Below are 72089 nucleotides of genomic sequence, written 5' to 3'. Positions count from 1 at the left end.
TTGAGTTTTACCTTGCTTTAAATTGTCAGTATTACAAACAGAAAACACAGAAAAGCTGGTCTGGAACAAGAAGAAAGTTTTTCTTTCTCCCTTAAGATAACACGTGCGTTCTGAACATCAAAGAAGAAGAAAGTGAAAAAGAAGCAAAAGAAAAGCATAAACTCTACTAACTTAAAGACATTTAGCAACGTTTCAGTTTGATAGTTGGGTTCTGTCGTTTAAAAAACCTAGGGATCATTTCCATTTGATGGGAACTGGGTACCATAGCAACAGAGAGTCTGTTTTTGTGATCACGGACTACTGAAGTTGGTGAGGTTACTTCAGTGAGAAAGCACTGCTGCAAGCCCCTGGAGAGCACTGCTCACTGCCCACAGATATGCCACTTCACCCCCAGCCCTCCTCGAGCAGAAACCTGTCTGTGTGCCTTCTGTTTTCATTGCTATTATTGGTAAGGAATGCTATTATGGTGGAGGTATTGATAAAATATACTTGACACAACTCTGATATAAAAAAAATCATCCTTTAAGTATTTATAAGAACTGTGCATTGTTCTCTTGGCCCCGGTGGCATTGAGAGTGGGTCCTCAGGTCTTTTTAAAAAGGAAAAATGATTTTAAAAACTACCTTAATCGTTGCATGAAAAGCGTGTTTTCAAGAGAGGACCCCGTAACAAGTGTTTTGCAGATGCGTATCGCTCAGCTAAAGTTATCACATGGCCCTACAAAGCATCTCTACATCTTTCACCGTACTACAAATTCCAGAGATTGAATTCTTTCAGCCTTTTCTCCCAAATAGTTCAGCTGTGTTAGCACAGCATTCTTTGTACAAACCAGGCCTGGCCTGCTGTTAGTTGCTGTACTGTATTAGGCCAGTTCTAGGTTCAACACATTCTCTCCTTCAGGGGCCTGGCCATATCTTTGTCTCACATACTCCTCTGGAGTTTATGGAGTCCTTAATTTTTCATACATTATAAAGGTGGAAGGGACTGTTGAGCTCGTCTGTTTTGTCCTTCTGTATGACACACAACTTCTTTGGAAAAAAACTGCTTTTCAATCATTTCTTTTAGAAAATAAATATAATCTTAATTTAAACTTTAATTGCAACGGATAATCTGTCCCAAGCCTCTCTCATAGATCTTGATAGGCTCTGATCCAGGAATGCGAGGCAAATATTTTGATACAATATTTTGATACTCAGTTTCTAGACTCTTTTCTATTGGCACCATTTCTAGTAGAACCACAGTAGAAAAGATCTGCATAGCAAATTGTGTGACTTGTCAACAGTGGCAGCCTGCCAAGCCTGTTAAATACTCAGAAGGTCATCACCTGCAAACAGTTTTAGTACACAGTATCTCTCCACTGCCCTCTTTGAAAATTATGTTTGTGGCACAAAAGCAGGACAAAGCTCCAAGGCACAAGCGTGTCTGATCTACTTCTGCTTGTCTAGTTTCAGGTCTAGCTGGAATATGTAAGCTAATGATAGACTGTCTCTGTTTTTTTAGTAGATTAAACTAATTAATCAGGGATCCAGAATGTAAGTTTTGAAAGAATTTTGTGTAACTAAAGTAAAGCTATAATAGGTTTTGAAAATTTTAAAAATTTTTAGAAAATGCTTAACACATTTCTTATCATTGCTATTTTTCTCATTGATAATATTTAATTATATATCTACTGATAAATTCTACATCTCTTAATTTAAAATACATGAGAGTTCATTGACCAAGATATAAATAAAAGTAAAGTATGTTTTTCTTTCTAACTTCTATGTTATCCTGTTACAGAGGTCTATGAAAATCCACATGCTTTTCTGATAGTGGAGCACACTGTGTTTCCAGCCTTGTATTTCATGGGGAAAGATTTGCTGTTTCCATAGGAAAAAAGCTGGCAAAAGCGTATGTTCTGGAACAGAATTATTCCACTATCAAGCTAATGTGAGGGTCCAACCTTTTATGTGTGTGCGTGTGGAATAGAGCCCTGTTATAGCAACTTTTTTATTGCAAAGCTTTTAAAATATGACTCATCGGTGTTTCGTCAGTGGAAACGTGTGTAAAAGATGTTAGAGTATTTTCTTTTAAAGATGTCTGTTAACCTTGATTTCAAATGTTTATGCATAGATCACATTCAATAATCTTGTGATTCAAAGTATCTGAAAGAAACTTACTGTAGATAAATATCACTTCATCACATTTTCTGTTCAATGTTCCATATGACATCCGTTACAGAATAGACAAACACCTTTTTTTTAAACAATGTATGTTACTGTGGAAATAGAATTTCAAGACCCTTTTTATATTTAAATACCCCACATGAGAAAAGCATGTAAAAGCACATTTAACTTTAATTAAATACAAGCATTTCAAGTTAAATATATATTTAAAATATTTCCTATATCAAAGCTTAAAGTAATAATAAAAATTATCAGTGCCTTCAAAGAAATAGTCACAAAAGGAAATACATCATAACATTGAGAAAGTTAAGGTATGCATAAAATCATTTGCTGTGCTAAAATGCCCATTTATTTTGTTAAGAAACATAATAGTAACTTCTAAAAATTAAAAATCAAAACTTTGATTAACTCCTGAACAACTCGAACAATGAATGTTTTCTGATCTATTACAAATGGGCTACAGCGTTTCTTCTTGGTGAACTTTCACTAAACAGAGGATTATTAAAAAAAATCAGAAGAGATAAAAAGGGATAGGGATAAAAATATCCCTTTTGTACTTCATGGAAGTAACCAGATTTTCTATTAAGACCAGAAAACCCTGGGATGTGGCTCCTAACTTTCTACTTTTTTATGGCTGCTGTGGTCCCTGGAAGGGAATGAGGAAACATTTTATTTCTGTTTGTTTACTGGAAATCTACTTCTTAGCCCTCAGATTTGGTAAAAAGTGTTTTATTTCTAACAAAATATTCAGTTAAAGAAACAAAAATATTATGTCAAAATTATGATTTGGCAACGCACTTCTATATCTCTGATTCATCAGTATTTTTGCTGATGTCTAGAGCTACAAAGACACATTTTGCTTCTGCTTATATTGCTTTTTCTCATGAAAATGAATCTGAACCATTTGGCAGGACAACTCTAAAAGTAAATAAATAGTAAGGTTGTTTCTTTTTCCAGACATAGTTCCTTTCCTGGTTTCCTACTTCTCAAAAACAATAAAAAGTGAGCACAAGTGGCAATTGCAGCAAGGCTGACACTTAGTGAAAGTTTGGCCTATGTCATTTGGGAAGTTTATATGAGGCACTGAGGTGAAGGTGGAAATTGTGGTGAGGTTAGACTACGATTAAAAAAACTGCAGCACTTTTCTGTGAAATCCGTGTGACATTGGCTAGATATTTAAATAGAAGAATAAATCAAAATATTTTAGCCAAAATCTCTGCTTAATTACTTTTTGCTCTCAGAAATATATTAAAATAAAAGCATTTTTTCATCAAGTTTCCAGACTTCTCAGGAAAGGAATTTTAACAGAAAATACTTTTAACTGTTTTTTTGTTTTTTTTTTCTCTTCCTAAAATTCTTGTTTGACAAACTAGTTATTACTACTTATCTCAGAACTAGAAAAGGCTACTTTTTCTATAGACCAATACGAACCTAACTTTCTAACTTTCACTTCTCTATTCTGCTGTATTTTGGATTATTGTATAAAGGACAGTTACCGTTTATACCTCAAAGTCAGTTAAATAGTTTTGTTTGTCAGCAGACCTAAGCATTTTTAAAGCTTAATAAGTAGTGATTGAACTAAATACTGAGAAAGTGTAATATTTTCATGAATATAAAATAAAATATATTTAAAAATGAAAACTATTTAAATATTTTTAATTAAAAAAAGAAACACTATTTCTAACAGCAAGTGAACCATCTTCTGGGTGTAGTAGACCATACTGTTACCATAATCAGAAACAAGAACTAGTGCTTGATCCCAGGAATATATTTGAAATGTCTTATGAAAAACCATGGAAGCCTTTTCCTTCTGTGTAACCCTGGAAAACAATCCCATTCCTCTGCTTACTGTAATTTGAAGATTTTCATTGGTTCTACTATTCTGAAGCCTGTGATCATGCACTTCATTTCTGCGCTCATGCAATTTTCAGTTGCCAATTACTTCTGATTAAATAGTCAGATGAAGCATTTATTCAGGCTGGATTCTCTAATCAGAGAAGTTTGTGATACACCAAAGCTCTTACTGTTCAAGCAACCACAAAGAATGTCGATGACTAGGTAAGTTTTCAGTGTTCACAAGAGAAAGAAGGAAACAGGAAAATGATGACAAAAATCTAAGTGTTATTCATCATCTTGCAGGACAAAGACTTGTACCACAAGATGATTGTACCAAACAAGCTGGAGATATGCCTCTCAAAAGCTGAATGCAACTTTACTCAACTGCTTTGTGAAAGCAGATATAATCCTGATATTTTACAGCAACTAGAAAAGAGTCAAAACAAATGCACAATTCCAGTTATTCAAAATGAGATAACAGAAATCATGGCTCTTAAAACTGTGAGGGGTATTTTCGCAACAGTTTCTTGTAAACAGGATCCAATTATGGTTGATGAAACAGCAAACTTCCCCAATAAAAACAACTGACTTTATTCAAGCATACATGGATAATGACATGAAAGTTCATAAAGAGTCTACAAGATTATGCAACCCAAAGACATAGTTGCAGTGGTAAAGATACAATATTTTGTTCAGGACTGAGGCCTCAGCTGCTGTTATGGACCCTGCTATGAGGATGCCAATATTATGGGAAGTTTAGTATCGCATGTAGCAAAAAGAACCTGAAGGACGTAGCAAGGGCTCCATTCACTCGTTGCAATGACCATACTTGGAATTTGGCATGGCTTGAGACTTTGAAAATACTACTATTACACGAGATGCTCTTGTAATTGCTTACTAAATTGTCAAATAAATTTAAGTGACACAAATGAGATATTATTTTTCAGGCCACATAAAGTAAAGTCATGACACCTTCACAGGGAATTTGACTCAAAAGATAGTATATGTATGGAGAAGCACTGATTTTAATTTCTGAACTGACTAGAGCATGTTGCAATAGGGAAGCTGGGTGAGGTGCAAAGAAAGAATTTAAAATAATGTATTGAACTGATAGTAAAGTATTGTGAATTCTGTGAAATCACCCTCTTTCATACTTTACATGGAAAAGTTTCAGATAGGATAGACTATCTTTCCGAGAGTCTGCAAGTTGCAGCAAAAGAAGGCAAATCTTACTTCTATGAACTCAAATTACTGAAATATAGAAATAAAATATCAAGCAAAGGTTATCACTTTTTAATGCAAATGGCAGAATGGAAATGCAGCAAGGTTTTCTTGGTACAGTTTCAAACTATGAATGTGATGAGGAGCGCTCACCTGATAACGTTATGCCAGAAGAGCTCTAGCTACAGACGTCTCGGCAGAGAAGCAAGGATAAAAATCTATGAAGGATGTAATTTCTGAGCTGCCGCAGGCATTTTGGCAGGTTATGTTTGCCTGTAGTTTTATTCAAAACCACCAGAAAGGTGTGAAGTTAGGAGTTTTGGGGGGTGCCTGATATTCCAGGGAAGAGAAAAGTTCCAAAAAAAGTATGGCTGACAAACAAAACTAGATAGTCAGATTCAACAAAGTATTTTATGGCTTTTTTGGCTCAGATGAAATAATTTGCCAATGTCTACCACTCAGTCAAACTTTGAACAGAAAAGGCACCAATTTTTTAAGATCTAGAAATTCATAATGATGTCAAGCTTAACAGGAACATGCAAGCGTGCTTTGGATGAGTGGTTCTAATTTCAAGCATTATTTTCCAACTTTATTAGTATGTTTCCTTTCAAGTTTCAGCTGTTTCAATGCACTGGAGAGACTCTGGACTGTAGAAGGGGGAAGGCCAGGTTGACAGCTGAGATGAAGTGGCTGGAAAGGATGTGGCACTATTCTTACCAATGAAATGAATCCTTGAAGGAGTCCTTCCATGCGGGGCATCAGTTAGCATATACTTGCCTTCCCCTCAGCTTTAGCACAGACTCAGGCTCTCTCACCTGCTTCGTAACCCTATGCTCCAGATGCAGCTGGTCAGTGAATAAATGGCAGTAAAGGAACCATAGACAAGGCATTGCGTGGCCAATGCATGAGATGTGACCCAAACTATGGAGGAGCAGGAGGTGGGTGTCAAGAGTATAAGCCTCCCTCACAGTATGTGAGGCTTGACAGGTCTATATCTATTGTAAGACAGTGTCAGATTACAGGAAGATTTTTAAAGTCAGATCAGAAATATATGCATTTTTTCAAACAAAAGTCAAATACTAGCTGTTTTCTGAAGCTGTGAAGGCAGTAACAATGGACTTGGTGGCGCTAATAACTAATGCTAAATGTAGGCATATTTAAGTGCTCTTTTCATTACAATGAATCATGGCTTTGATCCACAGTGGAACAATCATGACTGGACTTGTATTTGCTTTTACATGTTCATGAGGAGAAAAAACGATGACTTATAGTTTACAGATGTTGCTGAAGAATCCATTTCAAGACACTCAGTGGCAAGATCACTGTTTGGACCTTTTTCAGATTCATAAGTTGTTCTTTTTCCTCACATTTAAAAGATTAATGCTTTAATGAATATTATTTTACTATGACTAAATTTGCCCACTATTAATAAAGTGAGATAATGAGCTCCTATTCCAAAGAATATTTCTTTATACAGCAACGCAGTCCAAATTGCCAGTCAACTAAATCAGTGAAAGGAATAGATAATAACATGAAAACACAAATGTAGATTTTTATTCAGGCAAAATCTTTTTTTGCATTTGCATTACTATAGTCTAGAAGCTTACTGAAACGTGCCCACGTCACTGACCAATTTATGCATGCGTCTGAACTTGGCATTCAGCAAGAACTACATGCAAAGGGAATACACATGAATCCTCTCTGATTCAAACTGTTGTTTGAAACCATCTTTTTTCACGGACAGATTAACTTTTGTGTATTTACTGAAATGCACCTATTCTTTTGTTACGTTCTGAGATAACCTTAGAGCCCTATTTGTTGTTCATACTTGAGCTTGCACCCACAGGACAGTGTCCCTGCTGGTATAAACTCAAAGATGACTGAAGTCAGTGAAGTTGCAGCTGTTAATGCCATAACCAGCTTTGGCACAGAGCTGCAATTTCATCAGCCCGAATAATCACAGCTTCCTCCCTACATTTGCTTGGGAGAGGAAAAAATAAAGGCCAAAGAGAACCGTATATGACATCGAAAGATGCTAGTTTGAAGAATCACTGGTTGTGCTGTTTTGCTGTAAAATGTATCCTGAAATCACCCATGTCATTTAATGAAGTTTAACACAGTTAATTATTTGATCCTATCAGGCTCCTGTAGGTGTCAACAAGGATAAATTATTAACCTCAAATGAAGGCAACAGGAGCAAACCTTGCAGGGTTTCTGAGTGAGCACTCCCTCGAGCCAGTCAGCACTGAAAATACTTAGTGCTTTGTAGGAACCTGCTATCCAGAAAAAATCCCAGAAAGACCTGCAATCTGGCCCTCAAAAGCAAATATGCTCCTGTTTTCACAGCTTGTGGTTAACAGGGACCTAGTGCCCTGAAGAAATGGTCGATGTTCAACAGCTTTGCTATTAAATAAAGGAATCAGGTCCTCACAAGATGTAAACTGAAATTACTCCATTCACTTCAGCAGAGTTGTTCTGATTAATAATAGCTGACGATCTGGCACTGAAAACAGTGCATTATTTCTTTTCTATAACTGTATTCTCAGCACACACCCTATTTAGATCATATTATTTATTGCAGCTTGCAGGTTTTCTGTAAGTTAGCAAAACATTTTCAGTCACAACTTCTAAAAGCCTTAAAAGAGAAAACATAAATGAACACGCACAAGATATTGACAGAAAATGAGGCCAGAATATTGCCCCCTTATACTACTATTATTACCTTATTAGCAACCTCAGTGCAAAGAAAGTGATGGTATATGCAGGGAGTGCACATCTACCCCTGCCTTGTACACTGCAGTGGATCGCCCCAGGTGCCAGAAGTGGGTAGAGGGCTGCTTTACAAGTACACAGTGCTAATCAGAGGCAACTAGTGGTATTACTGAATAATATATTTCAGGACCAGGCCAATTCTGGGAGGGGCTTCTAGGCTGAAATATTCTTGAGATTCAGCTCTATTGGTCTTCAAGCAGCCAGGACTATCTTCGCTTTTGGTAGGCAACATAAAAGACCTTCTAGCGAGGACTCAGGACCTGAAGCTCATGTGAGGTTCAGATTAGCCATGCAATGTCACGTAAGTAGCAGAGGAGATATGTGGTGGTGGCTGAACTAAGTACTCTCTACTGTGGCTGTGTGGAGCAAAGACAAGGGCATCCCGGGGAGCGCACCACAGCCTCACGCTCATCCAGTGTTTGCAATCCCATCACACAACACAGTGGACAACTACCCATAGCCCTTCAAGGCTGTTTGTGAAATGTCATGTAGACACATCATTAGAGTCATCACTGAACAAAGGTCTGCGCAGCTCTCACCGACAGTTTTGCACCTGGGGATTAAATCCAGATCCTATTTTTCCCTTGCAGTGATGGTAATGAGAGGCCTTTTCTGGGATCAGTCTGCATTATAAGGAAGTGTGCTATGTTCCTAGTGCACCAGTAGCTTCTTGTTACAGAAAAAAAGATTTCATTTCCAGATGTCATCTTTTGCAGATCAGCGATGAGTTTTGTAGAGCTGTTGGAAAGTTACATTTCAGTTATTAAAAGATAAACTAATGTTATCATGATGGTGGTCAGTGCTTGTGGAACTGAGAAAGACATACTCTAGAACTTGCATTCCAATTCAGGAAAAAAAAGCATATACATATGTAATATAAGTATGATAATGCTGCTCCTAAACAGCAAGACACCTCAATACACAATTGATTATGCATCTGAATCACATTAAGTACAGCAAGATTAGCTGATGTAAAGTTTTGCTGGCTCAGAGACTTAATTCAACATCCGAGTGATTACACAGCTGAAAAGTTTCTTTAACAGAGGCATTTCTTCCTTTGCACTGTTATTAGAAGTTTACTTTGTCTTCTGTGCCCAGTGGTGGGAAACACGGTGCTTTTTCTAGGCAATGAGTACATAGAAAGTGCGAGTTAAAAGACAAAGAGATAGCAGAGGTGTTCAGATGCACAATTCTGTACTTCAAGGCTGTGACACAGGCATAAACAGAACCCAACTGATTAGAGTCACTATTGAAATAACTATGACCAAATTATCTAAAGAAAATAAATGAAAAATGCAGTGAAAACCTGTACATTTTTAAAATGTACAAAAATGATGTATAAGCAATGATGAACACAAACTGATTAATCCAGCTTCTTACACAGTTCTGTGATAGTTTTGCACCTAAATTGTTTCTTATGCTACAGACATTTTTTAAACCCTGACTCCTGTTTCTAGTTGGAGGCAACATTTGAAAGTGAACCTTTACACTTCATCTGATAAACCAACACCGTAAATATGACTAATGAATCCTTAAGGTATTAGGCAGAGAGTACAGCGTATAATAGGTCAAAAATATAATAGCCCTAGACTATTGACTCAGTTATTGCAGAAATATGCAGTCATATGGTTTACTTTAATTGAGTACGTTTCAAACATACATCATTGTAAGCAGCAACATGCTCTGATTAAAGATGCTGAGTGATTACAAGAAGGGACTTGAAGTCAGCCTTTAGTGCCATTCACAGCTTTACTACTGATTTGCTATTTAGCTACTTTTCAGGCCATAGTTCAGCAAATCTGTTAAACTTGATTTTAGCATTAAATACAGACTGTAGCATTATTAAACTTAAAACTGGGGAAGTGTTTTCTACTGAAAACAGCCCTAACTTTTCATGCAACTTGCAGCACTCTAACTGATTTGAGACTGCTGCCCCTCTGTTGAACTGAACTGCGTTGAGCTGGCTGATGGATTTTGGTGAGGAACAGTCAAAGAAACCAGAGACTAACAAGCAGACATAACGTGATTGCACAGGCCTTGTTTCCTGAGGAAATCAGGCTAAAACAACCAAAAAACTTATTCATTTCAAACAGATCTCTAGCAATCAGCTATTTGCTATTTTCTACTAAACTGCAGCTGAATACAATATGCTAATCATTTCCTGAAATACCACGTAAAAACATCTGAGAGGGAGTGGGATTTTTCTTGCTTCACTAGTCATTACTCTCTAAGACATGAAATTCCTGGCTTGGATCCTATTCTTTTTAGCTTGCCACTCTGGTGTGCAGAATTGTTTTTATTATCACATGGAATATTTATGATGGTAACATGCAATTTAAGTGAAGCAATCCATCTTAATTAGCCCAAGTAATTTAATGAGGAACTGGGAGAAAAAAAGGTTTTCTGCCTTGAAAAATACTCCCTTTTGCCACTCTAACACTATAGAAATAAGTGCTAAGTGATCCTACCATCTCTTACTACTTTTGCCTTGGTTCCATAAGCGTTAATGCAAGCATTTCTCTACCACAGCTCCCTGTAACACTGCATGGGCCTGCACTTTCCTGACTGAGACAATAGGCTTATATTCGAAAGCCAAGTTTATTTCCCTTCTTTTGAGGTAACCTGGTGCCTTTTCTCCATGGGAATGGATTGAGTGAACCTTCCCTGCAGAGACCAGCAGATTCTGCTGTGAAAGAAAGATGCTTACTAGCAACGGAGTGAAAATGATATAAACACAAAAAGAAATTGTTTGTTTAATGCACACACTCTGCATAAACTAATCTAGTAACTAACCAAACTAAACAGCCTCAGTTACAGAAAGGAAACACAAATGTTTACATGTTACAAAAGATATTTTGTGGGTCCTTCCCTAGGGGACAAGTTCCAACCCATTTGCTATTTCAAGAGAGAAAGAGATCTTTCTTTACCATTTTCAGAGCCCTTCCTCCAACTCCCTTTTTGTGGCCATATGCTTCCATTCAGGAAAGTTCCTGCTCTAGTATTCTTCAGCCCAATTTTCCAGCTACCTACTCACACTACTGTTTAGATTGGATGATCCTCTTAAAAGTTTTGTCTCCACTAGAAAAAATTTTTTTTCCCCCTTTTTTATAAATTAATGTTCAATCAGCATAAGGGCGTGGCATACTCATTACTTGACTAAGAAATACTAGAGGAAACCAAATATTTTCTTTAGGTTATTGATATATACAAACTGGAAAACTATGTTTTCACTAGGAATTTTCTTTTTGAACAAATTTTTTTTTTACAAATTTCAGTTCATGATCCAACTCTCTGAGAACTGTGAAATTTTTTTTCAGAGCACAAGCAGATATAATAATCACAGATAAGCTTCTTCTGTTCACTATAACATTTTTCTTACTATTCTCTATGTTGCACAGTGTTGTTTCAGTTTTGTCTATTGCCTTCAGCAGTTTCAATACATTTTTGCTGCACATTTTGGCTGTAGTTTCCCATTTTGTAGTACTGATGCCACAAGTTCTATGTCGTCATTAAAAAGCAACTTTTTTTTTTTAAACAAGTCTTAACCTTGACTAAAGTCTAAGTCTAATGGCCCCGAGTTTATAACATCCTTCTGATGCTTAACATTGCGCAGGACTACATCCTTCACTTCCGAAACAAGGTAAAAGCTTTACGATTGCCTTGATACACTATTTATCAAGAAAGGTGGCTTTGCCTGCTTGGGTGGAGTATTTGTTAGTGTTTGTAAAGCCTGCTTTGCATTAGAAACTTTTGTTAGTATAAGTAATGCCCCTCAGGAGTGTGATTTTTGGCAATATTGGATACTGGCAACAGCCCTAACGTGGACACAGAACTGGCAAAAGAAGTGCTTTTGCTGGTGTAGATTACACTTGGGGAGCTGGAATCAGCAAAACTAGCCAAAACGTGCTTTTGCCAGCATAACTATACTCTTAAACATTTTTTAGCGTAGACCAGGCAGAAAACCAATTCTCACCCTCACAATGGTTATTAAATATTATTTCATTGGGAAATATATTCAAGTTTTTGCCCCTTGTATAAACATCTTTGGCCAGAATATTCTCTACCACAGAATCTTTTTTTCCACTAACAGGAGGAACAAAAAAAATCTGTATTTTACAATGTCTGAATGGCCTATTTATATCCAGAATGGTCCAACATTTTACCTTTTTTTTTGCCTCGTGCATGCATGCGTAAAACAATATAATGGCCAGAGCTAATTTTATGGAAATGGCTCTGCAGGTAACTGTCATGTAGTTTAGGATTTATGGCTCCACTTTTCTATGAGCTTGATGGGTGAGGGGTTCACATTTTTTTTCTCATGGGCTTTAGGAACAAGCAAAGTAAGTGGGATAAGAAAAATATATAATGTACACTGCAGCCTTTTCTGCTGAAAATGAATAAAATATGCTCACAGATAGAACCAAAGTGACTTCTTTAATCCTGTAATATTGTTATTTTTATCTTATCCATCAAAATATATAATTAGTTAAAAAAAACAAAAAAAGGAAGACTTAGTAAAGTCAAAAACATATCCTGTAACCAAATGCAAAGTGAAGACATGGCTGCCACTTCCTGCACATGTTTTGTCAAACCAAAAAGTGACTGTTTACATTCCTAAGCTTTCCAGGATCTGGCCACCACTACCAGAAAGGTTGCAAAAGCCAAAGGATGTGGCTTGGTGTCATTCACCCACCAAAATGAAGCAAGTCCCCAATGATGTTGTGACTTGTATCCTGGAATAGGCAATTGCTGCAGAACAGCTCTTCCACCCTTCGCTGTATTAGTCAGTTTGCCTACATGGACAGACCCATAACGTTAAGCCTTCATCCTGTGCTTCCTACGCATGTCAGTTATCAGCTTCCAAGTTCTCCACCTCAGAAACTAACATCATGCATCCCACCTCTGTCCCAACATATTCCTCCCCACATTCCATTGATTTCAATGATAGAAATGTATCTGAGATTGAGGTTGAGCTCAGCAGACAGAAAATGTGGAAAACATGCTGCCAAATGAATCAGTGGACATCTGCTTTTGTCTACATGTACATCATGTGGGTTTCCCCTGTACACAAGCAGTTGTGGTTAATTAAACATTTCAAATTGTGTATTAACTAGCCACATTGACAGCTAGCATTCCTAAGACCTAACAGTCTAAATCTGCTTTACGGGAGAGACTGTTCTGAAAATGAAGCAAACTTTGCAAAAAGCTACAGGGTCTCACCAAATGATTTTCAAAGAAAAGTTGTTGCAGCGAATAGGTTTCAATGAAGTATGGAAAGGGAAGCTGACTGGCCGGATCTGTTTTTGGATAAGTAACATGCTATGTGTTATGTCTTTTAAACACCTACTTTACATGTCTTCAAAGTAAATTCCATTATGTAACAAGAGAGAAGCAGTGAACTTTAATAAAAATATGGGAACTAAAAATTGGCCATCCTTATGCAGAAAACCCAGATGAAGTATATTAATACTCAAGGCCCAGAGGCAAACTCAAGTACTGTATATGCTTTATGCAGTCACAGGAGGATTCGGGTCCTATCTGCAGGGTCCCACAAAACTACAGGTATAAATATCATCTATAGTGATTTTCAAGCTGAGAAACAGTTAAGTAATATATTAGATTCATTGAATTTTGATTCATCTCTATGAAAAAGGATGTTAGCAATAATGAGTCTAGCCTTAAGTCTTCCTTCTTAAGGTAAAATATCACTATATTTTAAAATGTATTTTGTTTTTTGAATCAAAAGAACAGATAGGCAGAAACATCCGGATTTAAAAATGCTTCTATTAGGAGCTAACATTTCTGTTTTGAACTAATAATCTATTTAGAGAAATGAAGTCTGGGGAGAAGTATCTTATCTAAATGGAAATTTTAAGGAATAATATGAGATGATAGAAAAGGTTTGAAATTCAGAGCTTAAGACACCGAGGTCTTCATTTATTATTAAATCATATTACTATAGCAGAAGATTTCAACTGGTTTAGGACGTCTTTGCGGTCAGTATTAGAGACATATGATAAAAGACAGTATCTATCACAAAAAACGAAAAAATGAAATTTATAACAAAAATTAAAAACTTGTTTTGTTAATAACTCCGAATAAGCCACTAACTCTGTTTGGAAATGTTTCTCTTCTCCTCCTGCTGGCTGACAGGGCTTTATCTGAACTACATATTTTGTTTCCAGACCTTGAGTTTCCAAATCAGACCTTTGGAGAGGCAGTAGAAGTAGAAATTACTTATTTTTTCTAAAGTTTTAGTTCAAACTCAGTACCCCTGCTGTGTTATTTAACAGCACTGCTCCAAACTCCTGCTTCTAACAGCAGGACACAGTGCTCTCAGCAATGCTTCTAGTTGCTTAGGGCGCTTGGAGATGGGACATCTGCTTTTTCATCTTTGTCATGGTCAATACCTGGGCTTATTTCCACCTGAGAATCCTATACAGTCAGGTAGGAAGGCTGCCTTCTGGATTACTGAGGGAAAAAAGCGTTCAGCTCTTTGAAGGAACTGAAACATTGTAGGTGCTGAGCATTCGTGCTTGACCATTTAGTTGAAATGATGATGAAACCATTCCTGTTATTTAAAGATACTCTTCCCTTTCATTTTTTTCCAGCTAAATCCATTTACTGAGTTTGATCCAACTTTGCTACTAGCCCCAGGTCAAACAAAATCACATATTTTGGCAAATGCTTGTTTGTGGGAAATTGCCCACCCATATTGATACAGTCTCCCTCGCTAAAGAGCCAGAAATCTGCTTTTCTTCATTTTTTTGTGTTGTTGATTTATACTTCAGCTTCTGGAGGCAGGGTTAGAAAGCCTGTAAAACCTCTTTTTAGGATTCAGAGCTAAAAGTCCCCTTTGCTAAGTGCCACAAAACCACAAAGAGTAAATAAATACAGGGCAGGAAAATCATCCCTTCTCCAACTCCTCATGACATGGCTGGCTCAAAGATCATTTACCTTGTCTCTCTGTGGGTATAATCTTTGTCCTACAAAATGCTAAAATCCCTGGGAAAGGCACCTATATAACACCTGGGAAAACTTGCCAACTCCTCAAGCTCACAGGGCCAAAGAGAACCCTTCCGCTACCCCTCCGTGTCCCTGCATTGCCTCCTCTCAAGCTGTTGCCACTCCTTCTTCACTCACTTCCTCATACCCAATTGCCTGATTCTTTCTTACATGCACAGAGATGCCCAAACCGGTCATACAGGTTCATGCAATTTTGGTCACTATATTCAGTGCCTGTAAATCTAACTATTTTCAGTCCTGAACTTGATCAGAAGGCACTCTTTAGCCCCCTCCCAGTGAGCTCAATTCATGCACAGCATGGCACGTGGAAGCAGAAAACCCTAACCACGGTCCAGTGGCACGCACAAGGCACACACACTTTCTTCTTTCCTGAGTGCTCCCACCTCTCCTCCCCTCAGGCGAAACTCCAGCAGCCACACCAACTCTCCTGGTTTCAGGTGTAATTATACACCAGCTGAAGGCAATTATGGGTAATGTAGTTCCTCCTCTCCCTCCCCTCTGTCTAAACTGGTGGTACCAGGCACCAAAGAGACTGCAAAGCCCAGCAGGCATTGCTCAGAGCCTGTAAGAGCCGAGTACACCAGGTGTGCTCTGAGCAGCTAACCTACCTCTGTTATGCTGGATTTTTTTCAGAGTTAGAGCAAGAATAGGTTCATAACGACAGTGCTGATGTCCCAAGCAATGATGTAATTTGAACCTGGGAGAAAGCCCTTAGTGCTTGTTTTCAGAATGGTGAGTTGTTAGCTTTTTCACTTCTTTCGTATGTCTCTTGTTGTTTTCGTTTTAAATACTTTAGAGGGGCTGAAATATTGGAGTAATAAGAAAACCCTTGATTAGTTATGTGGTGTTAATGTTGCAATCTAATGCCTTCTTTCTAGCTTGTGTCAGATGCCTCTAGAGAAGGTGCAGAACCTTTGCATGTTTGAAATTGCATGGTACTCTACCATAGGTTGGTTTGGGATGTGTGGAGAAAGGCATTGTGTTTGGTGAGCACTAGAGACTGCTTTTCCTGGAAGCATAAATAACAACAAAGCTGTTGCAATTTTAAATCAATCAATATAAAGCTGTCTATCTTTCTTATTGCAAGAAATGAACCATCAGGAGGGGGTTTTTATTTGTTTATTTTAAGCAGTTTGTGATCCTTACATACAAAAATATTGGGAAGGAGGGGAGTGAAATGCTCCTCTCGACTTAGGTAGCAGTTGAATCAGCCTCCAGCTCTGTGAGTTGGAGATCTGGATCATACAAAGGGTACTGAACACCACGTAACAACCATCACTGCTAACAAGGTGATATCAGAAAGCAGAAAAATAGTATTTGAAGAGAATACATACTTCTGAATTCTAAAATATTTGTGTATTAAAGGAAGCCTTGAAAGGTAATGTCTCCAGGCTAAATGAAGGCAAATGCTGACAAACCTTCAACTAACTTCCTTTATGACTGAAAAATGACAGGTAGAGCTGGCCAATTTGTTTTAAAAATGCATTCAGATGAAACATAAGGAAGAAAGTTCTTGTTGTTTTCTTACCTATTGCTACCACTTGGCTGATAACACCTATTCTTTGATATATACTTCTCTGTTTTAAAGAGAATGCTTAAAATCCTAACAACTTGAAAATTACTTTTGACTAGCTTCAGTATGAAATGGCAGCACGCGCTCTCCCAAATTTTTCTAGGAGGGAATTATTCTTACTTGGTAGAACTTAGTGAGACACAGATTGCCGCACTGGTGATGCTCTCCCTAACCCTAAACCAAATTTTTGACAGCAGTTGAAGCAAAATTCTCTAAAGATGGTGCAAAACTCTTACGTTGAAATCAGTTGCACAGTATCCTCCTTGGATGGAGCTATACAAGGGGAACTAAAACACAAGTAAGAGTGTGGGGTTTTGTTTGTTTGTCTTTTTGAAATCTGGCTAGAAGCCATAAAATAGCATTTACCTTGGGTACAGTAAAAATGGGGAATACCTACAGTTGTATTCACTATTTAGCACAACGATATCCTGTGGAAAAGTGTTCAACAGACTGATTATATGATACAGTAGAAGGCTTACTAAGTATTTAAATGCTTGATTTAAGATGTTATGCTGTTTTTCTTCCCCCTCTCCCCCCTTTTCATGAGAATAGTTAATCATGTACGTCCAGCTGAGCTTTTCTCTGCCATTCACACTTCCTTCTAACTCTTTATCACAGTGTGGTCCCCCCACCCCCCTTTTTTTGTTTGTTTTCAAACCTGTGGCCCAAGAATCTATCAGTGTTTGAACTATCTCTGAGGTATTTCTATAGAGAATATCTGAGGGAAGCAATAAGTTTTAAATTCTCTACCTCTTAATTCAGGTGTCTTTGCTTCCTATTTTCCACAGCAGATAAACTACTGGAGGAAACGACACAAGTTTATCTACTGTAAATTTTGGCGTGAGTCCCTGTAGTGGAAGTCTGCCCTTGAAATATGAATACAAAATAGATGGAAGACACCCAAAATGTGCATACAATGCACAGATATATGTGACTGACTCAAAAGCCAAAAGACTAGATCAGTAGAGCCAGTTAGTCAATCTAATCTGACAGTTTCCAGAGAAACTCCTGCCTGAGGGGCTGAGCTATGCAACAGTGGCTGTTGTATTTCAGACTTCTGCATTACAAACTGTATGGTGCGTACTTGTGGAGGAAAAAAAAAATCTTAGAAGGGTAAGCAAAGGCCTTATCATAACTATAAGCTCTTCTATCCCTTTTCCTACAAAAAACTACATAGGATCCCAAATTACCTTCCAGATGCCACAGCTGCAAATGTAACATGATTAGAGAACAGAAAGATACTATTTCAGTGGCAAAGCTTTTCTGACATTATCATATTCTGCTACTGACATAAAGAGTTTAGTGCAATTTGACTGTATGTCTTTTTTATTTTATTTTTTTCCTCCTCCTTCTATGGAAGTCTTCTCTTCTCATTTCTTACCCTCTTCCTTACATTTCTATATTTTCAGGAGTAAATAGTTTTTTTCTCAGAAACTGAACTTCAGAGTGAAGTTGAAGATATATACTCATATGTTGTTTGACTCTAAATTTTTTTTTTCCCATATTTCTATCTGCTTCTTAGTATAGTTTAGTATGTTACTCATTTTTTTTCTGGCCATCTTTGCACATTGAAAAAAACTTCCTTATTAAACTATCCAAGAAAATGTTTAAGCATTTCTTGGCTTTTTCGTAGTTCTTTATATTCTGTCCTAGCTTTAATAATGTAAGCAATTTTGATTTGTCAACAAACACTGTCATTTCTACCTGCCTTCCCTTCCCATTCTCCAGAATTTTACTCAAAGTGCCTACATCTGCTGCATATTTCAATAAGCTTAGGCACTGGAGCACTTCCCTACCAAGGAGTCAGGCTAAGCTGAATCAGGGCTTTGAACCACCAAAAACTTCAGAAAATCAAAAGAAAGTTTTCTAGCTTTCGGCAAGTGATCTGCTGCACTGTGGTTTGGTGTCCTCATGGTTGAGAGGAAAGGCTTTTAGGTTTGGATGTACTTAGACATCTCTTTCTAGGAAAGCCCAAAATAATTGGGGGAAGGGGAAACAGCTGGCAAGGCTTTTAGGTGGTTTGCTTTTATTCATACGTGATCTTATGAAATGCCAACTCTTGAGTCCTAAAGAAAGGCCTGCAATGTGATGATCATTTTTTTTAATGAGTCCACTAGCCTTGATTTTATAGGATCCTGGTAAAGATAGAAGGGGGTGTTGCACAGTGAGAAGACAGTCCTCAATTTATTCATAGAACTGCCATAATTCCTGCAGCACAAATTGTCACTTGCTGCCCCATGCGAAATTATAGCACTATGAATAAGAGTAAGAGCTGTTTGTTCTTCTACTCAGTGAAGCTTTGTCTGCTCCTTTGTAATTCAATCTGATTTTTAATGTGGATGCTGGCTCCTCAGCTCTGGACTGAGATTGTTTATCTGCTTCCACTAAGTTGCATGCAACTACGAGGTGAATTAAAATCACAAATGCATTTGTAAAAACTCATTACAAGCTTCCCAAGAAAACATCTGGCAGTCCTGAGCAGAAGCAGCTTCTGACTCAACTGACTGTTTCTAATCTCTCTCCTGCCCTATGAGAAAAATAAGAAAGCTGAAAGCAACCCTAGCCCCTCAGTTCTTGTGCACAGGACAAGCTGACTACTGCAAGCAGCAAAGTTGTCTAGTAGCAGAGCTAGATGGCACATAGGATATGAATTGCATTAAGAGAACCAAGCTCAAAAGCCTCCAAATTTAAATCTATGCAGTTCTGAGAAGTTCTTGGCTTCTACAGTGGGGTAACTATACTTTTTTTTTGGCAGCACCCATAAGTGTCTGGATTCTGTTGAGGTGTGTGTGGGGAACCTAGTTTTAAGATCTTAATGAATGTTTCATCCTAACATAAATATGTTAATTTCTGTATCTAATCAGCAGAGAATAATAGCTGCATATAACAGCTTTCAGAGGTACCTTTTTGTCTGCCTGATCATAAGCACTTATGCTCGCCCAGTTGGATCCCACCCACAGTGGCTTGCTGCATTGCTGGGTGGCTTCTAATTCAGCTGCTGAGCAGAAAGTGCTGCTAATCTGGAAAATATGTAGAAGAGTCCTTTGTGCATTTAGTCCTTGAAATTCCCCTGTGTATTTTTAACAGTAGTGTTTCTTCTCCCGTCACAAAACACATAGTCAGGAGGTACTGTATGGACTATTAACTTGCTCCCCAGAAAAGTAGGAACTTTCCGAAGAGTAAGTTTGCTAGCTAGAAGTAGGTATGAGCTGATCAGTGGATGAACTGTTACGTAAAACTCTCTTTGGGAGAAGTTTCTTTGCTTTCTATTTTTTGTCTGAAACAAGTATATAGTCAGGGGGCTTAAAATGATTTTTTTTTTTCTCCAGACATTTGTTTAAATACATTCTTGTCTTCTCCTACTCTTGTCCTTTTCACTCAATTTTTTTCCCCCAATGAGTGAGTGCCTATTTTATGTCAAGAAGATACTGGACTGTAGGTCTCTATCTCAGCTGAGATACAGGAGATGCATGTACAAAATCTCCAGGTGGAGGAGAGCCCTGGCCTTGTCACATGGGCCTGGGCCTTTGTTGCGTGGATATGTCGGTAGGTGAATATGCTTGATGGAAAACAAAACAAAAGGAAGGAGGTGAACACCCTCGAGCTGGAAGATGTGTGCGGGTGTCTTCAGGTCAGGCCTTGCAAACAAGACAGCTGGAAGAAGGCACAGTTCAGGGCTTTAATGAGGCTTGTCGTTGGCTTAACGGCACCAAAACTCAAATGCTTCTGAAGTGGCTTGAAACTTGGCATGTAAGTAGCCTGAAGGAGTTTTATGAGAGAGAACTTAATGTCGAAAAATATAAGCAGCAACTGAGTAGGGCATGGATTTATGTGCTTCATTGCAGTCTGACTGGAAGTGCTGAAGTCCCATTGTGAATCTGGGCCCTGCTCCTGTTCTGCTCAAATAGAGCTCATTGTCCTGAAGTATGATGTGTCAGAGAATCTGGGTGCTGCATAACTCATTTCCAATATTTATGAAAAATAATCTAGTGATTAATCTGTTGTTTAAAATACCCCTCTTTACCCTAATATTAATAACCAACATTCATCTTCATGTTTCTTTTCTAATTTGATATTGTTTGGAAAATGTTTTGAGTGTTTAGAAGACTCATGAATATTATTTCAGTAATACTGTGAATAAAGATATAGATGATGTTTTTAATGGGGTATAGTAAATAACAGCTCACACAAACATGAGTTGGACAAGATCATAACACAGACATATTTTGAAATATGATTTATAGTATATTAAAACAGCTTTCCTGTTATAACTACAATCTTCTTTACACACTTGCATAACATCATAAACCAGTATTTATTTCCCTGTTTGTCTTGTACGCTTGGAGAGAGATGTTGGAAAATCAAGGTCTTGATAAAGCTGTATGTATAGAAAAGAGTCGAGTAGCAAACACACTCTAGATGTTAAGCTCAATTAAGTAAACAAATAATGCTCAACATTCAAGTTTTTTGGGGGGGTGGGATTATTTTGCCTATGCTCATCTCATGTAGGCTATGTTACAAGAAACAGAAGGATAATTTGCTAGAAGGCAAAATTTAACAGAGGTTGCATTCACCATCTTTTCTTTATGCAATAAATGGTCTTAGACTTACAGACGTGGCTGCTGGTCCATTGTTACATAAATGAAAACATAGGAAAAATAAAATGTTAATATATTTTCAGTACTTCACTACTACCTTTTTTTATACATAACTACTATCTACGTGTATCTGATTTTGGTATGTAATTTCTGCTTGTGGCCAGAGTAAAGCCAAACCTAGTAATGTCATAGTTTGCCAACAAGTGTTATGAATACCTGCCTCTTTGCTGTCATGTTAACTGCCTTTTCAGAGTGTAAATATTTTGGGATAGGAAGGGCTCTTGTGATATTTATGCAGTTACTCATAAAATTCTGATCTTAGTAGCAGGTTTTTTTTTTTTTTTTTTTTTTTTTTCCTGTGGCACTTAAATGTGCTGTGCTCTGTCACTGAATTCCTGTGTGGTCTGGGACAAGCTGGTTTTAAGGGGCTGAGTGCTTGTTTATGCCACTCTTCTTACTGTAGGAGTGGAAGTCTTTGGAATGTGGCTATCAATCTCTGTTTTAGCTCTCCATCTGTAAACTTGTCCATCTTCTTTTCTCTGTTCCTGCCCTTCATTGTCTTGTATGGTAAATTATCAGCTCCTTGTGACCAGGATGTCCTTGTTATATTTGTACAAAGCTTAGCAGAGTGATGCTATTGCAGCTAGGCCTACTAGGATATAAATGAAAATAATCCTAAAAGCCTGATTCTGTTCCCAACAGAATATGAACATTGGCTCTGAGTTTGAAGGTTCACTGTCTTTCTAACAGTCTTTTTTTCCGGATCAACAAGAGGTATTAAACTTGGCACAGTAATTGCTAGGTAAAAAGCTGTGGCCTTTGTTCTGCAGAGGAGAAGTAAAGATAACTGCTTATGTTCCTTTTGGCTTTGAAATCCATGAGTGAATCATATTTAGTGATAACCTTAGCCCTTCTCAGGTGAAAGAGAATTCATTGGGCATCAGTCCTAAAACATCTGTGCAATGAATTCCCTTTTAGGGATAAACAGTCAGTTAGTAATATTAATTTGGGGGCATCAGCTTAAACACTGAAGATAAAGGAATCATACAAATCTAAATTCAAATCTAAAACTGTAAAGTTTTGGAAAGGATGGCTGATATGTGTTTCCATTTAGGAACCATTCCCTTTTAGAACTAGAACCCAGAATAATATTGATATTTTTGTTACATAATAAGTGCAAAGAAAGGTCATTCTTAATCCAGGTTTCTATTTTAAGAGCTAGTGATCCTCTAGTCTAAGAATGTAAGGGACAAAACAGCTGTCTTTTCTTCACTCCCCCCCCCCCCCCATATGTGTAGTTCTGTGGCTGACAAGGGCAACCAAGGTCAGGGAGGATCAGATCTGTGCACAAAAATGCATCCCATTACTCCATGTATATGGAGCCAATACCCCCAGTAAAGCTTTTAGTAAATTCAGCCTCCCAACATGATGGCTTTTGAAGGTTTGAACCCCTTCTGATGGAGTACTTCTGGGGCAGCATCAGCCACCAGCTTCTAAAAGAATCAGACAAGTATAGGAGCTGCCAGGTATTGAGTGTTTATGCCCGCAGTTTTGGGAGTCATCTCTCGAGAGCTCCACTGTATTTAGGGCGTGTGGTTCTGGACAAACATCCTTCACCATGTTTCTTAGGAGGCAAATTGCTTCTCCCTCCTAATATGGAGAAAGCAGAGTAAAAGCTCACTTACTTTCCCTCTAGGCAGGAAGTTCAAACATGGATTGCAATTTAAGCCTTAGGTTTTTTTTTTTTTTTCCCTGCTAATCTCTAAAGATCACTAGGACAAAAGTATTTGTGCGGACGCTACTGATTCAGCATACAGAAAGGTGGCAAACACTGACTCACCATTATGAAAACTTGCTAAAATCAGCAGTGTTCAGTGAATTTGTACTGTAAAATGAAACGATCTGACCTAATTTTCACAAAAAACAAACTAGTTACTTTTGTCAAGATCACCTGGGTATGCAGTAATCTCTGCGTGATGTAAAGTTGAGTACAATCTATTGAAGTAGCTTGCACAACCAGAATTACACAAATCTGTAGCAAAGAGATACAAAAGGAGTTTCCTTCTTCCTTCCAGCTAAGGGAGAAAACTTTGAAGCAAAATAACCTACCATCTCACATCAAGGGGTTTGTGTTTGTCTGAATGAATTTATAAAATTGGTATGACACTTGTATATTTTAAGTAAGGAGCCTCTGAATGTGATGGCAAAGATATTTGTAAAATGTTAGGAGGGAGCTGCCTGATCTAAACAGTCTTTCAATTGTGCTGTTTATGTTGTGTGTGTTGGTCTCTATAGAAAGCCAATAAAATACTAAATTTGGCTACAACCCAATAGAATTTCACCTATATGATTCCGCAGTATTTCACATAAAGCAACACACATTTTAAATGCATATTATTTGTAGAGGTAAGAGCTTGTTAAAGGTGCAAAACACCAAACTTCTTGCTAAGGAGGTGGTATGGGAAGGGAAATACTTTGATTATCAAAGGCAATGACCTTTTGGTAAGGCTGTGAATGCTTCTTCCCCTCCAAATTTCAGTACAAATGGCTCAAGGACAGTAAACTTATGAAAAGGAAACTTAAAGGTGGATGGTGAGTGGGTGGTGTGTGTGTTTTTTGTTTGTTTGTAAGAGGTGGCATTTGAAAGATGTTGCTATATAGGCTTAATTCACTGTTCTAACACATGGCAAGTGCCTTCAGGTTCCTAACTAAGAAAGCCAAAATACTAACAAGTTATTGTAAACATGATCCGGATTTCAGTATATTTCACTTGTAACTTTGTACCTGGTTTATTTCTTTCTGAAGCAAACCTTACCCTGCTATTACGTATCAGACCATGTAGTTCTTAAGGTGAGACTAAGAGACAGTCACCAGCTAGAGAACTCTAGAGGAAGCTAGAGGCAAAGACTTCAAAAGAAATGGCCTATGCTGGGACTTAAATGGACTTTGTATCCTGAGCTGGTTAATGGTGTTGGAGATGGTTGTCTGTTCCAATCTGCTATAGGCAATGTGTAGTACACCACTGATGATTTCTTCCATCAGGCAGATTAGGTCTCCTACTCCAAGAGCAGCTGCCAGAAAAACTTCATAACTCTAGGCAATATATGGAAATTTTTTTTTTTGATGTAATAGCCTTGAAATTAATGGTTTTGGATGAAACTTAAATATCTCAGTCATACCAAATCAATATTCTGTAACTTTAGTTTGGTAACAGTAGGCTGACAATATTCTATACAGCTCTTTCACTTCATGTGCCAGGTGATTATTCTGTTCTGGTGAATGGGGCATCATATGGATGCAAACATGGTTTAGCATGGTAAGTGATGCATAGGGTTTTTGTGCAGGAAACCAGTGAGGCCCAAGAACTAGAGCCTTTTTCTAAGACTTAACAGTATAAAACACTGAGCTCCCTCAATTTTTATATTAAATTGGAAGGCGAGCGTGCTCAGTGTCTAGGCACTGAACATCATAAAGAATGGTGCAAAACGAAAGACTGGCACCTAGCTTTTTGGCTAGACCCTGCAGGGAATGCTCTCTCAGCGAAAATGATTTTACTGTGTGTTAATCTCTTGAAGGAGTGTAGGACTGACTGGATTTTTTTTTTTTTTAAGTTTGCTTGTTTTCTTTTTTTAGGGTGGGGGGAGCTGGAGTTAACATATTCAAAAGCTGCCATTAGATTTAAGACTTACTGATCTGCAGCCCTCCCTTTCTGTTAGAAAGGCAGTAACTTTAGCTGTGAAGAAAATAGAGAAGTTTACTGAAGCAGAATAAACGAAATAGAAAACTGGATACACATTTTGAATTGACAGTGTAATCCACAACATTCTGGATCTGTTCCCTAAGGATTTCCTATGGGGTTTATCCAAGATACTTTGTTTGGAAATCTGATAAATTTGGTGTTAGTCCAATTTTCTGAGCAATTCATAACTGCATCACCCTACCTGTTATTTTTTTTAGCAGTCTCAGTCAAAGTTGTATGGGGTAGATTAAAACTTTTCCTCTGCTAAACTCCCTTTTTGGGAGGGGAGGTGTATAAAAAAGATGAATTTTTCCAGCCTGGATGTTAAATCAGATAGGGGGAAGGTCCTTTCTGCATGTCAATCAAGAACAAAGTGTATCCCTCATTCTATCACTTCAGCCCCCTCGCTTGGGTGTATACATCTCTCACAGTGATCCCCTCACTTAGTTTCTGTCCTGTGCTAGTTCCCTCCACATCTCTAACACTCAATTTTGTAGCCAGTGTACCTGTGTGGGGCTACTGAGGGAAAGCGGTAGAAAAGGAAGTAAATAAGAAAGAAGGAAGCAATAGCTTTGTCATCTTTCGCTTCTCACTGCTGCCAAATCTACTTTTATTTCTTCTTTGCAGTTAATGCTTTCTTCATGGCAGGTTGCATGGCAAGATGTTATAGAACTGAGTGGTGGAGACTCCTTGAACGGGTAGGCATCCTTGTATAACAGTGCTTGCTCATGCCACTCCTATGCAATAGTAGCTCTGTCAGCAGCATCGTTGAGTGTTGCTCTCAGAAGTCAGCGATAGCTTAGCAGGAAGAGCTGGAACCAGTGGGAGCATGGAGGCAGCAGGTCAGTAGCAGCCAGAGGGGTAGGGCTGTTGAAAAGAGAAGGCTGGAGCTGTGCTGGTGGTTTTGGGGTGAACGGAGACAATAGGGCATTAAAATCAGGAGTATAAGAATGCCTCGGCTAAAATGGGAGACTTCTCTGATTTATCTTATGAGCAGTTCACTGCAAAGTTTAGCAGGTTAGATAGCTGGGCTATTGAGAGCTTCAGGAATGGTTTCTGCCTCCTTGCCCTACAGGAAAGTGAGGAAAAGGGAGTGCACGTGCTTACTGTGCTTTCAGTAAGTAATACGGTAGTATTACTACTTTATTCTAATTATAGCATTAGAATATGTTTCCCAGCCAGGGAAACCATGTTAGCTTTCCACGGAGGTATTGCATCCAGGCTAATAGTGTGGATCGCTAGGAAGGATTGCTATTGGGAAGATGTTTGGACACTGAGGTGCTATGGCGAGACTGGAGGATAGGAGAACTGAAACAACAATCCCACATCGTACTTGCTCTCAATTCTTTTTTTCTCTTTTTTAAGAATGGCTTGGTCACTAAAAATGGACAAGATGGAACATGTTATTCTGCTTATCCTACCAAACGCTAAGGAACAAAGGTAAAGATTGCCTTTTCTCAACATGCAAGGGTAGACAGTTCAATCAACGAACCAAGATAACAAAAAGATTTAAGAAATAAGGCACATAAGGACTTGAAATTTTTGGGGAACTAGTTGCCTCAACTTTTCTTGAACTCATGAGTTCCCTTAGAGGAACAGCTACATAGATAATGAGGGCTAGAGACTTTTTTAAAGGGATAGAATAAATCCTATTTTATGTCATAAAGCTACTAGTGTTATTAGAGGCAGCTCTGTGTTTTCATATGTAGGACTCACTTTCTTCTCTGAAATATGTAGTTTGCTGTGATCAGAGATGGATTATTAAATGGGATCTGACAATTGTCTTATGAACTCATCCTTGTTGTGAGATAATTATCATTCTATATTTGATCTGGCAGGCATTACTACAGTGGAAATATGATATTTGTTAGCAGTGCTATTGGTAAGTAGTAGTTGAGTGGAATTCAGAGATTCACACATCCTTCATCAGCAGAGAAACTGCCCATTTAAACATGAATTCCACTTGATAGAAATAAGAGGCTTTTTGCTTGTCAAGAACGTGTATAATTGCTATATAAAGGGAGAGTATGCAATATGAGAGGTGTTGGGTTTGGCTTTTGGACAACAAAATATATTTTTCAGAATTTCCCTCCCTTTTCCCTTCAAAATTAGTTTCAGCAGACAATGTCAAAAAATAACTTAAAATATTAGCTGGTGTAGGTTAATGGACAGCTCATCCTGTTATTCAGAATATTTGTGTCTGCATTGCTAATGAGATGACATCTCATTGTCAGAAGAGTTGAACCAAACTTTCGGGACTCTAAGCACAACAAGCCACATACAACATGAGGGCTTTCCGTGCAGTAGCTTGGGAAGTATAACTCTGATTAAGACTCCCATTTTGATATTCTCTTCAGTATGTTTGTTTCTAAAGCCTCAAGGACTATTAAACAAGCTTTTCAGTCAAAACAGATCAATACATGAAAAATAAGTATCATTCTTTCCTTGAAAACATTATCATAATCTATCAAACATACTATTTGTGCTGTAACCTATCCACTGTGCTTGCTGTGTGGTCAGTCAAGTGGAGCAAAACATAATATGTGGATGCACTGAAGAATGATTACACTTAGGGCTATTAACTCTCTAAACTAACCACAAGTGATGATGAGAGGAGTCCTTGAGCCAAAAGGTCTACTTCTTTCTACTATATTTAATGAAGCATTTTCCCGACATGGGTGGCTGCCAGTATGTTTCTCCAGAGAGATGGAACAGGTGACTGACTTGAGGCATGTACCCCCATTCTCCCCCACCCCTAAATTCATGCCCCAGTTAATTCCTTCTTGGCTTATCTATACATTTTTAGAAGTTTGTTTAACAAGTCTTAAACACTGTGAAACAAACTCCACATATTTATTGCTGCTCTAACTTGGTTTTTCAAAAGCTAATCACCAAACCAAAGTGGCTCTATGTAAAGAGGTTCACCTGATAGTCTATCCTTTCTGATGTGTTTTTCCTTTCTGCTGGAGCAGAAGCCACTCAGGCCTACGTTAAGAGTCCTGTTCTAGTCTCCTCTCACTGAAAAAACAGCCCACTGCCATACCATCTAAATCTTTCCCGGCACTCGCTTCGAAGTCCTGAAACCAGAACACCAGAGGAGTAAAGTCACTTTGCACATGCCAAAGTATCAGGCTGGATTTACTTCAAGGTTCACATTGCATGGTTGGTTTGCCCATACATCTTTGATCTACAACTGTCCAAAATAGAGAAGCCCTGTCCAAAATAGAGAGGCCCTATCCAGACAGATAGGGCAGGCAATTCAGTTTCATGATAGAAAGTTCAAGATTAGGCCCTGACACAGTGTTGGGCACAGCTCTTTGTTATATAATTGCCATTATCTTAGACTAGGAAAGAACATAACATCTTTGCAAAATATCAAGCTGATACAGATGCCTATAATTCAAGTAACATTAACATTTATGCTTTTAATATTAAAATCTTAAGAGGTGAGAGTGAGCAAAACAATCGCCTTTCTCTGCAGGTGAGTTTCATGTTGCATTCTGCTTTGCCCTAATACCACGAGGAGAGCATAACTCTTGCAGAATTTTTCTTATTGCATCACTGGGCCAACTGGGATGTTTTAATGTTGTAAGTCAAGAGGATTTTTTTCACTTGTCTATGCTCAGCAGTTAAATGAAAAAGTAACTACTTTTATGAAACATGTAACTCAGTGAAGAGTAAGAATGTCAGCTCCTCGTGAAGAACCAGTTCACTACTTGGCCCAGGTTTGTGACTATTCAGGAACTGTCATCCTTTACTTTCTATCTGTGTGGCTAGCAGACAGATACTATTCTCCGTACATAACTGTAGGAGATGTTAGAGTAAGATGCTGCCAAAACCCTATCTTTGGGACAAAGGAAGCTTCTTTTATTTTATTTATTTATTTTTGTCCTGCCTCTTATGACTCTGAGACCAGTAAAAGCTTTTGTTGCTAGAAAATAAATTTTCCTTTATTTTTCTTGAAGTCAGCGATGAGACTGCCTTTGCTTTGCAGTACTGCGTTACTGTGACACTGAAACACCTGCAACTCCTAGATATGGAAACTTTTTTTTATTTTAAATGAGACTGCTAGATAAAAAAAACATTCCTTAAACTGAGTGCTTTTAATATCAGTTTTGAGGGGGTAATTCTGGGATCAGAGTCAGTAGGAATCTATAGTATTTTCCTCACTGAGAAGGAGCCAAAAGCTTTCATAAGATCTCCAAAAGTGAAGAAACTGCATTCCAAAGTATGCATATTTATATACAAACAAGTGAAAGTACCATTGTATTTTTTACAATGGTACTTTTAAGTGTTTTTGTGTTTTAAAGGCTTTGTAGAGGTGGTCAGCAAATGAGATTGTAGAAGAATTAAATTAAGGGATAAACTTGCAAAGCTGGTTGCTTGGCCTAGCAAAAAGAATAAATATTACACATTAATAACAAATGAATTAAAGGGGCTAAATTTGTGTTACTATCATCTTTACTTTTCATTTCCAGTTCTTTAGTTACATTACTATGTAACTGTTTAAAAGACAATGTATTCCATTCTCTAACATCAAAGAGAAACCATGGAGTGTTTCAGAGTTGTAGATGAAACCTGAAAGATAACATCAAAACTTAATTAAACCTTCTTGAGGCTTCTGCACAGCAATATTCCCAAATGTAAAGTTTATAAATAAATGAAAATAAATGCTCTAACCCTCATGCTTATAAAAGTAATTTTAGAAGTGTAGACCCACACAATGAAGGGAAGGATACTTGCTTTGCAGAGGGAGTGTCTATGATCTAGTCATTTTGCTTACACAGGATTTCCCGAACTGACTGCAAAGCAGCCAGTTTGGGAACTTCTGGGTACTGCAAAGCTAAGTGGAGGCTACAAAACACACCTGTGAAGTTGTGGAAATCTACTGAGATGATGGCCCACTTCCAGTTCCTTTTTTGCTGTGCTGAGACTGCTAGCTGTAACCTTTGAAGCTAGCTCAAATTAGGTATTACGAGCAGCAGTTACATCAGCTACAAGCAGCAGGGTAGGCAAGTTCAGTTTGCAGAAAGCGTAAAACCCTAAGTTTCTGGAAGAAGCATGAATGGCTCTGATTCTCACTGGCTATTAAATTTTCAGAACTTTGAAAAAGTGGGTATCATCAACTATTTAACAATTGGATAAATCAGTAGAAATATCCATTTGAGGTGCTTTGCTGTCCTTACGGGTAAAGTGATATGTAACATGGTCACATGTAAAGCACTGAAGTTGCTGCTAAGTGTTGGTAAGTTAGACAACGCATCTCTTGTTCGCATCTCTTGTTCGCATCTCTCCAGCTCGAACATTAAAAGCCATTTCTGTCTCAGTTCAAAGCAGCAACTTCAATTGCTTAACTGCCTTACATACACCATGAGAATAAATCCAAGACTTTATTATGCCAGCTTAAAGTTTTCTCTGCTATCACATACTACCACTTGCTACAGTATGAGAGTTCAGCCCTGTAACCACAGGCTGGTAAACTCATGTCCAATCACCTGTACCCAAATTCCAATCTAGATTCTGTGTAAAGTTGTTCCAAGCAACAAGTGCCATGGGACTGTTAAAATGAGACATTACTGTAACTAGTGTTTAGTTAGGAGCGTATTCATTTGCTGAAAACAGTGTTTTTGATTGACTGATGTGTAGTGCATTCTAAAAATTATCTCTTCTTTGTACTGCTTTCTCTTTATTCCCCCCCCCCGCCCTACAGAGGTATTTAATAGAATTTAAACCCCTCAGTATACTCAGTACACGGTCACGCCAAGAACACTGTATTTAATATAGATAGACAGATCTTCATGCTCTTGTGCTGCTGCTCCCTGCTGATATTTTCAGAAGTAATGGGGAATTTATGAACTTTAACCAAAACTGTATAACTAGCAAGTTATGTTTCCCTGCCACAGCTATAAGTGAGCTTGAGGGCCTAAGTTCATTTCCATCATCTGCTTGTGTTGCGTGTCCTGTCTCTGTAAATATCTAAGTTTCATTCTCTGGATACAAAGGGTGGGAATTGTTGTGAATAATGCAACGTGATCTGTGTATGGTTAAAGCCGAATGAAAGGCAAATGCTAATGTCTTGTTTTGGGATGCTGATACCTCAAAGCCACAAAGGAATGTGTTCCCTCTCATTTTTGAGGGCAGAGGCAGTGAGGAAGTATTTGCTTTGGGGCTTTTTTTTTCCTTGCCACTATTTTAAGCACTGCAGGACATGTTTTCTTTGGTAGAGACTCTGGAAAAAAAAAGTGCACTTCAATTTTTAAAAGGACTGGATGAGACTTCTAGAGACATCACATGCAGGAAAACTGCTATTTGCAACAAGACTGTCTCCTGAGTTTTCTGAAACTTTGAACTTTCTACCTGAGATGTTCCCCTGACGCTTTTCCTGAGATCTTCCCTGAGATGCTTTCTTTTTTTTTTTTTTCCCCTCCTTCTCCCCACTCTGAGCAAACACTGTTGCAACATGCCTGCCAGAAGATTTGAGTCCTGATTTTTTTCCATCTCTTATGGGTCCAACAATGCACTCCAAGCTTTAACAGCAGATAGCACCTAGCAAAATATCTTTTGCCCTCATACAGGAAAAATGCCACATCTCTCCACAGTTACTCAGATTCTCTCACTGATCACCCGATGTCACATCTCTTTCCAACCTCTTCATGCAATTCCCTGGTCAGTTCTCACTGCGAGCAGACATACTATCAGTCAAGTTGTTCTTTGCACCATTAAGCATTTGTCAGTTTACATCTTATTCAGCAGCTGCAGCAAGTGAAAAGCTTAGCTCCTGTTTTCTCCTATGCGTGACTTCCTCTTTTTGAAGCAAGAGGGTTTCATACCTTTCCCTTTGCTCCTGATCAATATGGCTTTATACACCGTACGCATTCATCTCTCCTGTGTTGTGAACGATCATACTTCCAGATTTGTCCAGGCAAGTCCCTACTTAATAAGATTATCCTGTCTTGGCATCCTGTCTTGGCTGGGATGCTGTTTAATTGCAGCTTTTCCCCTCAGGAAATGGGGAGCGTTAGGTTTTCTTAGTTTCCCAGTCTTGTACAAAGGCACTGGGGACCTGCATGTTCCCAGCACCAAGGCTGGAGAACAGGAGAGAGGGAGGGGACCCGGCTCCTGTGTCAGATCATTCAGCCTCCTTCAGGAGACGCATTGCTTGGCGCATGATGGCATGGATGCAGCTCGTCCCTAGCATTTCCCACCCCTTGTCGTTCTGACCAAATGCAGCCATCTTCTGTGCAGGAATGTTTATATCTCTCCCTTTTTGCCTCCTCTTCCTGGCTGGCCTGTAGACATGCTTGAATTGCTGGGGCTCTCTCAACATGCTCTCATATTGAGGAATGCTCTCTTGAGAGAGAGAGAGAGAGATGCCTTATTTTTAAAAGTGTTCTTCCTTCTCACTACCCGCCTTCTCTGTCTTGGTGCCAGACTAGCGGTGAAGGTTTTAAGGAGCTCCCAAAGGGAATATTTAGGAAATGGCTTATTCAATTTGTAGAGATTCTTAGCATTTATAAAACTCCTGTATGCAATGTTGTTGCCATGTCTCTATCAATATACTCCCGCTGTGTACAGAGACTTTCTTCTTCCTCTGTCTCTCTCTCCCTTCCCATCTGGTTTCCTATTTTAGCTCGCATGCATCTGCTTGTGCTCTTGGCCTGTTTTCTCCGCTTCACCTATTGCCTCTAACTTCATATACCAATTGAAATACTTGTGCTTTGGTTTTATTTTTGGTCTTTTTTCACATATAAAAGAACCATTCATAGATTAATATACCAATCGATCAATAAATCATCAGTCAGGCATCAGTGTTGGCAAAGAATGTGCTAATGTTTTTAAACGGTGGACTTGCCTGGTCCAAGTGAGAATCCTACACAGATTGTTTGCATGCTTATTGGGAGTGAGACTATGAATAATCTTATATCAGTTAAAGCATCCACAATGCCTGGAACAGAAGCCTGAGCTAAGAATTTTGCATGTTTATATGATGCAATCTCTTTTAGCAACATTTTGAGACGCAGCAACAAAGCAACAATTAATTATTTGAAAATAATACAAACACATTATCAAAGATATTGTGTTCTATTATTAGAAAGAAGTGTAATACTTTTATATGGGTGTGGAATGCCAAATCTTGAAATTACAGCTTTGTGATTAAAGAAGCTTTTTACATTCCGATTTGGTTCTGATGAGGCATTAATAACAGAACCCAAGAACTGTTGGAAGCTAACTTTCACTGCTATCTGAGATCAGGACTTCTAAAACCATAATCTGAGATTTCTGGTAGAAGTGCTTCTTAGATAAAGAAGACATTAAAATCATGTTGGAGTGCAAGTGGAGGAAGAATAAAAAAACACACAGTGTGAGAATAATGATAATTATGTGACTTGCATGTATTTTGCCACCCATAGCTGAAATAAATGCTTTCCAGTTTTGAGAATTGTGGACTTTAGTGTCAAAATCTCTTATTCGTAGCCCTGAGAGATGGTCCCAAAGTCTAGATGTGTTTTTTAATGGAGCTCAAATCAGTTTAGTGTCTTTTCTTTTAGTGTCTTTCCTTTTCCTATAATAACGTATATAAATGCAGACAGCCTACATGGCTATCTTTAGATGATACTTCAAAATACAAACAAAAACCCTCTATCTAGATGACAGTCTCAGAAATAAGTCCAAACACAAGATGAATAGATCTTAACTCCAGCACACATTTGAGACAAAAATTTAGTTTTTATTTCACTTAGATAAGGATTACTTCCACTGAAGTCAAAGATACTATACTTGTTGATGAAAACATCCATTGTTCGTAAACTGTCATGCTCTGAATACTTCTAGTAGTTTTTAATTTCAGCTGTGACAGACGAACCTGAAAGTCCTTGCTGCACTGACAGCAGAGGTGCCGGGGTAATTGTCAGGCCTAGTGTCAGTCCTGCTTCCCTGCCTGTGTACCCTTCCATTCCGGGGTGGGGGGAGGAATCTATACATTAAGCCATTGCATTGTGTGCAATGGAAAATTCAGCTCCTGGTTGCTCATTCAGTAATGCTTTGACATAAGGTGTGCTTTGCTTTTTTCCGTAACTCACCTATTAGTATTGTAACTGAAAAGTCCTTTTCCTTATAGATACAGCAAAACCAGGCTCAATTCATTTTTTTATTTTAATCATAATGAAGAGATCTGCTTAGGTTGCAATTGCTGCTGCAGAAATGGCAGCCAGCAATACATCATCTGTTAATATATCTATTTCTTGCCCCTCATCGTTTACACCCCCACTACACACAGGACCATTCAGAGGATTTAGGGAGAGTTAGTAAATGATCGCTCGGTTTATAGCACAGATTTAATAAGCTCTTCTGTACAGAAGAGTCTAGAAGATTGTACTTGCTCCAGTACAATCTGGAGCTGGGACACAGTAACTGTGGCACCTCAGACACCCAATGCTCCTTCCAAGTTGCGTGGACCTTCAACTCCTTTTCCTAGGCAGCTCAAAGCAGCAGTAGGAAGGGGAACCCTGAGGCTCTTGCTTTGCCATTGCAATCTGTTTGCTCCTGGCTCTGTTTCTCTCAACCGCAGCACCTGGTTTACAGTCCTTGTGCAGCCCAGTCCCTGTGCAGACTGCGTCAAAGAATGAAGTGATTTTATTGTAGCTGGAATAAGGAAGCAGAGAGACCCAAATGTTCTCTCCTGTGCTGTTGCTGTGTTATCACGGGTCCCATAGCAGGGTAATCTTTAGTTATGCTTGTAAGGACCAACAGGAAAATCTGGCCTGATGTTCACTCGGGGAAGAGCAAATGAAGAATAATATAGCAGAAGGGGTTAAAAATATTTTATTTTCAGCTGGCAGAGGAAGGAACAGATTTAGATCTTCCTCTTTAATGTTTCTAGTCAACCTTAGGTTTTTAAATAAACATTCTAGTTCCTGTTTTGAGCTGTGTTTTCATTCAAGATATTCTGAATGGAAGTTTAGATTGTACCATTGTCTCAGTTCCAGCTGCAAGATGCTTAACTGTGACTGACTTGACTTCACTGGGATACAGTATTTTATTGAGGCTGTAGCATCTGTTGTTTTTACTGCAAACTAGGTAGTAAGATTCACTATGGGCTATGATGCTCCTGGGTAGATTCCATAAATTTACTCATAAACCACAACTTCACTCTTAAGGTTTTTTCATTTGTGTCACATCACAGAAACAAAGCTTGATTATTCGTCAAGTTCCCCTTTTTCAAACTGCATGCTTACTAATATACTGTACCTTAACTGTTTCCTAGGAGGAAAATATTTCCAATAGCGGAATAGCTTCCCTACATGCAGGAGAGATTCCACGGAGCAGATCAGAAGGGACTTTGATTGATATGGATGACCAAACACCTTCATCCAGCTACAGTATGCCTGTTCTACTATTTTATTTACTCAGGGTTTCCACTTAAAATCTGCACTTATGGAGAACTCTCAGTAGCATCAAGAGCTACAGCTATTCTGTACACCGCTGCACATCAGTTCTTCTGTATTGCTTGTGTTTTGCGTTGTTCACTGGGAACATCTATGATGTCCCCAATGTTGTAGTGCAAGGGGGCTGTCACAAGGTCACCTAAGAGTAGCTTGTCAGCATAAAGGAACTCCCTTGTCCCCTGACAGAGCAAATATGGGCCAGGGATACAGAGGAAAAGTTGTAACCATTAACCTTACATGAAAGAAATGCTACTTAGGGTACATTTATAGGGGTTCAGGGAGGAGGGAAGAAGTTCTTAACTAAAATCAAAATTATATTAACTTCATTGCTATTTTAACCCCCAAATTAAGAAAACATTCCTCTTCACAAGGCAGGCATTCTCTTAGCTTTTGCACGGTAGCAGATGTGAGTAACGATGGGCCTGGCACTTGCTGTGCAAGTTGGGCAGTGGCAATTATTTCTTTACTAACGTACTACAACCCACTCTCACTTGTGTGATGGAAGCTGGCGTGAGAAAAAGTCTAGTCTAATGACTTGGGCTCTGCAGAGTTTTTCCTTCAGATTTTTTTCCCGAAGAAATATGCCTTTCACAAAAATAGTCTAACACTTCTTTGGGATTAATTTATTTTTAATAAATAAAAATGATTCTCCTTTTCCACTGGGAAATTGTATCAGCAGCACAGTGTAGAGAAGGCTTTTTGGCCTGCAGGCAGAAACTATAGCCCTTTTCAGTTGGAGCTAGAGCAACCCAGCCCTGTCTGCCAGGCATCTGGCCAAGTCCAGCTGCCAGAAAGGCAGAGGGCTGGGTGCCCGGGCTCTGTTCCTCTCTGGCAGCTGACCTGGAAGGTTCTTGTCAAGACAACTCCAGAGCCTTCCAGGTGGGCAGCTGGGAAGCTGATAAATTCCACTGAGGTTCTTCCAAATTGGAATTTTTCTGGAACTGTGGTAAAACTTCACCGTTTTGGCTCTCGGTCACAATTCGTGACAAATTGGAAATTGAAAAAAGTACAAAATGGCTTCAATTTTTTTGGCTGAATCACAGTCATTCTTGTGACTGAGCAATAATTAGTAAACTTGGAGATGGAAGTTACTATAGGAAGGATAACAATGCAAATAGAGGTACACTGAAAAAACAGAAATGCTGAATTTCCCCTCTAAAATTAAAATCCTTTACTAGAATGTACAAAGAAGGGATGGTATAAACCTCTGTATGTATAAAAATAACATAAAACTGAAGTGATAGAAATCCTTAAGATAAAATGTTGCAGACATGCTGTTCAATGCAGAAATTGAGTCTTAAAAACAGCCTCTAAACTAAGATTTGCAAACAGTTATTAATATCAAATATGAATGAAGCTTTCCAGAGGCCATCTGGTACTCACAGCAAATGGGCATTATTGTTAATAGTCAGTACTTTGATTAGAAAGCATAGTTAAATTTCACTTATGCACTCCTATTCATCTATTAAAAAGAAGTCTCAGGAAAACCAGAAGACTCGAGAACATTTCTTTCTGAATTTCAAACAGTACAGGAATTCATAAGCTATACCAATCAAACTTTTAAACCGAAAATTGGTATAACAAAATCCACTCACGTTGAGATAAATTGTAAGAGTGCTATCATCAATTAAATGCATGTGCACTAGCATGAAAAGGAAGCCTGAAAAATACATTTACCTGTACTGGCTACACTGTCTGCAGTGTTGGAAAAACTAAACATGAGTTGTTTAATCTTTTCACAGATGTAGTCACAAATCAAAAATATCTGCAGTCTTTCCTAAGAGATCATAGATTACTGTAATGTAAGGATTTAAACCTTATGGGACTTTGGCATACTCAAAGCCCATTAATAGTTGTAGGAGTTAATAATCATTGGCACCATGCAAAAAATGTTTTATATTTTTCAGAAATAATTTGTTAAAGCTCTTTAACATAAATTCTTAAAAGCTACTTAGAAGTGAATATTGATACTCTTTGAAAACTTGAAGTAGATGTTTGTAAACATGTTCCTTAATGACTTGAGCTATGTGCATTTTAGTAGGTTAAATTTAGTTACTGGTTGTTCAGTTTGTTAACAGACTTCCAACTGGAAGTGAATGGAATGGAATGTCTCATTGTCCTCAGCTTGGAAAAAAAAAAAAAAAAAAACCTTGTGCTTTAGGAAATACTTTTGTTTTCTCTTTTAAACAGATGACAATGAAAGTAAATTGGATTTGAATATTGACTGTTCTCATGTATTCGAACATGTCCATGCTGTTTCCAAGACTAACCCTTTCTGGAACAAACTGTCAGCATCCAATCCTTTCATACGTGACATAGCTGCTTCAAATAGAAATGAAAATAATAAATACCTTTCTGTCTTAAAAGAAAAACCCTATGTATTCTCCAGAGTTTCTAGCAACAGGGACTCTTTGGCTTCCTCAGGTGATGAGCTAGATATTGATTGTCTTCTGAGAAAAACTTCAGCAAGAAGATCTGGACGATCCAAGAGTGTCTCTGACTTCCTGGATATTATTGATAACCAAAGACTTAGTCCTCGCAAGACAGCACCTCAGACTGTAGCTTCAGATACAGCATGCCTCCAAAATGATCGTGAAGCCTACAAGGTGGCTTGGTTGAGTCACCGACAACTGACCCGGTCTTGTCTAGATTTAGAAGCAATAAGTCATAGCCCTGGCTGGGCACAAACGCAAGCCACTGATATGCATATAGTTTGTAAACTGAATCATGAAGGGGGATCAGTACAGCTTCCTGACTCTGATATCAATGTTCACATCCCTATGGGCCATGTATTACCTGGAGAATTTCAGGAAGTTGGCCTCAAGGCTATTCTTAACCCTCCATTATCACTTAACAATGAACTGTCTAGCACTGTAAGTCCTCTAATAGAACTTACATTAAGCAATCTCAGCACGAGGGAAGCCATTTTCCTAGAAGTGAAAGTTGCAGCTAAATTGAAGAACGATCCTGTCAGCCAAGTTATGACTGATATTGTGTGCTTTTACAGCCTTACTAAAGAAGGGCCTTTTAAGAAGTTACAGAACTGCTACTTTTATCAAGATACCATACAAGTGAAGCTAATAGACCTGAGTCACGTGATGTATACGGTGGTTGCAGTAGAAGCGAATAAAATTCAACCTCCAGTCACTACTGTCTGGGACTATGTTCATAAAACTGTCTCAGTAGGAATTTATGGTCCCAAATATATTCACCCATCTTTCACAGCAGTTTTTGCAGTCTTTGGTCATAACTACATTCCAAGACAGCTTACAATTTATGATATTAAAAAGGGAGGTAGAAGTATGCCTCCTGTTGTGTTTCAGCTGTGGGGAAAGCACACATTTCTGCTTGAAAAGCCACAAGATCTAAACATTTCTTTGATATCCTGCAGTCCAGTTTTTGAAGTGAAGATGGAAAATGAAGGCAAAAGCATTAAAGAGGAAGAACTGAAAACTGGTGAAATGGTACACCAGCAATTCCTGTTTTCCATGCTAGGGCCTGGGGAGATGCATTTCTTTGTTTTCCTTGCTCAGATTAAAGTCTTAAAAAGTAGCCAAGTGATGCAGTTCTGTGTTACGACTCCTGATCCAGCTCCAAAACTAACTGGAATTGTCAGTAGGCCAAAGCGCTTACAAAAACGCAAAGAAATCAAGTCTGCACCTCTGCTATTAATACCAACAGTTAAATATCCAAAATTTCAAGATAAAAGCTTAAATATTAACACCTATGGAGTGGCTTTGAAAACCGTATTACGTCAAAGTAAGATTGACTATTTGCTAGAATATTTTAAAGGTGACACAATAGCACTTCTTGGTGAAGATAAAGTAAAAGCCATTGGACAGACTAAAATAAAAGAATGGTACGTAGGAGTTCTCAGAAGAAAGATTGGTCTTGTACACTGCAAAAACGTAAAAGTGATTTCTAAAGAACAAGCTATGGATACTGCTGATAGTGAGCTACCAACCAGGAATCTTGTTGAACAAATTGCACTGCCATTTAAAAATCTGACTTACATCTACTCAGTGGTCTTATCTACAGTATCTGAGAGTGTTTATGACTGGAGAGCTTTGGCTGAAGTGCTAGGATATTCACATATGTCATGGGACGACTTTAATGAGGCATATGTTGATAAGGAATCAGAAAGAGTTGCACATGTTGTGAAGAGGCTGAAGGAAGACTGTCACGCTAACAAAAAGAAAAGACTATTTCTTTATGAGCTCGTTGTTGTAAGTACTGCACAAACTAACTTGGTTATTGGGAATGCATTGCCAGGAATCTTAAACTACTCAGGAGTAATGTCTGAGCAACAAAATATGGTCCTTTGTCTTTGTAAGAATGTTTACAAATGTGAATGTATTACTAGAAGTTGTAGGCATGTATAGATGAAAACTACAGCCAGACTCCCTTTGAAAAAATAACTCTGATCGTTTCATTCTAAGCAGCGTTCTTAAAAATTCCAGGAACCTTGCTCATTTAGTAGGTAGTTTGAGTTTTTATATGCAGACCTGTACGTGTGTATGTATATATGCATATACATACATAAATATATATAAATATATATAGAGAGAGTCATGATTGAAACAGTTGGAAAGATCTTGGCAAGTATGGCTTCCCTGAGCAATTCACAATCCAAATTTACCTAGTTAGTAACCTCATAGTGTGGAGCTCCATTATTTGACTATCTTCTCTACCATAAATTGTCTATCTAAGATTGCTTTCTGTATCTAAAGGAAGGAAAACTTGAGCTGTTTGAAGACAGCGTTTTCTATTCATATGTGATAACTTCAGAGTCAATGTCATTGCCACTGAAAGAAGATACTGCAAGTGTTTTGATACAGATTTTCAGGGGGCTGATTTGGAAGCCACTGAACAGCTTCTATATGACTCAATACTGTGATATGGGAATCAAAAAGTGTGTTTATTCTAAATGCTGCCAGGTGATAGATTGCATCATTAACCATTTCATAATATTCTTCTACAAATTTACACATCTATGTGCAAATTAATTTGCAATTTAGGATTTTTCAATGCTGCCCTTGGCTCTGAATGAAAAGTATATTAGCCTATTTAGAGAGAGATGAACAGTGCATGTATTATGAAAATGTTTGTTTGAAAAATTCCCATTGTAGCCTTTTATTTTTAAAGCCTTTTGGCTCCCCTTGCGTTGCAGGCATTAGTAGGGTTTACTTCTCGTAAGCAGTCCATGTTCTTCGAAGTGCTGGTAACAATTTTAGCAAAAGGAGCTCAGAAAAATTTGGCAGCAGTGGCCACTTAAAAAGTTATTAAGAAATGCATTAAACTGAGTGAAATAAAACTGAGCAAGAATGAAGTAGAATGAAGAAACTGAAGACAGTTTGGTCTGTCATTGTGTCTCTGTACAAAAATTGGTGGAAAAAAAGGAAGGGGAGGGGAAATTAAAGCTTTTAATTCAATACAATGTTATGAAGAGTTCATTACAGAACAGGCAAAAGGTGGGGCATAATTGGACTAACAAGATGGCCCGTTTTTAAGATGTTTATAATTTTAGGCAATGAAATGCAAATATAGGGCTCTGTTTTTGTAAAGCTAAACTTAAAGCTACATTTCATCCATGTCACTTGTGGATGGAATTTACTGATTTTTTTTTTCTTTTTTATTTGCTATTTCTATGTTCTTGATTCTCAGAGCAAAAGCAAACTGAACAATTTCTTCCTCTCTGCTTTGCCAAAACTATGGAGATTTGGTATTGTAGGCTATATTCTGTTTCTCAAGAGTGACTTCTTAAGTATTGTATTCTAGACAGGCACTAATGGTTTGGAACCTATGTTGAGTGTATTCTGGTTAGTTACATGAGACAAACATCTTGCCTACTAACAGTTCTACTGTATGTCATGAGGATTTTTATGAAAAAATGGTTTTCAGTTAAATCACACGTCTGATTTCTGCAGAAATATTTGATGTTAAAAATCAGTTTCTGAAAAACAAGGAAATTGTCTGCTTTTGGCTCTTGATCTTTCACTGAAAAGTCAATATTTTTGATGGAATTTTTTTCTGTTAATTGGAGAAAAAATCCCTATTTTCTCATTAGCTGTAGTCCAAACAAATAAGAAAGGAAAATGCAACTTATCTGCACTTCACTCCTGGAAACGACTTTACTCCTGGAACTACTTTAATATGCTTGTTCCTAAAAGCTCATGTGGCATGGGGGTTTTATGCTTGCATTTCTGCATAATGGTAAACATATTATCAGGTTTGCAAAACTGTTAGTAATCAAAAGGTGCTAGCCAATGTAATTAATTTTCTGGAAAAGAAGTAGACTAAAGACCACACCTTAGTATAATTGTGCTGTAATTTCATTTTTAAGAAGCTAAAGTTTATGTCCCAAATATTTTTGTTGGAGAAGAGTATTTTTCCTTCAGGATCCTTAACTTTGGCAGGATCCATGTGACACTGGAATGCTGAAGCCGCTGAACACCAGCTTAATTTTTTCTAAAGCTTGTGGGCATTTTTCCTATGAAATTACTGGCAGCACCCTTCTGAGGAAAAAAAAATGTATAAACAGAGTTGCATAGTTTCAAGAACACAAAACAGACACTTCCTGTCCCATTAGAAATGGAGAATAGTGCTATGAAAACAAATTATACTGATCTAATTGTAATTACTGGTGAAGGAACCCTAATGAATATGGTTGTTGTAGGCACTTCTGAAGATAGATTGCCAGGGATTAGTGGCACGTCTTACCCAGGACACTGTCATTTTGACTTCAGCTGTGAAACTTGGTAAATACTGGCGGGAACTTGCAGAGAAACTAGCCAGACTCACAAAGCAGCAAATTGAGGCTTATGAAGTACCTCATCAAGGGAAAAATGGAGAGGTAGCTCTGGAGGTAAGTCTCTGCTGTAACGGCATGCACACGCTTACTCCTCTGTATGAATGCAGCCAGGATTTTTCTTCTTCCTTGTTGTGTGCCCTTCTTTCCTTTTGTAGTTACTGCCTCCTTATGTAATTTGTCAGGTCTTCAATGCAAGGATTTCTCATCATGTTTTGTTTGCAGCTGTCTAAGATGTTTCTTTTAGACCAGTTGTTCAGTGTTATAATACCAAAATAATTTACTGTGGAGTTCTAGTTCTGTCCATCCTGAGCTTCAGCTCTTTAATCTTATTCAAGAGCAATTTTCAATCCTTTTTATTATCCTGTCCCTCCTTAATGTTAATCTTACCTGCTCCATTCTTGGTAGGTGTTTTGTCTATTTAAATTAACCCTTACTCCCTTTGTCACCATCTTTTCCCTACCTGGTATCATTTCAAGGACGACGAGTAAGATCGCTTAGTCTGTGAGTGAGCCACTTCAAATCACCCTTAGTACAGCTCTTGCTATCTCCACTGAAAGAAAGTTCAGCTCCACCATTAACACTTTTCTGTTCTGTGTTTGTGTCAGATTTGTTGCTGTTTAGCTGACGAGAATTAAGAGTTTGGAAGCCTGAACACCATTTCCACCTCTGTCCTATGAAGATGTGGCCGTGAGCATGGCCAAATACTTGTTTAAATTTCATTTTTTGCCATGTAGTTAATGCTATTTACTGTCTATTGTGAAGCGCTTTGGTTATACAGAAGTATAATTTCTAAAGGAAAGCTAAACAGTTGTCTTCTCAGACATGTTTTAGTGCACACACATGTAAGGGGCAATTTAGGTTCCTAAATCTCTAGTGCTATTTTAGATGTCTAGGGGAATCCCTGGCGTCCGTGCAATGTAGTGTATTTGACACAAGCCTTAGAGTGGGCCCCTTGCCTCAGAGCTGAAGGCCAGGCCTTCCTCTCGGTACACCTCTGTCCAGACAGCTGAGTTGCTTCCTGAGTTTCTCCACTCTTAATTTGTTAACACCAAAGCATGTGGTAGATCCGCTATCTCCTGCAAGAAGTCCTGTGCCAAGGACTGCTCATATTCTAGTCTCAGACTGGGTTTTCCCTGAGCATCCTCTTTTATCAGCGTTGCTGAACACTCAAGCTGACCTTTCTGCCAAAAGGCTCTTGCCTTCAGGCTAGACTCTCCCTCTGCCTGCAGTATGTTCTCTGATTATTACAGATAATGCACATGATCCAACCTGAATTCCATCTTTCTCATAACTCATTACCAAAGGAATCACTTAAATTTCCCATTCATACCTTCACAACAACTCAAGACAATTTCTTATTCCTTTTCTCCTTGTGGCTGTCCCATTAGAAATGGAGAATAGTGCCAGACATATCCTGCTTTCCAGCATCCCTACCCACTCAGGCTTTCACCTCAGTTTTATTCCCTTTATGATGGCTATCAAGAATTTCCTATTCTGATTGTGAACTACCACTTCCTATTCACTTTGGATAGCTCTCCCTTTCTAGACTAATATTTGAGTAAAACTCCATACCTTCATTTCAAAACTGCATACTTCTGCAAAATTATCTCTATCGTTGCTGTTTGCAAACATTTGCTACTCCTATGATCTTGCTTTTCTGTTTGGGCTATTTCATGTACTTTTTAGAGTTGTTTTGAGTACACTGTTTGTGCCTGGATGCATCTTCTTTCTTAAAATGTTTTCTCATAAAACTCTCAGCTGCACCAATCCATAGTCTACTACTTTCTTTTCAGTGAAAAATGACTGTGATATTAGCTCTATTTTTGCAAAATCTCATTCTAAAATACTAAAATCAAACAGAATGCAAATGCTTGTCATTTCCGTTAGTTATTTTTTAACCTGTTGTATAGTGCCTAGTCTAATTTCCCATACTCTTCTCTTGCATACTAAGCTTTCTGCACTTGTCTGATAAAATCTTAGCTTTCTCAGGCAGGAATTATAGACTTGATTATACCTGCACTATGTGACTCCACAAATCTCCATGGTATTTGGACATACTTTCTCTGAGCTAACAGACAGCAGAGACAAAATAAACTTAAATCTCTTTTTTTGCAGTACCATACTCATTTATACTGCTATATCTATCTATATATATACATATATGTATATACACACACCCATATATATTTTTACTTTGCATTTTAATAGGGGGCCATTTCCATGAAGCCTATTTTGTACTGGATGTTTATGTTACTAAAATGAAAAACTTACTAGTGGCTAAAATGCAGCTTTTTTTTGAGTCTGAACTCTGAAAAGTGTAAGTTGCACCAGTAGCCGTAGAAAATGAAATTCCCTGTGAATTCAGTGCAGTAATGTGCACTATTAAAGACCCTCTGCTGTATGCCTTCAGTTGCGAAAGTGCAGTCTCCAGCACAAAAACTGTTGATCAACAGAAAGCTATCTGCATGAATGGTGCTGTTTACCATTCTTTCAACTACTGCTTCTTATTGCATACTAAATTAGTAATTTGCTCAAGTTGGTAATGTTAATGGAAAAGCAGGGGAGGGAGTCTCAGTATGATCCAAATTTGATATAAAATGATGAAATGATTACCCTGAACAGAATTCAAAGTCTCCACAGACCTCCTAGTTTAACTAATTGTATTATTACTCTGTTATCTAAACAACCCTGCTACAAAATAAGTTTTCATGTAAGCTATGGTAAACAGTTACTTGCAGAATTCAATTTCCGTAACTGAACTTGCACTCAGAGAAGATACAAACAGTTATCATGTTTTCATCAGGAGACAATAAGAATATCCTGTAAGAGTTCAAATAAGGGATCCTACTTCCTCATTTGCATGGCAACATGTATTTAGGCACCAGTGAGACTATTAATTTGAAAGGTCATGCAAAGCTTACAGAGAAATTACAGTTTATTTACAGGTTGCACTATGAACAGATCATTACCTGATGCCAAGCAACACTAAATTGTATTATGATCTCATTCTCTCTTTGTCAATTGTGACATCATACAAAAAGGCATACATCAAATGTTGATGCACATCCGTATAAACAAACATGATCATACCAAACATTTACTGTGAAACCACTCAACTATTTGCATGAAAAGAAGTGTTTCTCTGCCTATCCAAAAGCAATTCCCCTTGTCTGCCTCCAAAATAACCAGTCTGCTGCCTCAAACGCCCCATTCTTCTATTTTCAAGAGATTTTTACATTGTTTTTTATAATAAACCACTTCCAAATTTTCCCACTATTCCAGTGACAGTAGCTGCTACTAGGAGATAGCAGTCATATTCCTCATAAAAACGGCAATATTAGAGCACATTCTATTTTTAAGAGAGCATTCGACAAGCAAACTGAAATATCAGAATTTTGCTTTATTTTTATTTCACTTCTCAAGGCCCAGGATGGGCCCATGAGTCTTGTAGCCGTGCTTGTCCACACAGGCGCAAATTTAAAGCAGATCAGGTATCTAGCACAGGTATCTCACATGGATGCTCAGCATCCTCCCTGTCTTGTGAATCTCAGCCTAAATTTCAGTGCTTTCTCCTGAATTGCAGTGCTTTCTACTGACCCCTAAACTGATCAGAGCTGTGGTGGATTTGACCTCCATATACAGGAAGCATTGTAATCCACTTCTGTTTATGAAGTGCTTCATGGGGTTATTGTTCATCAGGAGGGTCTATGTGGGACACAAAGAGAATGTAGCTACTATGCTGTAAATTCACACCTGTGTGGACAAGCCTACAATGTTGTTACAGAGTTAGCACTAGTCTGACTACTTATTTCACAATGATTGCTAATTATCGCAGTTACTTAGTGAGTATAGAAGAATCCTCATTAAAAACATCTTATTGCAGCCTTCAATTTTCTAGTAGAAATGCTTTCTTATTCATAATAGCTGTTGGTCTGAAAATGGGAAACAAAGCAGAGATGGGGGAGTAATAAGTTTTGACTAATTATTGGCAGTTATCTGAAAACATTAACCAATTCATTACTCATTAAGGACTAATTTACCATCAAGAGGTTTTGCTGGTTGAAAAACGTTGCTACCATTAAACTTAATATTTTTCTTAGTGGGAGAAATTTCCTCTCAAATGATCATGTAAGCAACCTGAGAAGCAGGTTTGCAGTCGGTGCCTAGGTTTTGAAGTGCTTTTCATCAGTAAATTCCAAATCACTTTACAGAGTATGTAGGTATCATTATTACCTACTCAGCTGAGGTAGTGGAAGCAGAGGGAAAACTCGGATGCAAAGCTCCAAGACATGACATTCCCAGCATGCTGCAGTGATTTACTTTTTTTGCCTGGAATCTGCTTTGGTATAACTCAGGAATGTCAAACACAATTCAGGTCAGCCATTGCATTACCCCACATGGATGGGGTGAAGGAAGTGTGCTACGAGCCTGGTTTGGAGTGCTAGTTAGGTGTGATGAGTGTGTAGATTACTGCTGAGTTCATAATGCATTGCTGATGACCACTTTAGAAAGCTTTTTATTTATTTTATTACCATCCCCCCCCAGGAAAAATGATCAGTTGTGCCAGAGGAGAAGAAAGCTAGGTTTGTGTCTTAGGCATACTTCAGCCAGATCTCTGATTGAGCAGCGTCAAACTGACCTTCAGCATAAATCAAAGCACGACATCTTATAGTGTGCACTGTCTTCTGTTCGTAAAGTAGGGAAGACCACTAGATAGACTGCTGCAGCCTCAAACACTTCCGATAACCTGGTCCAACAGGAATATAAAGAAAGGAAGGAGGAGACAGAGAAAAGGCATAGCCAGTGCTAGAATACCAGGAAATCCCAGATTCTTTTGCTGGCTACCTTAGTTAGGAAGGTAGAAGTAGGAATAAAGCAGCTTTCTGGTTCCAGCAGAAATGCCCCCTGTGGTTAATTCCTTTATTAAAATTTAAAATATGTTGGAATAACTAGTATTTTCAGCAATATGCTACAAAATCTTGATTTTATTTTTTCTTCTTATTAGACTGGGCATTTGAAAAAAAAATCATCATTCTCTCTCTCGCCACCAAATTACTTTTCTCTCCTTTTTTTGTAAGACAGGCTAGGTTAAAGCCAGTAGATGCAACTAGCACAATTCATTCTGGGAAAATGAAGATATCCTTCCCTCCTTTAGTGAGCTAAAATGACAGCCTTCACTGTCATAACGCATAGGCACTTTTTATGGCTCAAACCAAGAGCAGAAACCAGACTAATAAGTCTGTAAAACACACTACTGGGGAGATGAAGTTTCTGTTTTTTCATGGTCAGGGAGGTGAAGGAAACAGAAGTTGGAGGAGATGGTTCCAGAAACTACAGGAGAATGAATTCCAGTATAAGTTAAGAGTTCTTAGCCCAAATCTGGGGAGCAGCTCAGAACTATGGGCAGAGAAACTTTCTCCTGCTACTTGATTCTGCTAGAAATCAAGGAAATAGAGCCTTATATTGTGTATTATATTTACATTGTTAGGAGTATATAAAATAAATAACTGATTTCCTGCTGAATTATCCTTCATAATCATGGAACCTACCTTTCCATTAAAAAGGGAAAGTACTGTTTAAAAAAAATACTTTTAGAGTTATGGGACTTCTTGATCACTTCTGTGTATATATACGTGTGCACACATCACTCTATATGCTTATATATCTGTGCATAAGTGTATTCTGTTAATACACCAAAAGCCAGTACCTTTGGGAAAGTCACGGGTTCCTTTGTGGCTTTATGTATCATCCATGCAATTTCCAATTAAACTGCAGTCTGCACTGCCTTTACTGCTGATGTGGAGTAGCATAATAGAAAGCAGAAAGCGCAAGTTCAATTTGCAGAAGCAGCAGCTGGGAAAACAATCTTTTTTGTTTGTAAATTGAACAAACTTACTCTGGACATCAGCACTTTGAAAGATAAGGCCAGCTTGGTATCCGAATCATTCTGTCATAGCTTAATTAATCTCACTGGACCAAAGACAAATTACACCTGCTACAGATCTGCTGTGTATTTGTTTATAATAAAAGAAACATACTGTAATTTGAAATGAGGATCACTAGTAACCTCTTTTTTCATTTTGTTTGTTTCTTATAGGACACTTTTGGAATAGCATGCCCTGATTTAAAAAAAATTAATTAGAAATGCTTTTGACTCTCCTGCTCTTGTTGTTGTTGTTGTTGTTTTTTTAATAGAGGTTTTATAGACAGATCCAGTCTTCCTGCTGCTGTTACCAGAAAACACTTCTGTAAAGATAAGAAACATGTTTCAAAGTTATAGGCAGTAGTGCAGTAGGGATAAAGTATCCTGTTATTTAATGAGACAAAGTGAGATATTAACCATCAAAAGTACAATCAAACTCCAGATAAGCAAACTACTGTTAAGTGATTGCATCACAAAAATGACCAGGGGAAAAAAGTATTTTCCTTCCATCTCCTGTGCTTTGTGGTATACTTTCTAACATGCACACATATATATAAAAACACACATATGTGTTATATTTGTGTTTTGACTTGGTGGTAGTCACTTGAAAGAAGATTTTGTTTGTCAATGATTTATTGTACGAAGAATTTAATAGAAATTAAGTGTATAAGGTTATTGGAGATTTTATATGAACATACCATATATGATAAAGTATTTCATTGTGGTTAAGGAACAAACATTTTCTTTTTTCTTTTGTGGGACTCTTCTACTAATAGAAATATTTAGCCTTTTTTCCTCAATAATTCAATTTCTGCAACTAAACTTTTCTGTTTCTCACTTTGCAGATGATGTGGAAACCTGCATATGACTTTCTGTACACGTGGGGTGCCCATTATGGAGATAGTTACAGAGATGTCTTACAAGATCTGCAATCAGCTTTGGATAAAATGAAAAACCCTGTGACAAAACATTGGCGAGAATTGACTGGAACTTTAATTCTTGTGAATTGCATGGAGGTTTTAAGGGCAAGTGCTTTCTCCACAACGGAGGAAGAAGAATAGAGCATCAGGTTATTTTCTGGAAAATTTCTTGGGAATTATACTGACAACTTTTGTGTTTCAGTTATGCTTACAAAACAGGACAGAGCACAGTTTGTTTTATGTGAGTTCTCATTGGGTCTAGCCCCACAGTCCTCAGCTGCAGCTACCAGAGATCATGAGAGCCTGAGACAGACTTTGCCAATGGCTACTGAATAGGACTTTGAGAAACCGAGTGGGGGATTAAACTAGTGTGGCCAGCAAAAAATAATTTGAATTCTACAAACTGATATCTAAAAGGAGCTATTTCTGATCACACTGACTTCTGGGTGGAGATCAGTTTGAAGAGAGTCACGCATGGACAAGTTCAGCCCGTGAGTCATAGGTTTACATTTTCAACTAAAATCTAAATCCATGATTTTCATTGGTGCCAAAAGCTCTTGACTGCAAGTCAATGGGAGCAGGGTAGCCTAGAAAAACTTTAGATTTATTCTGTCCTCAGCTGGGACAAAATTCATATTCTCATAAAATAGGAACTTAAAGAGTTATTTACACCTGGGAAAATATAGATGTTCTGCTCAGCCCTTTCAAAACAGTTTATACTGGGTTTTTTTGTTGGTTTGGTTTGGGTTGGGTTTTTTTTGAGACTCCAAGACAGAAATAAGCGATTTAAAGTGGTTATTTGTTGAGGTAGCTCAAGGGGTTTTGTCCCTCTTTTTACACCAGCAAATCTGTCTAGATTATGCACAGTGGAAATTCAGTAAGCCTTTTTGGGCATCTTGTTCCTCTGTCTGATCATTTCCTTATTACTACTGTGTTATTACATAGGAAAGAGTGGCCTGGTAGGTACAAAGACTGTAAACAGTTCATATCCACTTCTGTTTATCATCCTTTTCTGCATTATTATATGAAAAATGAGGCAGCTATTATTTTCTTAAAAAAGAAAGCTAACAGTGGGTGCACTTTAGATTCATTTTTAATACAATAGTTAATACTTAATTCCTGTTAGTCATATGCTCTAAAAATAATCCTGCTTACCTATAAAATCTTGTGATTAGTAAATACCTTGCTATAAATGCAGAGAATGCAGATTGAATAATCGTTACAGTCTAACTGACTTTCTCTTAATTTTTTTAACATAAGCTTCTAAAATAAATTTTTACTTAAATGGTAACTCTAAAAGGTTAAAGCCGTTTTGAACATCTTTAATCAAGGTTCATTGAGAAACATCAACAAATAGCTGCCATTCTACTCATGACAACCAGTTGAAAAGAAAATTGATATTCTGCCATCACTTCTAGTTGACAAGAGAAAGCCAAATTCTTTCCTGACTACCACAAAACAGTAATATTTCAGCCCAGAACTTGTGCTTCAGTTGTTATCTTTCTTTAGTTGATCTCTACTTAGGAGGAAAGTTTTGTGATTCTAAAACCAAATAGCATATTTAAACTTTTTCCCCTCCCCTTTTTCCCTACTTCCTTTCTTTTCTAATTTAATTAAGCTTTCCCAAAGCATTTATGGCTCAAGAGGGAGGCTGAGGAAAGAGCACTTGATCCAGTAATGGGAAAGCTCACTCACCAACAGATCCTTAAGCATCAGGGCATGACTGACTTAGCATGCATGCAAGTCATCTGACTTCAGTGAACTTGCTCCTGATTTGCAACAGAAAGAGGAATTCAGCCCACAAAATACTATCTTTGCAGATCAAAGAAAGATGGAGAAAAATGAGTCAGATTATTTGAGATCTCTGTTTCGGGTACTAGCACCTATTTTTATATCTTGCCCTCTGCAGTTTTAAAAAGAGCTTCAGAGAAAATATAGCATCACATTCTCTTGTTATCTTACACTTCTGTGTGGAGACCAGCAGTTCCTCTCTGCTTCCTTGCAGTGAAGCCGCCCCCAAAAGGGAAAAATTGTCTGTTCTCTTTCTCTGTGCTGCTGGATAAGGAAAAGGTGCATACTGGTTCCTTTTATAGTATACTTTAAAGTATTAAAAATTCAAAATATTGTTAATATTATAAATAAAATATTAAAATTATAAATTCAATTAAAGTAAGTTCTTTAAAAATAATATTTACAAAGTAAAACTGCATATCCTCAGGGAAACATTTTTGTATACGTCCCAGAATGCTTCCTCTCTTACCGCAGCTTCTGCTTATAGCAGAGTCGCAACCTGAATGAGATTTTGCAATGGTACAACAGATTACAGACCATGTACCTACATAGAACTGCATGGAAATAGTTTTTTGGCTTCCTAGAAGCAGATATATTTGAGTAGATCATGTAAATATCTTTCAGCTTCACCATATTCTTTTGCCAGCAAATCTTCTTCCATCAAGGTAGGCCATTCTCTCTTTACTTAAAACCCTGTGAAGTTACTCTTTTCACGCTAGCTGTAACAGCTGAGCAACTCGGCTTACTCCTGCTTCTGCAGACATATCTTTGCTCCAACACAATTTTTATGCTTTTTTTTTTTTTTTTACTACTACTAAACGTTTACTGCATGCCTTCTTGATAAAAAAGAGTAGTCTCTCAGTAGTTCTCATTAGCATAAGAACAGGCAAATACAAAACTGAATTACTAGTCAAAGAGGGGAAATGTTGCCAGGATCCACCCATTCCTGGCTGTGTGATTCTACCCAATGTGAGGCACAAGCTGCCCAAAGCCATGTCTGAAGGACAGTCCAGACTGAGAAAGTGGATAGCGATTAGGGATTCATGAAGAAAAGTGCTCAGAGAGCAGAAGCTGGGGGCCCGTCAGTCTCAGGGCCAGCTCCCTTCATTGCTGTGAAACAGCAGCAAAGATGTCTCTGCCTTGAACAAGAGTTGAATTTAGCCTTGTAGATATACAAAATATTGACTTAGTGAGTCAGTGTTCTCCCTAGCTTGAAATATTATCCAACTGGTCCTCCAAGGATATGTCTTTAAGGGGGAATTTGTATCAGTCTGTGTAGTTTTGCTACACGCTAGAGTTTTTGTGACTTTGGTTGCTAATTGCACTCCCCATCTCTGCTATAAGCTTCTACTCATATGAATGAAATGTGCACTCATGCAATATTCTGTTTACTTTAGCAGCCCACACTGGATATAAAAAAAATACGTATTAAAAACCCATATTTTACTTATTGCTCTAGTATTCAAAACCACAAAATGCCAGCAGAGAGTTGAAGCAGCTGCACTCAGCAGCAGCACACAGCTAAGCGCACATGGCTTTGGTAAACACACTCTGTTCTTGACCTTTTCTCCTTTCCTCCCACCCTGTCAAGAGAGAACAGCTTTCCCATGAGCCTGCACACATACCTTCTTGGTTTTCTGTAAAGCAAGATAAGATTAACAGCTCCTCCGGAGGAGACAAGGAAAAGTACCAACTCCTGGTCCTAGCCTTAAATGACCCTCCATTTCTAGGTTTCCCAGTTTTTGTTGAGAGCACAGCCTGGGGAAGAGAGCTATGTCAGCTCGTTCCATTTCCCTTTGTATTTGTAGGTAGAAATCCTTTCATCATCCGTCTAAGATCCAAATGGCTAAGTTATTTAAAGGAATAAACTGAAAACTTGTGAGCGTACCAACCATCTCACCCCTTCCTCTGCCTGTGAAAACTGGAAAAAAGTATTCCTTCTAGTTTGGCTGCCCTTGCCCCTGAACAGGGCAGACACGTTCCACAGTGGGCAGCAATTAGGAAAATCCTAATGTCATTCATGTTAGAAATGCTGTTTCTGTTCAGTGAAATTAGAAGCCATTCTTGTTATTACAGTGCAGAGGCATCTCAGCTCCATGCCATTTAATGGCACCGTGCAGTGACCTATTTCTAAACTAATAGCTGTCAAAATAGGAGAGAAAAGACAAATTATTCCCCCACCTAAGTTCCAGTCCTCCAGCTGGGTTTGGGCAGGTTTCCGTTCCCCAGGTTTCAATTCCTGGATACTGTTTTGGAAGGCAGAGAATAGGGAAGGAAAGGGGAGTTTCCTGTAAAATATAAGTAAAGGGCTAGTCAACAAGCCGGTCTGTGGAGACACACGAGGCAGCAGAATGGGCACCAGGAGCAAGCTGCAGGTTGAATGTTGGGTAGGGCTGTTCTTCAGGGAATCAATCATCCAGGGACCAACATGGGAGGCATTAGTCTCCACCTTCCTATTAAGGCCAGAAAAATAGGGAGAGCTGGGCAAGTGTCTCTCTAGCTCATTTCTGTGAAAATGACTGGCTTTCATAAATTATTCTTGTAAAACCTAAGCTGTGTGAAAAGTAATTACTAAGTATCTCTAGAGGAGCAACTCTATTTTTTGTTTCGAGCTAACTGAGCGCTCATTTCTGAAGGACTTCTGAATTTATTCTCAGTAAGCTATCAGGCCAACAACAATCATCTAAACAATAAAGGTTATGGTTTAAAAGTGCAGATTGTAATACCATGTTCCCAGTTAGACTCCATGGACCTGGTTCTTTTTCAGCTAATAGCTTGTGTCAGCTATCATAGACAGGACAGTTGAACCAAACAGGGATATAAAGCTTTGCTATTTTGTTCTGTTTATGTTGTAGCTATGAAAAATGCTCAGGAAAAGACAATGCAATGGAGGGTAAGTGGTTCAGATTTTTTTTTCTGTAGGAAGTACATGTAGCAACTGGTATTCTGCACCTGATTTCTTCCTCTCACGTTTAACTACTCATTAACCAACAATAACCCCAGTGTACTTCAGTGTGAGAGAGCAACCAGTCTGTTAAAGTCTCTGGAGGTATTTAAAGAAGATAATAGTCTAGTGAAAGTGATACCAATTGCTACTTAATAGTTTTCCTATAGTAGCCTATTCAATAAATGGCTACAGACTCTATGAGATGTAGTCCTTCAAATAATCTGGAGACTATTCTTAGTATAGAAAATGTGATTTTATATTTACTACCAATGTATATGCATTGTCTATTTTTTTTAAACTTACAGGATATATTTTTAAACATAATAAACAAAGGAAAATGATATTAGCCACTGGAATTCTTGTATGGATTTCATTTTACACTTGGATAACAAAGAGGAGAAGGAAGAAGATGGCTACAAAGTGAAAGGGAAATGACTAATGTCATTTCTTCCTTTAAAACCTCTGCCTGTTAAAAATAGGAATATACCCTGCTTTTAGCCTTTCATAAGTGAAAGTAACTTTCTTATATTGCTTCCTGAAACAACAGAATGAACTCAGTTTTGTGAACGGCTCTGTTTGTGGAGCTTCCTGGGGAAGGCAGGCCTTGCCACATGAAGATGTTCCAGATTTTTTTCTTTTTTGTTATAGAATTGTGAAAGTAAGTTTGAAAGGGTGAATCTTGGTTTGAAAATGTTCTGAACCTTCAGAAGAGAGAAATAGTACTACTGGTTAGTTTCAATTGCCCATTCATTTCAGTTTTCGCAAATCAAATTGTATACCAGCTCGTGGCTTAGTACGAAAGAACCTTCGGTAAAGAACTTTTCCTTGCCCAGGAATACTGACGAAATCTTTAAGCCTAAATTTAATAATCAGGATTTCAATTTAAAAATAAGTAATAGGAATCACTATATTGAGTGGAAGGTGCATTTACATATTCATTCTAAATTTCAGGTTTTAAAATGTAAATGAACTGGTCTGTGAAGAATAAGGAGAGCAGCACAATAGTCTCAAGAGAGCAGACAAAGAGGAAGAGCATTCAGCTACATTCCACAACTACATAGTTTTAAACATTGCATTTGTGGTAAATTCAGAACAAGATCTAAAATATAGTCTTGTCAAATACAATGCACTGAGAACAAAGAAAATCAGGAATGACACGGAGGAAGTGAATAAGCAGTGACTATTCAGTATGTCTCGTAACAATGAAGTTTAAAAATAAGCTAAAGTACTTTTTCATACAATGCGAAATTGTGGAATGCCTTTTTACAAGATGTTGTTGAAGACAAAAGCATAAATGGGTGCAAAAGGCAATTAGACAAATTTATTGGAAAAAAATGCCTTATGAATGTAGTGGTCTGCATACTACCTCCAGCTCAGTAAAACTCAGTCACATACTGGAAATGAAACAGCAAGAAATATTGTCCCACACTTGCTCTTTTTCTTAAGCTCTTCCCTGGAGATTGAGAGCCTGGGCTAGGCAGACCTCTAATCTCACCCTGAATCTCCCAATGCTCTCATAGGCATGCGACTCATATTGTCCATTCACATATCCCAGCAGCCTCATACTCCCCTGCTCCCCTCCCCCCCAGATAAGACTATAGCTCACAAATTTATTTAGTGAGGACCACAGCCTTTCTCCTTGTTTGTGACCTCAAGTGCTGGGGCTGCTGGTTGGACTGGTCCACAAGGCTGCCTCTGGTGCATGGGGTCGCTGACTAGGGGGCAAGTGCAATGCTAAAATGTAGGCAGAGGGATGGCAACCCAGTCAGGATTCATGCTCTGGGGGCAAGCTCCTCAGTTATGGCCTTTCCCCCCGATCTTTCTTCCGTCTCAGAATTCAACATAGTCCTATTTTATGCATCAGAGAAAAAAACATGAAGTGGACAAAGGGTGGGGGGTGGGAGGGGCAAATTTAGCCTCATATGAGAAAGCTCATTTCTTAATTCTACTCACAAGTAGGAAATGTTATTATTAGAGCCTGAAACTATTTCATACAATGCCACCCTCTATTCTTCATACAAAAGCCTCTATTACTATTAATAAAGGAGTTTAAAAAATTCCCAGCTAATGGATGGTTTAATAATGCTGCTTATAAAACTAATTGTGTGTAACTGAAAAGCTCTCCCTGGAGTCCCATTTGCAGGAGAGTTAAATAGGATTATCAAATCTAAAAAAATAATAATAATAAAAAAAAAGCCCAAGGCCTGATGCTCCGGCAAGAAGAAGTCACAAAGCATGAGAGCTGGGACGTTTTGCTGAATAAATTACAAACCTTAGTCATAGTGCCAGGGGATTATCACATAGAAACTGAAATCTGAATTAGCTCTGTATGACTACAAGCATTAGTAAAGGTTTTAGGTCACAATCTGTCCATTTTCATACATGCAAGCAGATCTCTCTCTACCTGGAGTCCTCAAGCCGACAACAAGACTTTAGCAGCACTCCATATACTCTAATTATGTTAGGATTGAAGCCTTACAGATATCAAACTGTTGTAGAAGAACTGAATCAACCACGCCTTTTCCTCATTTTCATTTGTCTATAAAAGGCTTATGTTGCTCCGTAAAGGGATGGGGCAGCTGAGATGAGGAGACTGAGAGAGCAAGCTGTGAAGAATCACGAAGGAGCTTTGAGAGAGCAGCTCTGCAGCTCTCAGCTACCTATCCTACCCTGAGCACAACAGCTCAGAGCCCCGCAGGTCCTTGCAGTTTTTCGCTTTTTGTTTTTTGTTTTTTGTTTTTTTTTTAACACAACTCTGTTGTTACTGCTCTCTAGTCCTTTGGCTACTGCTTGTGATGCTGAGCCTAGCCCTTACTTTGGTTCTTCGCTGGGGAGCAAAGTCCAGGATGTCACGACAAAGGCTGAAAACAACCTGGACGCAGGCTGCACCACCCGAAAATCTGCCCGCGTAGACTTTTGGGGGCAGGAAAGCAGAACATATCCAGACAAAAGTCAAAAGAAAACACATAAACTTCATAGTTTTCTGCTTATAGACAAGTCAAAGATGAAGGATGATTTTTCACCCTAGACAAGAGACACCTCACAGGTTGCTGGTTTCTTGCTATTTTATACATCAGTATATTATACACTCTTACTGAAGGTAAGCTAGGAAACAAGCTAAGAAAGTTAAGACAAGCTAAGAAATTTAAGTTTTGGTCTCCAACAACACAGTAGTTAAAGCCAGTTTCCTGTTTTTAACAGTGTCTTTAACCTCACATGGCTTGTCCTTTGGAAAGACTTTTTACAAGTAGGATTATATTTTGCACTGCTGGCACAGAAACTCAGTGTGTTATAGTCCAAGAACCATGTTGACAGAGCTTTTAAGGGTCTAATGCACTCTGAAAATTCATATAACTTTACTTCACCAGAGAAAGAAACTATAACAAATATAGGATGTGGAAGATACGATAATTAAAGCCACTATAAGATATTAACAGTCAATCAACACATTTCAAACCCTCTTCACAATTTAGTGGTGTCTACTTTAAAGTAGGTGTGGAAAGGAAGGGAAGGTAAATGAAGAGAGAGAGGAAAGAGAGGTTATAATTACTTGAATGATGATTATTATGTTGACTGCTATTATGCATGAGGATGTACTATAGCAATGGCTTGTTTGATGCTGAAGACCTATTGTGCAAAGATCTCAGATAAAGGCAGAAGTGAGAAAAAGCACAAGAAGCAAAGTGAAGGTAGAAAAAATTTGTTCAAGGTCGCTCAAAGAATATCAGCAGGATTCTTCCAAACTCCAGTTCAGGCCTTATCCACTGGGCAATGCTGCTTTTTTCAGTTATTTGGCTTATCATTAATCAGTGTGCTAGTTAAGAAATATCAGTGTTGTGGCTGCAGCAAGGTGCACAGGTTCTTGCGAAAGCATTTACTGTATTCTGTGATTTTTTTTTTTTTTGTCTCACGTAACTGGACACATATTCATCACATGGCTGAAATATGGACATCCTCTGTCTTATGTTAACTACACATCTCATGACACACATAGAAAGCACAATCCATGCGAGTGGTGATGCGCTCGTCTCCTGTCTGTGACAGGACTTGAAGAGAGGACTGAATCATGCAGATGACACCATCACGTCATGTGCACACTTGGGACAGACCTGTAGGCCAGATGAGATTGCATTCTGACTACAGGCCATAAAATGTGATGCTCTATGAGAGCATCTCTAGGTAGGAGATGTTTTCATTCACTTACTAGCACTTACTAGCACACCTCCAAGGCAGGATGTTTTAGTAGAAATTTGAACTGCTGTGTTCATTTATTTCAGCCTTGGCAAAATACATATGGCCAATAAAAATAAAAGCAGGGAAATATCCTCAGCAGACAAAGGCATTGATAGAGGAGTTCCTCTATCTTCCTCTATCTTTCGCTGTCTAACTGTGTAATTACCATGTTTGCCTTTAGAGAAGAAAACAAAGCAGTAATCTAAGAGTCTTTTCTGGGCAATACCAGACACATCTCTAGAATTGGGTGTTAGCAGAATTTTGGCCAATTTGTAGTAATTGAAATATTATGTCATGTTTCACTTTATAATTGGATCATTCCAAAAGTGGACAGCTTGCTTTAACAGAATTATTTTCAGATGAGCTGTCTGCAGGAGACTGGTCCTTTCAAAACTGATATCACTGAATATAGGAAAATAACATCCCAGGTTGGTTAATCAGAATGAGAAATTTTGAACTTAGGCCTACCTACAAGCTTCCAAATAGGATGCTGGCTTTCCATTCAGTTTTTTTTTCCTCAACTTCAATTATTTCTATCCTCAGGGATATCCATTAACCTAGAATAATGCTGCTAGCTCTCTTTTTCTCATTAAGTGTAGAAGTGACTCATTAAAAGATGTGTATAAGCTAAGGATGCTAAGGGACCTTCATTATGTGCAGCAGTAATATTTTTTACTCCCCCTATTAAAATATCCCAGGTGTATAGCTGCATTCTTCTGTATTCTGCTAGTGTTATGTAACTAAGTGTTACACTTTTAGGACCCGTGTCTTGCAACTGTTAGTAAAATGCCTCCCCTCCCCTCTTCCAGCGAAGCCACACTATAGCCTATAGCACAATTCATCAATTTTTTCCTATCTTTCTTCTTTTTTTTAGAGAAGGAACTTAAAATTCTCAGGTTCCTCTGCTCCTCTTCTTCACATACAGTAAGCAGGAACATTTTTGTAGGAGGTCCTTATTGAAATACTAGCAGCACATGACTAAGATGGTAATGAGGACAAAAGCGCTTACATATATGTTTAGAGGAAGCCAGCATAGTCCACTGTATTTAGTACAGAGTAACAGGCAGAGAAATAAAGGCTGTGGTTAGTTATAGGGTTCCTGGATGATGTTATTAGTTTTGGCTTACGAGAATCTTTCAGAACAACTTGACTTGAAATAAACACTAATATTGGCCATTGTTTCACATCATAAACTAATTAAAAACAGAGCGGCTCTTCATCATTCTGGATTTTTTTTTTTTGCTGTGTTTCAGTTCACAGGAGATGTCTCACAGTTTCCATGCATACATGTAATAATAAAAAAAATATATAGGTTCCTTTTTCTAGCCTTGTTTGGCTCATATACACTATCAGAAAACAATCCTCTGTGGCTAGTATTCCTCTCAAGAAAATCAGTCCATCATCTCTAAGCACAATATAGTAACTAAAGTCAAGCTTGCATAATTTTGTATATATTCCTATTTATTAACTTTACTAATGTAGGAGAGGGGGAGATGAAGGTTTAAGTACCTAAGAAGTACCCACAGACTCTAAAGTGATCTCGGTTTTCAAACTTCTTCTCTTTTTCCTATTCCAATTGTTTTAATTCCTTCCTTTTTTTGTACACTGGCTTACCGTTTCCTCCTTGTCTGTCATATTAACATCAAGATTCTTTATGATTACTTTAATGTCTATAGCTCTGTCTTTGCCTTTTACTTCACTTCTATTACAACTGCATCTCCTCCCATCTCTTGCACACATCTTTGATATAAACTGAAAAAAATGTACTGTGGAGATCTGTAGTCTGATGCTGATAGGATGCAGCTGAAGGTCAAGAGATAGTTTAGACCAACATATTTAAGGGGATTTACTACTGTGCTATTTGTAGCAACTAATCTAGAGACAGCCAGAATCACTACTCTGTTATGCTAGGCATTGCATAAAGTCAGGGCAAAAGGCAGTTGTTGAGAACTCCTTGAAGCAACTACAGAATTCAACTGTAAAGCGCACAGAGACTCTTTTCATCTATGCAGAAAGGTCACAGATGTCTACTAATTTATGACCGTCATAGTCTCTTAGATCATGGCTGTTATTTTGTTGCCATTAGCAATGTGATTCTGCGACAGCAGTTTGAGTGCTATGGACGTAATTTTCACTCAAACTAGGTTTGTACAGACATGAATATTCATGATCCATTGCACAGGACAAGTCAAGGTGGTTGGCATGAAATAAGGAACAGAAACTCATGCATTCTAGCCCTAACTTACTTACCTTGATTCCTGTGATGTTGAGCACACCATGGTCAATATTTTCCTCACGTGTCCAGTGATTTGAGGAACCAGACTGACCCAAGAAGCTTGTTTCAAGCACTATCAGTCTGCCTGCTCCCACTATTCAGTTTTCAAAGCTTACTTAACTGTCAGTATAAATTAGCAGGAGTAACAAATGCAACCTATTACCAGAAATGTTCATTTCACTAAGCGCTGTGAACTAATTCTGGAGGAGACCTGGGGTCCAAGCATGCAACCCATTAGCTTGCTAAATTTTAAAGTATTTTCCTGGTCACTGTCTTTTGTTGGAAGATACTTCTTCCTTCAGACGACTGAGGCACTAGATCTTTTAACTGACTCTCACCTTTAGGTCCTCTGGAGGGTGCACTGGAGAGCCAGAGTATCCCTGTATAGGGTTGTGTCACACCACTGTATAAGTAATGCCTTGCTGTTATTTAGTTATCAGCTTTTAGAGAGCTGATCTTTAGACAGACTCCACCACAGAGTGCTTCTGTGTCAGCAAGGTGCATTCACTTTTATAGCCAATCTCCTCTTCAGTGCCTTCTAAGTGACTTAGATTTACTTTTTGCCCCAAAACTCAAGGGGGATTTCCAGCTGATAACCAAATAACTCATTGCTCCTTAGAGGGCCAACGTTCTTTCTTATTTCTATCACTAGGTCATGGGTATATAGTTCTTCCCCTCCCTTTGCACTTTTTTGACAAAAACCTGACATTTATTAGTACTTCTTAAAGAAGACTAATCATTTGTTCTTCTAGGTTAGTTTCCTACTCATTCAGTGAGCTGAATTGGCTGATTGTGGTGTCAGAGAATAGCTCGGCAGTCTTGTAAAATCCCACCTTGAATCTGTTCCCTCTTACCGAGAAGATGCCTTAGTAAGCATAGTGCCATTTTTTTTGGGAGGTGCAGAAATATTCTTACTACATTAAATGTCATCTGTCACATTTGACCGGCTGAGTGACAAGATCATGCCTCAAACAAAGGGTAGTCTGTATCTTAACAAGCATACTCCATGCAAATATATAAATGGGATAAATATATGTAGTTTTTTACTGGTTTTTGACTGAGGGTGTTTATGATAGCAACTAGTTGTGCTGCGGTGGTAATATATGGAGGACTGATTGCCAATCTCTTTCTTTAAAGGATAGCATGACACATGCTAGGACACATATTCAGGTGTGTAACCGTAAACACTCAACTGGAAAGCTTTGGCTTGGCTGTTGGTAGCTGAGCAACCCACTGTTGCTGGGCTTGAAGCAGCTGCTGCCTGGATAAAAGGGGAGAAGTCATTGCTACACGGGCATCCCAGCGCTGCTGGACACAAAGTGAGCATGCTGAATGGAGGTGGTTAAGGAAGGAGCTACAGCCCTCCTAGGGTAGCACCATAAACCTGTGGCTGATTCATTCCGTACCAAGGGTTACTTTCAAAATTTTCCACTTCTTAAGCTTTCTGTCTATAAAACAGACATAAAAGTTCACTTATCAAACTCACATGGCTAATAACTGTAGGTCATATCCACAGCTGATATATATCAGCCCAGCTCCACTGATTTCAACATACACTTACTGAGGTTTTGGCTCAGTGTTTCTAAAATGCTAATTAATATATACAAATGGCATAACTTAGAAAACAACACTACTGTGATCATTTTTAAACTCTTGTTGCAAATATGCTTCAATTTTAAATCAGTACCTGAAATGAAGTAGCAGGTCCCCTCACCTTCCAAACCAAAAACACATTTTGCAGCACTGTGAAAGCTGTGGAGGTTGCCACTGGAGTTTTACTGCAAAAGCCAGTAGGTATTTGGAGACACATTATAAGTCCTTCGTTGGTTTTGCTAAGCTGCTTTTATATGGTTAGCCTCTTCTAGGACACATACATCTGTGACACAGCCTAGGTAACTGCAAAATGTCCGTTTGATGTCAGCAGCAGAATGCTAAGACCACAATGAACTGGATACAATTTAAAAGTAATGAACCTGAGGGCAAAACATGCTAATTATTTTTCAGTAATACTCTATTAGTTCCACTGTGAGCAACTTTATTTCAAAAATATTCTCTGATGAAAAACTCAGCACAGGGATCTTTTCATTTCTCTTTCTTTTATATTGTAAAATTAGCTGAAAACGTGATTAAAATGGAAATAAAAATATATTGATATTTACTGAACTGCCCAAAGCGTATAGACTGTCTTTCTCATGGAGCATAGAACTGAGTTCAGTGCAGAGGGTGGGCACAAAATATTGGCACTACACATTGCACTCTTGATACCTGGGCTTCTTACGGAGCCTTCTGCACACATTTGATTTCTACCCTAGATGCTCACCTTCTTTAGATATTTAACTCACTCTTTACTTTGGCGTTTGCCAGGCAGTGAATGAGAGGAAGGAGTGCTTTTGCAGAGAGAAAATACAGAACAATTCTGAGACATGTCCAGTTTGGGATACTTTTAACGCATTGGTTTGGGAAAGGGTATTACCTAACCCTTTCTGCACTTTTAATTATAGTTTAGTTTCACACTATAACGGGAACAGTTGTTCACTCTCAGGTCAATGGAGGGATGCCTAACTGTGCACACAGCCATACGGCCCATGGTAGGACATTGCAGCAAGAGATAACATATTGTTTGTATTCTCTTTGTTCTAAATAGGGAAGTAAACTTGTTTAGACAGAGATCAGAAGTTTTCTAAGCACTGGGGGCTATGTTATCTTATGTAGTAACTAAGCCAAATGACCTCATTAGAGTTTTCACTATTCATACTGCCAAGGAATTTGACTCTGTTGGGCAAGTATCTTTTTCCTTCTTTTAATGAAACCACAGGTAACCTAAGTCAAATGGCTAAGTGAGCCACATTCCATCTTAGACTGCTGACTTGCCATTTGCTAATGTTAATTGTGTGACACAGATATAACATGCGACAAGCTCATAATGATAGTATTTTAAGCTCAGAGACGATTGTAACAGTTTTAAGGGACTTAAAACTACACTTACATCACAAAAAATATGTGGTCATTTACTTAGGCATAAAAAATTATTTATTCATTTTTACTATCTTTACCAGCTAACATTTCATAGCAATATTGATTATTTTTGAAAGAGCATTTTAAAAAGCTGAGACTCTGATTCCACTGAAATTCCATTGAATTGATTTCATTGAATGGTCATCAAAATATTTGTCGTGGTCTAACAACATATTACTTATCCAGGGTCTAATAGCAAAGCTGGGAATTCAGCTATATGCACTCTTTTTGGTTGGGGAAGGGTGGCATGAAACACATTTTAAACAATGAAAGAAAAACACCAGTCAGCGACATGCAGTAGAGGCATGCTCCAAAGAGAGCAGAGGAACAGCCTTTGAGCCCTCAGGAAGCGAACTGTATGCTTGTTGCAGGCCAAGAGAGCAGGCTGAGAAAGCGAGCTGACTGCAATGGCAGGCCGAGCCCTGCGGCTGCTAGAAGGACAGATTTTCCTCTACAAACAGACAGCAGGGCAGGCATAGCTTGTGAAGGATGGGAAGGGGAGGAGCTGGAGGAGGAAAGGTTGATGCTAGGACCTAATTGGTGGCCTTCAGTGATTAAACCATTCCAGCTACCTTCTGTTACGTTCTGAGTAGAAGCTCAGCTCTATTTCAGACCTTTAGCTTTGCTATGTTAAAGGAGTCTTTATCATTATTTTGTTTCCCAAAAAAATTCTGCTTTGCCCTGTAAACAAAGTAGGACAGCAAACCTCTCCCATCTTTACACCTGTCTTCAAAATATGGGATGAGAAACTACTTTTCAAAGTTTGCTGAGTGAAGGAGTAGAAGCCTGCATCTCTGAAGTGGTGTATTACTTGGGAGTGTCTGGTTTCCAAAAACTTTGATACAGAAATGTATTCAGAGGCATGGCATCAAGCCTAAACACAATAGCTCTTAGTTCTCTGTTTCCATACAGGCATCCTGTGAAGTCCCAGCTGGGTGGGTAAGACCATTCTGGATGCCCTGGCATACATGTTCAAGCCTCCCTTCGCCCACTGGCTGCACGTTATGCTTAAGAGGCAGTAGGTTACTGCCTGTAACTACTAAGTGTATTAGCAAACTGATCATCTTCAAGCAAATCCTAGGAAAGGTTTTAAGGCTTCTCTGAGCCCCTGCTGAACAGGAAGGAGAGTCCTGATGGCATCGAATGGGGATGGCATAATCAAACGAGCCAGACAAATCCCGCTGTTTGAAATGCCAGGAAGGTCTGCACACCCATCTTCCCTGGCCAGTCAGTGCAGGCTTCTGCCTCTTCTACAGCAATGATCCAAAGGCTGCTAAGCATGGTGAGCAGATAGTCCATCCATGCTTTCAATCAGATTTTGGCCTCTCACACCATGCATTCACTCGGATTTTCCCTATCTATCTCTGTTTGTCTGTGTTCTGGGCAGACCATATCCAGCTTTTTCACAGCACTTTGATTAGGGATTTGCTCTCTTTTCTTTAATGACCAGTCATCTCTGGCCACCTCACTACAGTAACTGTTTTTCTTAAGGTCAGAAATTAGGTTCAGTCTCTTGGCTGCTAGTTGGAATTTAGCAGCATTAACCATGCATGCAGCCAACTTCAGCTATCTTAACAAAAGGAGGAAAAAAGCAAACCCTAAACAAACAAAATGAGACATTAAGTGAAATATACAGATGGATAAAGCACTGAAGACTGCAGTTAGACCATGAAATATTTCTATATTTATAGACATATAACTACAGTTGTATGAAATACTTGCTATAGTTGCCACAGGTTGTTAGCAAAGTCATTGTCTCTTCCTCATGCTGAGCAGAAAAAAAGGAAATATTAGCATCTTCCAGAAATGTGTGCAACATATCTTAGAAAGAAATATTGTACCCTCACGTTCAGGTACCTAGTTCAAATGGCTGCATTCCTACTTTTCCTCCCTGGATAGCGTTCCCTGAGCTGAGCTTCATTTGACATGAGACAAGAAGGAAGGTTGGTAAGATACTATTGTGGCCTTTTGATCCATGTTGCTAAATTTAATCACCACTATAATTTAAACGCAAACCTAAGAGGAATATGGTATGAAATCCCCAGTGATCTATAGAGCTAGTTATTGATATCAGATTTGGCTAAAATTATTAGGCCAATTTTCATGAAAACCAAACAGAATCAGTCACCTTTATCTTTGTTATGAAGTAATCCTCACAGTTAAAAAGGTCATTATTAAATATTTTGTACCTTTTTACTTAGTCTTTTATTTTATCTGTTCTTTTCAAGACTATTATTTACAGCTATGCAGGAAGGCAATCTGTAGATATATGAATTGGCAAAAGATAGATAGGTTTTCTTCTGATTAAAGCTAAACCTGCCTGCACACTGACCAACCAGAACACATCTCTCCTGAATTCAGACAGAGCTTTGTTCTAAGTGGGGACACTAATACCATTGTTTTTCTTAATGGAGAATGGCATGAAACGTTGAAGGACTCTTTTCATATTGGGGATCCCTAACCCCGTAACAAGTTTCGTTAAAATTATGCAAACAAACAGGCTAAAGAGTAATTTGGAGGAGAACTGAGAGAATGATCAAAAAATAATCATATAAACCTGACTTCCTTAGAAATATATGTATATATACACACATAAATACATATATAATATTTTTTGTCTGAGTGCCACTGAAATAATGATTAAAAATAAAAAAAATCATATTCTTTATTATGCATATGATTACCACAGAACTCTGTAGTGAGGAGGCAAAACCACTGCAGAAGATCCAGATTCAACCAAAGGAATTCAGATGTCCAGAAAAAATTTCAGGATGATATTGATTTTTAGAAAAGAAAGAGGCCATACTTATGGGCAAGTTGTTTTTCTTTTCTTTCTTTCATACAAAATAAAATGTCATTCTGACTAAAACTAACAATAACTTGTTTACAGGAGGGAAAAAAAAATGTATCTAACATTTCAAAATAGCCACAAATCTTTAGAATGCTGCTGCTAACTATCTTCAGCTTTTTATTTTAGACTGCTTAGGTTAGATACTCATATCCTTGTCATGCTACTACTTGATAGTTTATTTCTTCACATAAACACTCATTTACTCCATATTACTGTTTTCATATCTTTTACATTTTTTCTTAATTTTAGCAATAATTTTCATTATAGTATTTATACAGTTCAGATAGAGTACTTCATTTATATCACTGTGTTTATCACACAAACTAAGATTTTATTTACATGATTAAGTGTAGATGATAGTTTGGTACAGACATAATTTGAAAATTTTTGATATGCAGTATTTTTAAAATATGCCACGGATTTTACTAATGACCACTACAGTCTTTAAGATCAACTTTTCATCATTACTCATAGAGAAGAAAGTAAAAAAATGAAGTTCTAGGTCCTTAAAGGATGATGAAATAATGATGGAAAATTTTCCATTATGTATTCACAGTTAGCCCAATTTAATAAGAAACTTAGAGGCATCCTCATCAACAGTATATTTTATTTTTCCTGACTCCAGTGAATGAAACATGTTACACCAAATGACCTAGTATGAGAGGTGTCAATACCACAATATGAGCTAAAGAGATATTGCAGCTACAGACTGACACTGAAGAAAAGGGCTTAACGAGTCCCTTATTCGTTCTCATTATTTTCATTATTATCGCTTTAAAAGCAACGTGTTAGTCATTAAATAAAGATATAAAGGTAAGTCCCTTTCTGTACATTCTTGTTTGAAAAGTGCTGCCTCCAGAGGACAGAAATATCGCAAAACTAACGCCAGCTCAAACCAAACATCATCTTAGCAGTGCCTGATAATGTGCAAGATGGTTTTATAATACTCCCGGTAGCCTCTGGAGAGATGATATGAGAGCAGCAGCGGTAATGGAAATGCTTTTCAGAACTGATGGAGTGGAATATCATGTTATTAGATGATAGTTTATTCAGCAGCTTTCCCGGTTATTTGGTACTTTTGCATGGAGTCACCATGGAATTTTCATTTGGCTGCTGAGCTGTGAGTACAGGTTATAGGCTGCGCTGTTCCGGCAGGATTTGTAATGGTGTGGCAATTTGTCAGACTCACTGAACTGAAGAGGTTGTATCAGTACGTTAGGTAATAACACAAATGCGGTACTAGCCATAATATTTTGTGTCTGTTTGATATTTTTGCATCTCAAAGCAAAGCATTGTCTATTACTGTATGGCCAATTCCCCAAGTATGACCTTGCATTCTTTTTGTGGTACAGAATATATTCAAACTAAAGTCATATCCTTATAAGTGCCCTGGGCCACAGATGTTTTATGGGCCCTCTCAAGAAGGAGACAGCGGAGAATGTGTTTTATCTACTCATATTGCAATGAAAACATACACTTTTGGAACCATCAAAGATGAAAAGACAAGCCCTGATGCTCAGTGTGTCTGGTTTGTGCTGCTCTACTCATCAACTTTTTATTTCAGAAGAAACAATTTAGAAACTAATAAATACAGCTTCTGCCGTGAATGAAACATATTTAACAATTTATATTTGTATAAATTGTAAGCAATTGATCTTGTATAAAATTCTACATGACTAGATTCACTCAAGAAACTTTTTATAAGGAGAAAATATTTCAAAGGACATTATTTAAAAGGAAACTATTTTGAAATCTCTGTACATATTTATTGCTATACAACTTGAACTATTTGTTATGATGTAGAAGTCCATATGACAAGTGTGATTTTCAGAGGACTGTCCAATGTCTCATATTTATACGTATATATGTGTGTATGTGTGTGTATGTGTGTGTTTGTGTACACAAATTGAATGCTACAGAGTTAGTAATCCAAAAAATGGTGTTGAAAATGTGCTTATAGCTTCCCCAGGCTTTTTGGGAAATCACTTGAAAAAGGACAATTTTTCTGTATTTCTGCAACTACAATATGCTTCCCAAAGTGTGAAGAAGTACTTTACATAACAAAAAGGAGACATTCCCATTGTGTAAGACATGGATGGCCTAAGTGTTTAACAAAAGCCAGAATTTAAGGTAGTTATAATGCAGCTACAAACTGGGGATCAGCCCTTCTAATTTCAAAGAAGCTCCACTGACTTTCAGCAACTGAGGAGCAAGTTTCATAGGGTACTTTCCTTTCCTCCTTTATGAAAACAAATGTTGAAAACAAATGTTTTTCATGAATTCTCAATATGTAAGCTTTGGCCTGAGAGCGTCCCCCCCCCCCCCCCCCAAATGCTGTGGAAATGTAAAGCCAGAAGGTCTCACTTTGTTTTACACTGTGAGTAAACTCAAGCTATGAGGAGACTCCTGAGAACACTAGCTAGTATGCTGAATGCTGCTGCCTCCTCCATTAGCTCTGGTGCCATGGAGAAAATGTGAGTGCAAGAGTCCAAGAAAAGCCAGGAGGAGAAGTGACAGCGCTTCTGCTTGAGTATCCTTACTCTCAAACCTGTTCTTTGTGCTGAAGGGAAATGGACCCAGCTCACAGGTGAGTATTGAGATTAATTGTACTGCATATTAAATAATGAAATAAAATTTCTGTGAGCAAGAGGTCCTGCTGGAACACTAGGCTTCAGAATTAGGTCTCTAATGGAAATGAGGGTGATGATGAAAACTATTCAGTGGTGAAGATACTGCAACAGCACAAAACTGGGCTATTCTGTTGCACTGGTATGCAAATTGTCTGTGCACAAGTTACGAAACTGCTTGTGCTTCATCGATTAGGTAGAGTAGTCAAGGCTAAATTTGGATGATTTTGTGAAGAAAGCACCTAATGTCAGTGAAATGTAGTCAGCATGAAAGGAATAACTGGGTGGAGTTTTAAGACGCAAGGCTACCTATACCTAGGTAATTGTATCAGTATTACTGTATTGGCTGAGATTACCTAGATGGAGGTAGCATATTTAGATATGAATTGGGATCAGTTAGGAGAAAGTAATTAGGAGAAGGTTGTTTACCTTGTAGAATTCTCAGCAGATAAAAGGAGGTGCTGGGGTGGTGACAAAATGGATTCAAAATAATAATGATAAGAAGAAGAAAAAGAATAATAATAATAATAAGAAGAAGAAAGATAAGACTAAGACTAGGAATAAGAATAAGAAAATTGTAGAATTAGATAGATACTAAAGAAGGTGGGATTGCAGATACCTGCGGGTGGTGGTGAAGCTGACCTGAGGACCAAGTCCCTTGGGAGTGCTGGAGGGAGCCTTCTCGGATACCTGCTGGACCTTTTGTCAGGTGTATGTCCAAAGGACTTGGCATGAGAGAGAGGAGTAAGGCGAGATGGACTTGAACTCTAATACTAAATGGAGAAGGAAAAGCAATAGTGCTTATATATGATTTATAAGGTTTCTTCATATTGATGTAGTTGTGAATTAACACTACTAATGAAAAAGATGTGTTCATTAGATAATTAAGGTGTTAGTAGTTTCTAATTGGTGTGTTGCTTAATCAAGATACATTATAACCACCTAAATGGTCTCCAGTCTAAAGGGGTATAGTTAGACTTGGGCAGTAACAGTTACCTTCTGTATAAGTTGAACAGAGCTATACTGTTCCTAAGGCCCAGTGCTATCAGCTCTCGCAGTTTTAATTTTCTTCAAACCTTCATGTCCTGGAGATTTATGACTAAGAGAATCTCAGTTTACATTCTTTTTATAGGACTTTCTATTTATGTGGGTCGCAAAGGAAAGGCTGCAAAATATAATCAAAAGGCATATCTAAAAGCTCAGAAACCAGAGGGCAAACACAAAGTATTTAGAATGTGTTTTACAATCTTATCTTTTTCAGTTAATCTCATGTTTTTCTGAGGTGTAACTGAAAATTATGAAACTCTTAGGGTAGGCAAGTGTAGACAGCACTTGAACCTTCTGACATCATATTAAACATCTGATATTTCTGCTGCACACTGGGAAAATATAATGGAGAAGCCACAGTTGTTGAATAAGTTAAGTGAACTTTCAGATTTTTTTTTTAAATTGGTGAAGAAACATGGGTGACATTTGCCCTAGAAGCCATAGGAAATAGTATCTTCTCAAGTGGAGAATATTAATCACCACAAGAAATGTGAGAAAATGTTGCAAGACACAGGACTGCTGTCTAATAAATCAGGATATAATTGAAAACGAGAGATTTATATCTAACAAAAACATCCACTTTGGCAGCTATGTAGAAACATGGCTCTGAGTTCAGCATTAAATTACTGGAGTGTATCAATTCAAGCAGTAGAAGTGAAAGTGTAAGCAGAGAGATGAACAGTTTTAATAAACTAATCCTTATAGTAACGGGGAAGTCCTCTTCAATGAGATTAATAAGAGATAAGAGAATGATACATCTAGGCAAAAATAGAAACTTAATTTTAGAATACTAAATCCATATTAAAGGTACCCATGGGTGGAATTATCAAAAGTAACAATAAAATTAAAAAAACCCTACAAGATTCACTGAAGATAATTATTTTTATTTCCTTTAGTTATTCCAGGGATTTCAGATGTGACTTTTTTGTTGATACTGATTTATTAGTAGTATCAGTACTAGTATCAGTCATATAGTATCAATACTATTTCCTTAATAACACTTACAAATACTTGACTACCTTAAATTACATTTTCAGTTAATATTAGAAAAATAATTCTGACTGGGCAAATGTCAGAAATGAAAAGTTTCAATTTTATTGGAAAGCACTTAATTAAACATTATGTAAATAGAAGAAATAAGAAGAAATATAAACAGAAGAATGTTAATTTCTCTTGAAAAGTATCACTTTTTAAAAAACAAAAGATCTGCTAATAAAATGACAACATTTGTAGACAAAAAATTATTTTCTAGGAGGGCACGTTAAGATGATGTCATATTCTCATTCTTCTGATTTAGGTATCCACGCATGTAGGGCCGTTAATATTTCTTCACCTAAAATAATAGTACTTTTTTTTTTTAAAGAAAGATATCACTCTGCCTCTTGTCACATAAAAGTCTGTTGTCAATATGTTTTCTGAACCGTTGTATTTATTTCTGTCAAGTATAGGCTTGGCAGTGGAACGAAAAGGAGAATCATTAAGCCATCACACAATGGTAATGGATTTTGAATTTTCACAGGAACTTCAGCTACCAGAAGCATTAAGATATCCTAAATTATGGCATTATCAATCAAATTAGAGCTCACTTGTAGGCAATATTTATGATTATGCATTGTATTAAACATAATTTCGGGACAGAGTTATTTGAAAAAAGATCTGCTGTTTAACACCAAGGTGTTGTGCAGGCTTGTGTGAGGGACTCCTCAGGCTAATCTAATTGCCACTACGCAAAAAGTCCTTAAATCATGTTGTAATAACTTTTGTTAAAGATACCATTTTCCTATGATGCTATTCTAAATAGTTTTACGTAAAGGCACTGCTATATTTTGGAAGATTATAGGCACATTATCATTTCTGTTCCCCAAACTGTCTTATCTTGAAGAGTTGGTGGATTTTTGCTGCTAACTCATTAATTTTTGCTATTTCAGGTCTCCCTCTACTTCTGACCACCCTTGTTCAGCCAGGCCTCCCTTTGTCTCTTCCTGCCTCTGTTGAAATAGCTTTTGACTTCAAGACATCTCATATACTCGGATCTCTTGTCACTTGTTCATGATTCCTGACCGCAGTTAGAATTAGTCCCAAATTTCTTTTCTAAATTGCTTGGAAGTCAACATTCTATTCCTTACCTAGAAAAGTTTTCTGTGTCTCTGCTGCAACGATATCATTAATAAGTCTGATGATAAAATAAAAATCAGCTAGTCAACACTGTCATCCCAGTGACTTCCACAGTGCTTAGAGTTTCTGGTTCAAATCTCTCTTTAAAATTATGGATCA

General features: G+C 38.0%; 1 protein-coding gene across 4 annotated transcripts; it reads left to right on the top strand.

The window, feature by feature from the left end:
* The first annotated feature begins 15570 nt into the window (after positions 1-15570).
* On the top strand, positions 15571-54115 carry MACC1 (MET transcriptional regulator MACC1). Of its 4 annotated transcripts, none has more exons than XM_068935052.1 (6): positions 15594-15752; positions 26296-26370; positions 35195-35309; positions 37566-39601; positions 42052-42240; positions 48955-54115. In XM_068935052.1, exons 3-6 carry the CDS (start codon positions 35279-35281, stop codon positions 49168-49170), a joined length of 2472 nt encoding a protein of 823 aa, XP_068791153.1. In that variant the 5' UTR covers positions 15594-15752; positions 26296-26370; positions 35195-35278; the 3' UTR covers positions 49171-54115. The 4 variants fall into 4 exon arrangements, with proteins under 4 accessions (XP_068791152.1, XP_068791153.1, XP_068791154.1 ...); XM_068935053.1 differs by lacking the exon at positions 15594-15752 and adding an exon at positions 25559-25628; XM_068935051.1 differs by lacking the exon at positions 26296-26370 and having other exon boundaries at positions 15571-15752.
* Positions 54116-72089: the final 17974 nt, after the last annotated feature.

Source organism: Struthio camelus, chromosome 2 (genome assembly GCF_040807025.1).
Source record: "Struthio camelus isolate bStrCam1 chromosome 2, bStrCam1.hap1, whole genome shotgun sequence".
Lineage (NCBI taxonomy): Eukaryota > Metazoa > Chordata > Aves > Struthioniformes > Struthionidae > Struthio > Struthio camelus.
This window is presented reverse-complemented; position numbering and strand designations above follow the sequence as displayed.

Excerpts from the sequence above, each read along its gene's own strand:
- MACC1 (XM_068935050.1), top strand. The coding sequence starts at position 31,784 with ATGGCTTTATACACCGTACGCATTCATCTCTCCTGTGTTGTGAACGAT. Across the intron at positions 31,853-35,194 it reads ATACTTCCAGATTTGTCCAG|GAGGAAAATATTTCCAATAG; the intron begins GCAAGTCCCTAC and ends ACTGTTTCCTAG. Across the intron at positions 42,241-48,954 it reads ATGGAGAGGTAGCTCTGGAG|ATGATGTGGAAACCTGCATA; the intron begins GTAAGTCTCTGC and ends CTCACTTTGCAG.